Raw genomic sequence first — 62,319 nt, 5'->3', positions numbered from 1 at the left:
TGATTCACACTACAATTAAATGGGGCTGGTTTAAGCTCTTGAATGCATCTTAAGTGTGTTGTTTTCATGTCCCTCAAGGTGCAGAGTAAATCTAAAGTAACTCTAAATTCAAGTCAGTGCTGGGGGAAGGCGATGTGTGTAACTCTTGCTGAATCATTCTCTTCTAAAACAACTGTTCAATAAACATGGAAGGATGGTAATATAGCAAATTTCCTATGTGATGCTTTTTGTTTGTTAATGTGTATGGGTTCTGCTGAGAAAATGGATTTAAGGTGTGTAATGCCCACAGAAACACATGAGCTTCATTATGATTGCGAGTACAGTGGGTAAAGTTGAAGTTCTATCTGTAATCTATCAAAGAACATACACCAAAGAAGTTTAACAGCTAAGTATTTATTACTGTAGAGAATACAGATTATTCTGCAACAGAGGAAATGGTGGAAGTTTGTATTTAAACTACTTCAAAATTACATAGTTAGACAGGATGTATTTGAGTTTGAGGTGCAGACAGAACAGTTATGACAGAAAGTATGAAGTATTTTCACTCAGCAACTCTATAGGTATTTTTAATGATGGAGTGCTTATTTTAAATGCATGACAGTAAAATGTTGGAAAAGATTAATTTCTAAAATATAGTTCTAAGAATACTAGTTACCCTGTTCATAAGTATGAAAATATATCTTCTTAATGATGTAAGAAGTGGAGGGTGATAATAATTTCCTACTAAAACAGCAACATTACCTTCTGAATCTTAATAATTACAAGGTGAGCTACTTTTGGAGTGGAAAGTTTTGCACTGCAATTCATGATGGAAACATGATGGGTTGCAACAGACCTTCAGTGTTGAATTTTTCAATTTTCAAACACAGTTTGCTTACAATAAATTGCATGGACCAGGCTGCAGTCATTAAACTAGCACAGCCAAAGCATGTCCTTTTCTGCTTCTTCAGTAGAAATACATCGTATTCAGTTTGTAATATCAGTAATTAAGTAAAATGGTTATTATTTTATTTTTTTCAGTAGTTGAAAACTTAAGAACGCAGAGCATTCAGAAAGTGCTTCAGTGAAAGTCTATCAATTTATTCTTACAGTCTGCATTATGTATAACAAAATAAGCCATGGGTGTGAAACAGCTGGATGGACTTCAGTAAACAATCTTAATTTATAGTCATATAGCTGTAAGAAAAAAACTTTATGAAATTATTTTTCATATAATTCCCATTACTTGCACTCTTCAGACACATAAACATATTTAAACCACCCCCTATTCTCCTGCAATCTGCTATGCATGCTGAGGGGTGTCATGCCAACAAGCAAGCAAGGAGCTGTACCATTCAGAAGATGTGAGAAACCACTGTGAACACAACATTTATTTTCTAGGAGCACAACCACCATGATTCTCCAATGCAGGGAGTAGTACAGAGAAGTGTCATGGTGAACTTATTGTTCTTTTTCATGCCTTAAAATCCTACTTCTAGTTTATATCATGATCTTTGTTCATCACAGAATCATCATAGAATTATTTGAGTTGGAAGGGACCCTTAAAGGTCATCTAGTCCAACCCCCCTTGGCTGAACAGGGATGCTTACAGCTTGATCAGATGCTCAGAGCCCCGTCCAGCCTGACCTCAGGTGTCTCCAGGTATGGAGCATCCACCACCTCTCTGGACATCCTGTGACAATGTTTCACTACCCTTATTGCTGAAAACTTCTTCATTATATCCAATCTAAATCTCCCTTTTTGTTGGTTTGAAGCCATTTTCCCTTGTCCTATCACAACAAGCCCTGCTAAAGTATCCGTCCCCTTCTTTCTTATAGCCTCCCTTTAGACACTTCAGTTCCATACGGTGTTGTGAGTATTTTGAAACGTGAATGTAATCTAATTGATTTCAATGAGACTATTTGTTGCTTGAATGCAGGCAGGAATCATATCTTGTTAACTAAAGATTGATTCAATTAGTATTATTTCTCGAACATTAGGAAGCAGATATTAGCCAGATTTGTTTACATAAGCAGAAATACTGAAAACAGTTTTAACTCTCAATTCCATACAGTTCCTGAATGCATTTACTGCCAGGAACAAAACAACACGGGGAAGAGGGACCCGGCTCCACTGAGGGAAGGGGCTGAGAGGGAGAGGCGGCTGTGGGGATTCTTCCCGCCTCTGGCGTTAGGAGCTGGGAGGCGGTGATGACGAGGTGCCGTCGCCACAGCCTGAGCTTCCCGAGGTCGTGAGGGTTGAGGTTTGCTGCTCCGGGTGAGCTGTGTACCAAAGTCCCGGGAGAAAGCTGAGCACGGAGAAGGGCGGCCGAAGGGTAGTGACGCTGTGAGAGTGCGGGCGGGAAAGCTCCCCTCAGCCCTGAGGGGTGGGAACGCCTCCGAGTAGAGCGGGTAAGTGAAGCAGGAAGGAGGCGGCTTCCCTCACGGAGAAACTTAAAGCTGGGAGGCGAGGGGCGGTCCTCCAGGGAGGGAACCACCTTAGGGACTGATATACGGGCCCTATAGATGCTGCAGGGGGGAACGCTCCTCAAGAAGCAGAAACGTCAGCGATGTGTCTCATGGTGTTCTCCACAGTGAGGATGAACATCTGCATCATCTGTAAATAAGCTCCTGAATTCCAGATCGTGGTATTAAATAACGTTCAGCGATCCTGTCTTTATCTCTGCCATGCATACGGAACAAATATCATTGTGATCTTCGAGGGAGTTATTAATTTAGGTTTTTGTAGAATTTGGAAATCATTAAAAGATCATTTATTATTAACACTTTAACATTTCTTTAACTTTCAGACTGTCTCTACAAGAATAGAACTTACTTTTCTGAACATGTAAAACACATATTCTCCAACATTTGTATCTGTAGCGTCAGATGACAATGAATTCTACCTTTATCCAAAGCGTATTAAAATAGGAAGTCATCAGAAAACCATGAAGAAAGAGGAGCAGCACAAGTTGGAACAGAGTATACACTGTGGGAACACTGATCAAACACCACTAAATGAACCTATATGTTTATCAGAAATACAAAGCAGCTGGGTATTAGAAAATGAACATTGTGATAGACCCAGCAAAGCTTGCATAAGAGAATCCTTCTATTCTCAGGCTTCTAATAGTGAAAGATTACTATGTAGAGTACTAGAAAATAAACTGCCCACTAAAAAATGGAGTCCTGAAAACAAAAGCCAAAATACCATAGAAGATGACATTTCATTAAATGTATACAGACAGCGTGATGAAACAGAATTATGCAATCTGTGGAGTTCTAGCACAGGTAAAAAACTACATGTACCAAATCCTGTCCGACTGCATCAGAACAATACAGAACAGAATAAAATAGAAGCTGACAATGAACTTAAACAAAAGTCTTCATATGTGCCTTTAAACAGGAACTTGTTTCAGAGGTGGAGGCAATATCAGCTTTCACAAGTTCCATTTTCATGTGGTACTTGTTCTGTGCTTTCTTGTGAAGAAAATGAGAAAAATGTTTCTCTGGAAAAAGTATGCAGTAAAGAAAGTAAAGATTATTACCGCAATGATCATGCAACTACTACAGAAAGAGAGAATAATAATTTATCTTCTATTGTCCCGACACCAAAATGTTTTAAAAGCTTACAGCCATTGGAAATTCCTAAGATCTTGATGAAAGAGAACACATTTCAATTTCCTAGTATCTCAGATAGAATAAATAGCGAAATGCCATCAGCTAACTTGAAGGAGATGGTTGGGAAGACGCTAGAAGGCCAACCAAATTTGATGCAATCTAAACAGATACGTGTCATGCAAAACATGTCTGAGGTAGGGAACCAGAAACTGCAGAATGATAAAAACACCACGAAAGCTTCATCTGTTGGTTCTGAATTTGAAGAAGAGAATTATCAGTCAAACAACCAACAAAAGCACAGTGCTGTGGCAGAAGGAGGAAAACTGCCTATAACTTGTAGCAGGGACAACAGCACGGATCCAGAACGTAATCAAATATTTGCTGAAAGTGATTTTAAGGTGCTGGAGAATTCAGATGATGATGATGACCAGAAGTCAAGGATTCACATTTACATCAGTACTAAAAAAGTTCAGAACAAGAAATTGATCAGTGTGATGGATATTTTGAGGAGAATGGGGAGGAAGAGCAGTCATGAGAACATGAGAACATTTCATACACAGACAAGCATTCCAGCGACAACAGAAGCATTAGAGAAAAATAAGTTAGACCTATACTATGGTCTGCATGATTCCAACGGTGGTATTAGTTTGCAAGAAGCAGAATCAAAACTAGCTGCAAATGAAATACCTGATATCAAAAGATACTTAATTGAAAGCATTGTATATGAAAGCAGTTGTACTCCCATTGTTTTGAACGGTTTTCCAAATATAAAAGTGAGTTTTAATGTCACGATGGAAAAGAAAACATTCAAAACAAGGTTCTCATTTCCAAACTTCTTATTTGGAGTGCTCAGGATACAGACCAAATTGTTAGCTGAAGTTATGCTTATGTGTCAGGCTGACAATATTACACATTGGTTTGAACGATGTGATACTCGAGAGTTAGTAAAGAGCAGTTCTGGTGCAAGCCGCAAGAATAAAACCCGCAGTTGTTTGCTGGCCATTATTTCAAAGCATCTGAAGGTGAAACTACAAAAGAAAGTTCTTACTTCCATTTTCAATAGGAATCAAAGCAGTGGATTATCTGAGGGAAGATTTGTCAGAAAGCACCACCTCTTGTCCAGAAGGAGTGAAAGATTCCATGGCACATACTTGGAGCCTGTCAGTCATAGAAAGGATGTGAAAAAACAAATGTTGGTTGCTAAATGCCTAATTTTGTTCGAGGACAGTTGTGATCGCTCTTCAATAGAGAAGATGCATTACTACAGCATAAAGAAAATACAGTACCTGATAAGAGTAAAACTTAGATGTTTGAGTTACCTTCCTGCCTGTTCCCAGCTGAGGTTTGAAAAGTTAATTAATAAATGTTCAAATCAGCAAATACCCGCAACCACCATGAAATGGGGGAAGAGCAAACCGAGGGAAATGTTCAACAGTTATTTTCATGGAGAAAGACTTAGAGCTTTACCTCTTAATTTAAGAGACAATAAAGAACACAAAACAAGTAAATACAGAACCTGCGTAAAGACTACAAAGGAAATGATATATAAGATGAAAAAAATCTCAGGTAGTTTTAACTGCATAAAGGCTGACAGGAAGGAAGATTTCAAATCCAAGGAGCTGCAAGTAAATTCTCATTGTTTTCTTACTAAAAAATCGCTTCCTCTTTTTGACACATACAAAAAAATTCCCCTCAATAGTGATTCTGAAGACTCTGACCAGATCTCACTTGTAAACCAAGATAATTCTATCAAAAAACTGTCAGCTGTACAAAACACAGTCACTAGTTCAGAAAACATTTGTAAGTTGTCTCCTAAAAGTAAAGATGTTTTAATATTACCTGAGCAGTCAAAAACTACTATGGAAGTATGCAGTTCTCTCTTATTACAAGACAGCCAAACACATAAACCTGGATACTGCAAAGCAATAGATACATATACCCTAAATTTAGTTTGTGAAAAGGAATTTGTAGAATTTCCAAACAGTTATTTAAATTCTGGAACCATATTCCCTAGTTCTTTAAGTGGTTCTCTGTATATCACTTCACTACCACCTAGAAACGCTTTTGTCAATAAAGATGGAGTTGTAGAAGACAGACATAGTAGGATTCCCTTAAATGCAGACAGACAAAAACTATCTGAAAAATATTATGCCACTATGTCTTACTTATGCACAAGAAGTCCTACTGTAATACAGACATACTTGCAATTACAGGCTAGTGAAACAGTCTATTTTTCTTTGCAAGGACAGACTGAGACAAATAAGGCTGTCAGCTTAGACCCAGCAACTTGGAAACAACATCTTGAATATGTAAAAGAACAGGAAGAGATAAGCGATGAACAAATGCATGTAACTAATGAAAGTCAATGTGAGACTGTAATGAATGACTTGATTATGTCATATTCAGAAGACGAAGCTAAAACATTCATTGCTGGAAAGGAGAAATTAAAAATGCATTTATCTTTAATGAACAATGGATGGCTTGGAGATGTAAAAGATGAATATTTACCTTCAGAAAATAAAATCACATATGAATTTGAACTGAAAAGAAAATTTGATTTAGTGCTAGAAGAGCTACATATGTTTCATGAAATTAGCAAGGAAGATGAAAACAATTTATCTAGTGTGGAAACAAACTCTCACAACAATTACAGTGAATTAATTAGTTCTGAGGGCACAGAAGAAAATACAGAAAGTGTTTCTGAAAAGAAAACATATATTTCTTCTCCAGTCTGTGGTACTATAAAAGGGGAAAATATAACTGACAGTAATGAAAGGTTATTAAATGAAAGAATAGCACTTGAAAATGAAAATGCAGAAGCGTCTAAGGAGTACTTTACTTCAAGACCATTAAGTGAAGACTGGCTACATTCACCTACTGCAGAAGGTAAGTACTAGAAGTTACTGTCTGACAGTAAACAGATATATATGTATATATATTCTTTAAAGTTGCATTTCTCAACTCAAAAAGTACCATAACTATAGCTGAGTTCTCACTGAACTGTGCAGTATTTGTGGGGCCAAAGGAATTTCCCTGTGGATAGTCAAATGTGAAACAGCCATGCTGTTAATGCTGCTGTACACTCTAGTAGCAGCCATAGCTCAGAATTCAGGTTTATTTCATGTCACAAACTCAAAAAGATGTACATCTGTGGAGAGAACAGACTCAATTGGTCCATGATTTGATGGATGGACCTGAACACAAGGACATGGAGCTGCTGAAGCAGGCCCAGTGGAGGGCTACAAAGATGATCAGACAGAATCACACAGATCACACACACAGAATCACAGAATGACCCGGGTTGGAAGGGACCTCAAGGATCATGTAGTTCCAACCCCCCTGCCTGGCAGGGCCACCAAACATACACCTTTACTAGATCAGGTTGCCCAGGGCCCCGTCCAACCTGGTTTTGAACACCTCCAAGGACGGGGCATCCACAACCTCCCTGGGCAGCCTGTTCCAGGGCCTAACCACTCTCCTAGTGAAGAACTTCCCCCTAACATCCAACCTAAATCTTCCCTCTTTTAACTTAAAACCATTTCCCCGTGTCCTGCTATTGTCAGCCCTTTCGAAGAGTTTACTCCCCTCCTGGGTGTAAGTTCCCTTCAGGTATTGAAAGGAACTTGCAATACCTTTCAATACCTGAAGGGAACTTACACCCAGGAGGGTGGAGCATCTACCCATCAAAGGGATGGAGCATCTACCCCATGAGGACAGGCTGAGAGTGCTGGGGACTTACAGCCTAGAGAAGACCTTCCAGTACCTGAAGGGGCCTACAGGAAAGCTGGGGAGAGACTTATATAAAGGCATGAGGTGACAGGATGAGGGGAAATGGCTTTAAACTGGAAGAGGGCAGATTTAGACTACACAGTAGGAAGAAATTCTTTACTATGAGGGTGGACAGACACTGGAACCGGTTGCCCAGAGAGGCTGTGAATGCCCCCTCCCTGGAAGCATTCAAGGCCAGTCTGGATGGGGCTGTGAGCTCTGAGTGCAGAAAATATGTCCTCACAAGACTAAAGATTGCATCATTGTACCTACGCAAATACGTTTGTGAGCTTTTATCAGGCTTCTGAGAGCAAAGCTTTGAAGCTTCACAAATATTTCTTGTAACATGCACATGTAGGTTTTACTTACATTCGCAAATTAATAAATCAATTAAACAAATGTAGTTGTTTTTAAAATTAGTTAAAATCTTAACTTTTTTTTTTAAATATTTCTCTTTTAAGGCTACTTTCATTCCAGTTACAAAAAGCCATACACATGGGACCCTGCTTTTTTATCCAGCACACTTCTGAGGGAAGACAATAATAACTTACAGAAAGAAGGAGGTAAGAGTATCATTTTTATGTTATTTATCCCACAAATGCCAGTGCTAATAGGCTTCTTTCTGAAACACGTATTTATTTATTGCTTGTAGCAAGAAATATACATAGCTTATGTATATGTGTATAGCAATCTTTTTGTTTGTTTGTTTGCTTAAAATGATACGTTACTGGAAATCTGTCCTATCTTTACTTCGGTCATGCAGCAGATGGTGTTAGAGCTTGGTAGGTCAAACACTGTAGCTCCTACAGAAGAGCAGCAGATCAACTTCCCTTTTGTCACCCTCTATTGCTTTGGGCCACAAAACCAAGGACAGAGAAAAGCAAACAATCTCTTTACTGTTATTAGCAGCAACTATTTCCTACATACCACTTCCTAGTCTTTTTTTAGCTCCCATCTGAACTTCTCTAGGTTTGTATTCATACCTTAACAATGATTGATTTCCCTTTATGTTCATGATTGGTGAGGATCATCTTTTCTAGTCATGCGGATTTCTCAGGAAATGCCCCCCTCAGTCCTTTATTTCCAGAACTTTTCAGAATCAAGAGGCACCTAATACACTTCTAGTGGAAGAATGTGAAAAAAATTTCATGTTCAGTTCATCACTTTTTTTTCAGCTGACAGAAAGCAAACCATTGGGAAATGGTTTTAAGTTAAAAGAGGGAAGATTTAGGTTGGATGTTAGGGGGAAGTTCTTCACTAGGAGAGTGGTTAGGCCCTGGAACAGGCTGCCCAGGGAGGTTGTGGATGCCCCGTCCTTGGAGGTGTTCAAGACCAGGTTGGACGGGGCCCTGGGCAACCTGATCTAGTAAAGGTGTATGTTTGGTGGCCCTGCCAGGCAGGGGGGTTGGGACTACATGATCCTTGAGGTCCCTTCCAACCCAGGTCATTCTGTGATTCTGTGATTCTGTGTGATTCTGTATCTTCTTTCCTTGAGGAGGAGGCATTTTATTTCTTTGCTCTCGTCCATAGTTTGCAGAGAGAATTTTACTCCATCTATGTTGAACATTGCCATTGATTATTTTGAAGGGAAGACCATATCTGTTTTTATCAGAGGGATTACTAACTGTACTGATAGGAGTTGATGTCAGAAGCTCTACTAATGTGTCCCTTCCTCCACCAACTTTTCAATAGGATTTTAAGCCATCATATGTGCTTCTACATGATTTGATTTGGTTTCAGATTTAGAATGTGAATAGTTTCAGCTGTAGCATCCAAGACGATTAATTTAGACAGTTAAGCTACCAAAACTCTGTGCTGTAATTCAGCATATTGATACCACAGTTAAAAATAAGATTGGTAAGGACAGGTTTAATAATTTATGATATAAAAAATGTATTTGTTTTATATCCCACTGTTTCATCATATGAAGTGACTGTTGATTCAAGCTGTGACAGTCTGGAAAGGGGATACCAAGGTGGGACAAATAGATTTATCATTAGCAGTATTACAATTCATCATAATTTCAGAACTGCTATGCTTTATAGGCTGCAAATAAGCCCATAATACTTGTTTGACTTTTATTGCACACTATTCTTTCAACAGATTCTTACGAGTCTTATAAAAGACACGGCAGCAGTACTACCTCATCACTGACTTAAAAATGGAGCTTTTTTTTTCTCCTGTCAGTAGGACGCCATTTGGGTGCCTAAGACTCTGATGGGCTCACTATTTGATATCCCAGCTAATTACTCATTGCTTCTTTTTATAGAATCATCAAAACTAGACCTGGAAAGGATCTTGAAATCTGACATTTTCTTATTTGCGTGATTGCTATTTCTTTCAGATGCTTCATTATCCTAGTCTCTAGTTGAAAAAGTCATTGTCTTTCATTCTATCTCACTGAGTACACAATTGTATGTAAAACAAAATAGCTTCTCAAGGATGACTGAATCATACTCTAGATTACCAGATGCCATATAGCTTACCTAATAGACTACTGAGCAGAAAAAATTCTCTTCTACTTTGTGAAAAATGAGTGACACGAGATGAAGTGTTACGATTATTATCACCAGTGGAGAGATGCCTCACTCAGATTTGTTGTTGCACGTCTGAATCCTTCAGACTAGTGGTAAGTTGTCTCACTCCAAGTTATAGGAGGGAGAAGAGGTTCTTTGATATATGTATACCCGGCGTGAGATTAAGAAACAACAGTCCAAATGTTGGACCAACCATTTTATTACAAACCTTAACCAGGGAGATGGGGAAGGACAATTTAGGGTGATGGGAAGGGAAGGCGGGTGATAGAAAAGATAGAAAAAGGCAAGAATTGCGTAAAGCGGAGATAGTCACCACCAGCAGTTCCACTGCAAGACTTTCACAGAATCACAGAATTATCAAGGTTAAAAAAGACCTAGAAGATCATCTAGTCCAACCATTACCAATACTTCCCAGTTAAATCATATCCCTCGACACAACATCCAAATGTTTCTTGAACACTCCCATGGTCGGTGACTCCACCACCTCCCTGGGCAGTGCATTCCAATGCCTGACTACCCTTTCCTAGAAGTAATACTTCCTAATGTTCAGCCTGAATCTCCCCTGGCGCAGCTTAAAACCATTCCCTCTAGTTCTGTCATCGATTACACGAGAGAAGAGGCCAATCCCCAGCTCACTACAACCACCCTTCAGGAAGTTATAGAGAGCTATAAGGTCTCCCCTGAGCTTCCTCTTGTCCAGGAGAGTCTGGCAGCAAGCAGAACTTCCATTGTGAGGAATCTGATGGCAGACACCTACTTCTTCTTCAGCATGCAGGTCTCAGATCATGAGGAACTGATGTCAGAAACCTAACTTCATGGTTGCTGATCCCTTTATCCTCCTTTTTTCCTGCCTATGTGACATCCCTGGGTACACCCCCAGAGATGGCCGTCTTCCTCTAGATAAGCCCACACAAAATACTGCTTCCCAGCCATTAAGCTGCAGCTTCTCTCTCTCTCTCTTTGCCCCTGGCCTAGTCCATCCCTCAGACAAAGGATTTCTCAACCCTTGCCCAGGACTTGCTTGGACTCAATCATCTGTGTCCTCCAGCAAGCTTTGAGTCAATGGTATAAAAGAATACTCTCTTACATAAGTATTGAAGTAGAATTCTCTCAGTGTGTTCCTCCACTCTCAGAATGCTGATTGCTATGAACCGTCCTTGACTTACCAGTATGTTAAGAAAGTTTTGTAATACTGTGTTGAGGAGCCTTCTAATTAGAAAGAATCTAAGTGTGACACAGATGTTCATATTCCAATTTCAGCCTAAAAGAATATGTCGGGGACTCTACAGCAAAACAAAATTGAGATGGGACAAGACAAAGAAGCTTTAAACAGTGTTCATTGAATTTACAAATCTTGACTGTATATATATCTGCTGTAATACGGTGTGGAACTCTGGCTTTACTTTCTCTTTCACATTTTTGTTTGTTTGTTTGTTTGTAGGATACTTAGGATACTTTCTGTCACATGAAGTTACAAGAGTACAGCCTCTTAAAACATGCAAGAGACCCATCAGAATTGGTCTGTCAAAAAAAGCCAGGCCCCAAAAACTTCATCCTTATTTGAAATGACTTGCTGGAATCTGTTACCAGTCTTGAAATAGAAAGTCTGCTTGAAATTGTTGAAATGTTTTTATGCTAACTTTGTATGTTGTTAGTTTGATCTTTATGGTTTATATATATATTTTAGGCATAAATACTGTAACACTTGATAGTAATTTATTTATTTATGAATACTCCTGTGAATATTTGATAGCAAATTTATTATGAATGTTTTCTAGTAGAAATATTAATGGAAAGATGAGACCTTTTTAAAGTTCATGCAATATTAATAAAATTTGACATGCATTTCTCATCTATTAGAATATACTGTTGAAATTTTGTCTGACACATCATTAAGATTCTCTGCCTGTTCAAATAGTTTTAAATACTCACTATTTTCTAAAGTTATTTGTTATAAATGTTTACGGAGGTGGAAGGGACAATTCCAAAAGGATAAATTTAGATTACCAAATTGGAAGGTTATGGCTTAGGCTTCAGAGTAAGTTTCATCTGTTGAACTTCTCAGTACTTGTTAGCTTAAACAAAGGAAATTTTTCAGTCACAGTGCGGAGTTCAAAAGGAGGAGAAGCATAAATGTAATAGAAATTCAGGATAGAATAATAGAATGGTTTGTGTCAGAAGGCACCTTAAAGAACAGGTCCTTTATAAACACACAAGAAAGTGCTATTGAAAGTCCTGTGATGAATTTACAGAGATTGAATGACAGCTGTCTACAGGAGAGTTATTTTTCCATGTCCTTTTCCTGGGCAAGCTTGTGATAATTAAAGAACCTTTGGAATACAACAAAGACATTGCATCTACAGTAACTGCGGAGAACTTCTGATGGCAGGGTTTAGACATCTCACTTTGGTCCGACCACGAATGGGAACTCCCATTGCTCAGGGTATGGTGATACTAGATGACAACTGTTTAAAAAAAAAAAAGCTGTTAACCATAGGGCTTTATAATTCATAGGATTTGTCTACAGAGGTAGATGTAGATGGTAGATAAGTCTATGCTGGTTTCCACAACCACAGACTAACCAGAGCATGTTATGTCCACAGTCCAAAGCTTTAAAGTCTATAGCAGTGATCTCATAACTCTGTGTTATCAGCTTGGAGCGTGGGGTCATGAAAATAGCCTTCATTATTCTGAAATTTGTTAAATCAATAAAAGCTGCTAAATCACGTCTAGAATTGATGTGACCCCAGCAAAGTGTGAGTTCTGATGAACATTCACATAGCTAATTCTGAATTTTTACTCAGTGGCAACTGCGTTTAATAGCCTAAAATTTTAGTTCAGATGTCCCAAAGCACATCGGAGAACACACAAAAAAAATCACCTTCTCAGACTTAAAAACTAAGCAAGGAAACACCATATAAGCAAAATCAACATAACCACAAATCTACCAAATAAAAGGGCACACGATCAGATCGTGAAGAGGAAAATACAGCTGAGACATTATGTAAACATCATGCTTTGCTGATCATTGCTAGCATTGCTTGCTAGCAGCAAGCCTTCATCTTACATCACACAGAAAGGATTGGCACTGGGCACACCAGCCTGGACTTCTTCCAGCTTCATCCTCCCCGTCCACTGTCAACTGGAAAAGCTCAGGTATGCTGTGTTAGAGCAGAGAGAGGGATGCAAGTGTTCAGCTGTAGAAATCAGCTCTGTGAATTGGCCTTGTTCCATTGGCTTCACTGGAGCTGTGTGGGTAATTGCCAAGTGAAGAGCCTCTCATATGCCTTTGCAGATATTTTTTAAAAGGAATATGTGTAGATTTTGATTTTCTTCGTTGCAGAAATGTTATCTGATGATATACATACATACATACATACATACATACATATATATATATATATAATATATATATAAAAATTAACTAAGTTCAGTTAAGAATGCTGACTCTAACAGAAGTGCAAATGTTGAAGTGTCTTTATATCTTAATCCTAATGCAGAAAAAAACATTTCTGGACCATTTTTATCAGCTTCTAAAATGATATATATATATAGCTGTGGCTTATTTAATACAAAAGGATTCAATTATAGCCTAATGAAAAATTGAATTCTGTTTCATGTACAAGTGAACTTGTTCACAAAGAAGAACCATCCTGTGTTGCTCCAAAAGTAATACCTCCTATTTATTTCCATGGGAAATATAACGGCTACAAAGAGCATGATAACATTATTTGATAAAGCACATTTTCAGCTACAGAACACCAGTTTTCAGCATAGGCATCACCATTTGCAATGCATTTCCAACAGTGATGAACAAGAGCCTGCATTCCTTGCTTGTAAAAATCTTCATGGCTGTTCAGAATGTGCTTCTCTGGGAATAACATTATAAATAGAACTAAGACCAAAAACAAGCAAACATACAATCAAATGGTTTTAAGTTAAAAGAGGGAAGATTTAGGTTGGATGTTAGGGGGAAGTTCTTCACTAGGAGAGTGGTTAGGCCCTGGAACAGGCTGCCCAGGGAGGTTGTGGATGCCCCGTCCTTGGAGGTGTTGAAGACCAGGTTGGACAGGGCCCTGGGCAACCTGATCTAGTAAAGGTGTATGTTTGGTGGCCCTGCCAGGCAGGGGGGTTGGAACTACATGATCCTTGAGGTCCCTTCCAACCCGGGTCATTCTGTGATTCTGTCATTCTGTGAATCAACAACAGAATGCAGCAAAATAAGGAATTCACAAACGATTGTAGAAAATGTATGTAAGCATTCTCTTAACACAAATAAAGCATTACTTTCAGAGCAGCCCTCATAAAGCATGTAATATAGTTAAGGTATGTAAATACACTTCATCCTGGAAAACAGTTGTTCACATATGTATGTACTGCCAAGAAGTGATGACATGAATGAAGTGTGACTATAAAGTGAGGAATAAGTTTCCCTGGTAAGAGAGGGTGTATACAAGTCTGGTAAAAAGGCACGATCAGATTTCAATTCAGTGCAACTCTATACATTCCATCTGAAAACTGGAATGTATTTGGGTTGAAAATGGAGTTGCAAATTGACGATCCTTTGGCAATCTCGAAACCTATTCTCAAATTCCTTTATCAAAATGGAAAGCACAGCTGCCTATTTTTTGCTACTCCCAGCACTGTGATCAGCCAATGCATCAAAATGCATAAAATTATTTGTCATCTCTTGAGTTACCACTGCACTGCATTGTCCCAGTGTCCCGGTTTCAGCCCAGCCAGTGCTGATCACATAGCATCGTTTGGTTCCTGTGAGCAGTGGGTGCTGGAGGGTGAATAATGGTACGAAATGTGAGGCTACTCAGGCCCCATTGTAAGATGCTAGGAAGCAGGTTGAGGGATGTGAGGAGTGCCAGAGCCTGGCCTTTGCAGACAGCACTTGTATAAGGTGTGAACAACTGACTGGCTTACTCAGCCTTGTCATTGACCTGAAGGAGAAGGTGGAGAGGCTGAGGACCATAAAGGAATGTGAGAGGGAGATTGACTGGTGGTGCCAGTCCCTGTCAGCCTCAAGATCTCGGCACACAACTGAGGCTCCACATGGAGCATGTCAGCCCCTGCCACATTGCAAACAGATGGTGGAGGGGAACCAGCCAGCACACAGTGCTGCAGTGAGCACCCTGTCCTCTGCTCCCCCTAGCAGCAATTTGAGAGGGGAGGAGGAGTTTCCAAACTGGAAACGGTACCAGTTTGGTGAAGGGGGACACTTCAAGGAAACTTCCTGGGCTGATTTGCCCTTGTCTTCTCTGTCTGGCTTACCCCCACCCTCCTTTCTCTCAGCCACTTGTCCTGAAGGACACACTCTGTTCTCACACCCAAAACTTGACTGTATTGTGCAAAGACCTCCAGAAAGCTGGGTAGTCCACACTGCCTCTTAAAGCCTCATGTGGAAGGCAGATCCCACGTCCCTACTCTCAGGCACCTGGAGAACCATCCTAGTACTCCCCTCTGCCCCAAAAGGCACCAGCAGAGCTGCCCACCTTAACACTGCTAGAACATACGAGCAGTGAGCTGGCAATTGTGCTCCTCCACAGGAAAGAAGAGACATCTGTGAGCACATTTTTAGGGATGATTATTATTTTTATTTAGACAGCTCCTGTTCCTTGGTGGTCCTGGCAGGGATCTGCTGCTCACTGGGTCCATGTCCCTCACTGGATGGTTCTGCCCCTGGAAATGAACAAAGGGAAGAGCAAATCAGCCAAACTGGGCTGGCACTGGGCCTGAGTCAAAGAGAGCGTAGCTGCTCTTTGAACTTCCAAGTAGCAGCCACGTGGATTGGCTCACCATGACCAGCAGGAGCTGGTGCTCCCAGGTGCCCAGGTCTCCTCACACTCTGATTCAGTCATTTGCTGTCTCCATGCTTGCCTGGCACCTGGTTCTGATGTTGCCTGATGCTCCTGTTGAGGACGTCTCAGCCCCAAATACCACAGAGTCCTCCCCTATTGCCTCCTGAGATGGTTGCAGCCTTTCCCTGGGAGTTGTGAGCTGTGTCCTTAATCCCGAGGCGAGACTTGGCTGTCCATGGCTGGTCCTCTTCCTTGGGGCTCCTCACTTCCCTTCTTCCTGATTTTGGAACATAGGGCTTTGCCTGCATCTAGAAGCTTGGCCCATGCCCTCTGGAGGCAAAGGAGGATGGGGGTGATGCAGCCATAGCAGCTTGGCAAAGATGGTGTGCCTGTCACTGAGCTCCTGTCCGTGGCTGACTGACATTTGGGCAGGTGCTGTGCTTGTGACAGTGAGGTCCTGGTAGGGGCCTGCTGGAACAGAAGCGTCCTCTGCTGGACTGTAGTGATTGATACAAAGTATCTGTAGATACGAGCCCTCATTGGCTGCTGGACAGCATCAGCAGTCTGATTCTGGCCTTGATCGCTTTTGGCCCCTTCCCCAGATGGATGTTTCTCGCCCACTGCCTCGTCCCCTCCTGTGCCTGCTGCTGCAGTTGCAAGTGGAGCTGAAGTCCAGGTGCCTTCTCTGCCAGGCGCACCACGTCCTTGGGCTTCGCTGCACTTGGGGCAGAGCCTTCTGGGCCTCACTCTGTCCTGCCTGTGTCCCTTACCATTCTGTGTGTCTTTCTGTGTTCTGCACAGCGTGGATACGGGACACTCAGCTGCTGGCTCCGAACTTCTGTGCCTAGCTTCATCCTGGGACTGCTCCAGCCAGGAAGCCAGCAGCTGGTTCAGCTGGTTTTCAGCCCTTGTGCCGACCCTGTAGAAGTCTGTAAGTGCTTTGAGTGTCTCTTCCAGGCTGGTCCCTTCATGGTGTTGAGGTGGTGGCACAGCTGTGGCAGTGTCCTTACTCAAAGCCTCTTCAATCTGTGGGGCATTATTTCCTGCAGGAGCAGTCCTGCCTTGTGACAGCTCCTGGACCCCTGTGTTGCCCCCGCTGGGCACGGTTGGGATCTCAGTGTCCTGTCCTGCATTCTCCAGAGGAGCTCCCTCGATCTGTGGCACTGTCTGCTCTTTCTGGATGGAAAAGGAGGGACCAAGATCATCCTCTTCTGTCATAGTGCCCTTCTCCTCTGTGAAGCTGACAGGACAGATTTTCTTTATGGCTTTTCTGCTGCTGCTGACTGTTCTTCTACATGTCCCACTCGTATGGGATCTCACCAGATCTTCCTGAGGATACTCTCCTGCCACTATCATGAAAGCTGACAGAGAGTAGGCAGGCATCTGTGTTCCTCTTGTGCACTTTTTCACAGGGGCTATGGACTTTTTCTTTGAGCCAGGGGGCTTCACTGCCCTCTTCCAGGTGCGAGCGTGCCTGTTCCAGCACAGGAAGGGCGAGCGGTAGGGCTCCACATTGTTGCTGTGTGGAGAAGGATGGCAGTCTTGTAGCTCCTGGTTGGTCTCTGAGAACTTCTTGTAGGAGGCCAGAACCTTCTCTGGTAGCCCAAAGCACCGCTGTATCTGCAGTTTTACCAGGTGCTGCTCCAGCTGCCTTTTCACAGCCTCATCCAGGAGCAGCGGCTTCCACACTCTGGGCACCACCTCCATCTGAGGGGCTGAGCTTTCCTGCGCTTTTTGGGGCTCAAGTGCATCCGAAAGCATGAGGCCCGGCTGGGCTGTGGCAGCATGACCCGAAGCTGCTCCAAGCAAAGGAGGAGGAGTGCTCAGGGTTAGCTGTTCCATGCAGCTGCCTTCATGCGCACTGACAGAAGTACAGTAGCCTTCCCTGGGAAGGGCCAGAAGGGCTCCCGAAGAGCAGCCATCTTCTGTTGCTGCATCGTCAGCAAGGGAGCTGTCGTTCCAGGATAGAGAGGCCCTTGAAGAGCACACAGCTCCCATTGCCTCGACAGGCGTGAGGGACTCATCACTCCTAGAGGACAGGGAGACCTCTGAGGGGCTGCGGGCTCCCACTGCCATATTGGAGGTGAGGGCCTTGTTCCCCCTCACATCAAGAGACTCCCTCGAAGAGCTGGAGTTTTCTGCTGCCTTCATGGAAGTGAGAGAGCTGTCACTGCAAGAGAAGTCATTGGCGTCTTCTGACATCTCCATGATTGCACTGTGGGAGAAGGGATAATGTCATGCTTTGATTCAGGACTGCTGAGCGCCTCACGACTGTCCTGCTGTTTCAGAGGAGCTGACAGGCTGCGTTACGGACGTGGAGACCAACCCAGTGTGTGCCTGAGGTCCCTCCATGCCTGCTGCAATCAGAAGCTCAGGAGGGGCAGACAGCACTGTCAAGCTCTGCTGCACCTGGGTGGTAAATCCATTGATGCTGCAGTGGCACTGCCCCTTGTATTTTAGGTCTGTGGATTTTGCCATGGCCTCCCCTCATCATTTTCCTGTGTCAGTGTCCCATGTCCTATCCCCAACTCCATCCCCAACCCAAGCCCATCTTCACCGCCTTCCTCTCCCGTGATCTCACATTTGCAAGCGTCTGTGTAGTATCTTAAGTCTTCTCTGCATTTGACGGAATGCTGCACGTATATCTGCCATATCTGGTATTGTGGAAGAGCTGAGGAAGGGCAGAGGGCAGCATTAGTGGGACCTCCCTGTGTAGGATGTGACCAGAGGGAGCTATCATACTTCAGGGAGTTAACTACTTACAGTGTCCTTGAGTACTGTAGAGCATTGTGGAGGTCCGCAGCTGTTGGTAGAAGACAGAGAGTGAACGGATGGAGAGACCCTCCCTGATGGAGCCACGGGCATGTGGGTCCCCAGGAGTTGTCTTTGCAGGGCACCTGTCCTTGCCCATGCTTCTCACCTCTGTTATTCTCCACGTTGTCTCTGCAGCAGTACCACCTTGGCCTCCCACCCTGTATGGGCACAGAAAGCAGTGAGTGAGAGGGGAACGTCCCCAGCAGCCTCAGAGGCACCCACCAACCCAGGGCACAGCCAGGCCTGTGCTTGCCCCGGGACTCCTGGCTGAGCCTGGCCAGGCCCTGCTGGGACACAGCCTCTCCTCCCAGTCAGTGCCCCCAGCCCAGCCCTGGGGATGGCCCTGGCCCCCAACATTCCCCCTCACTGTATTGCAGAGCCTGGGTCAGCACCAGCCCTGACTCCTACCTTCCACTTCCACAAAGTCAAAATGAATACAAGCAACAATAGGATCAGCGTGATCCAGAGCATACAATAGAGGATAACATCCTCCAGTCTGAGGAAGAGGCAGATTCCCCAGAAAGTATCCATGCCTGTGACATGCAGAGAGCCAAGCAATCGAGCTCCTCTCTTCAGTCACCTCATGGGCAAAGTGGTGCCCAGCCTCACTCCGCCCAAATGTTGGGTTGTCCCTTTTGTGATGTGGATTGCCATGTCACCAGCTGGGGTCTATGGCAACGTTTGTGATGCAAGAACAGCGGGGTGTGGCACAGCTCAGACAGCTTAGCCTAGCGGGCCCATGGCCAGCCCACCCAGTGTCTCGCTCCAATTTACAGGAGGGAAGCAAGGTTCTTTGATTTGTGTATATACCCGGCGTGAGATTATGAAGCAACGGTTCAAATGTTGGTCCAACCAATTTATTAAAGTCTTAGCCGTTTTTAGGGAGGTGGCGAAGGGAAGGTAGGCGATAGGGAGCGTAGGAAATATAAGCAAGGAGACTTTTCAGAGAGCAAAAGAGATAGTCACCACCATGGGTCCAGCGAGGTACACAGTAGGTCCGTTGATCTCAGGAACTCGTCTGATCACCGCTGGGGATGGGAGACAGCCAGGGTGCTCAGGGGTTCTTCCGACGAGGTTTTCCCCTCAGGGAATTCTTCGTCAAAGGTGTCTTTGGGAGTTTGTCTCCAAAGTCCCCAGTTTAGCGAGGGCCTTTTATCCCCCATTTTGGTGGGGGTTTTTCTTCTTCTTTGAAGTTTAACTCAGCATTTTTGGGAACGTATCTCGAGCAAACACTGAACTTCCAAACAAGCAGGTAAACACACTTTGTAATAGGGTTTTAAACCAGCTTTTGTGACATTCCTGGCCCACAGATAAGCCAGCAAGGAGGGGGGGGGGGGGGGGCTCTGTTGCCAGACACAAGCATTATCGCCTTCTGCAGTGGTCAGCACCTTCGAGCAGCACCCCTGAAGAAGACTGCTCATTCTGCTTCTGCTTATCTTTGCAATCATAAGCAGAGGTACTGTGGCACAACAACACCCACCATTCACCCTCCTAGACAGTTAGCAGTCGCCAATCAGAGTCTTATCATCAGAAAGGCCTCACGAAGCAAGCTTTGAGACAATAAAAGAAAAACAGTTCAGCCCTTTACACTCAGCACTAAGACCCGGCCCTGTGCAGGGCCACGCAAAGCCTGTGCCTCTCACCAGGACGGACTGAATCCCGAGCCCAGTGCCGTGCTCCCACTTTGGAGAGCCCATGAAACAAGGCAATGATGGCCATCCTGCTGCTGCATGCCCTTCCCCAATGTTTGCTCTTCCAGTGGGGTCCCTCCCCATTCTCAGTAGGTCTGTCTTTGATTGATTTATACATTTTTTTTTATTTTTTTTTTTAACCAAAGGGAACATTTTTCCCCTTTGTTGAAAGGAAAGGTTCCCTCCACGCATCGTGCTAATGATGCCTCTTGGAGTAAGTGGATTGTGCTGATTACACATTGAGCTTGGATGGGGAACCTCAGCAATCCAGTGATCCTAGAGGTGATCATAGACTGGCCTGAAGGCAAAAGGTTTAGAACATCACCAGCTGAAGAAGTATCACGTGCTAAAGAGGTCCCACCATATAGTGAACTACCAGAAAATAAAATTTGCCCTTTTCACTGATGAATCATCACAGTATCACAGTGTTACAGTCTCTTGTGGGTAGGAAGGGACCTTAGAGATCATCGAGTCAAACCCCAAGGGATTCGAACCTCGTGTGTAGCAGAGCGGCACTTCTACCACTTGCACCACAGGGGAGATTCGAACCCAGGCCACCGGTGTTGCAAGCGACACTTCTACCACTGTGCCACTGGGGCAAATTATGTTGTATTCTGGGGAAGCATTACAGATTGAAGGCTGCTGTGTGGAGCCCTGCATGAATAGTTGCAGAGGCCCCTGAAGGTAAAGGAGAATCAAGTCAGTTTGCAGAACTAAAGGCTGTCCAGCTGGCCTTGGATGTTGATGAACGGGAGAGGTGGCCAGTGCTTTACCTTCTTATTTTTTTTATTTTATTTAGAGTCCACACTGCCTGTTAAAGCCTCATGTGGAAGGCGGATCCCATGTCAGGCACCTGGAGAACCATCCTAATCCCTCTGCCCCAAAAGGCACCAGCAGAGCTGCCCACCTTGTCCCTGCTAGCACATACGAGCAGTGAGCTGGCAACTTAAGATCGGCTGGCAAGGCGGGGTGGTGGAGTTGCTCTTTATGTGAGAGAGCAGCTAGAATGTATTGAACTCCATCTGGGGGAGAGTAATGTAGAAGTCGAGAGCTTGTGGGTGAGAATCAAGGGCCAGGCTTGCAAAGGGACAGTGTTGTGGGTGTGTACTACAGGCCTCCTGATCAGGAGGAGGAGGTTGATGAGGCTTTCCATAAGCAACTTCCATAAGCAGCTGGAATTAGCGGCACGCTCCCAGGCACTGTTACTTATGGGGGATTTCAATTATCCAGATATTTGCTGGATGACCAACACGGCTAGGCATGCGCTGTCCAGACAATTCTTGCAGTCCTTTGAAGATAACTTCCTGATGCAGGTGGTAGAGGAACCGACGCAGAGTGGGGCGTTGCTGGACCTCATTCTCACCAATAAGGAAGGACTTGTTAAGGAAGTAAAAGTTGGGGGCAGTTTGGGATGTAGTGACCATGAGATGGTGGAGTTTGAGATCCTGAGTGAAGGAAGCAAAGCAAAAAGTAGGATTGCTACCCTGGACTTTAGGAGAGCCAACTTTGATCTCCTTCGGGACCTATTTGGGGCTATCCCGTGGGCCAGGGTGCTAGGAAGCAAGGGGGCCTGTGAGAGCTGGTTAGCGTTTAAACGGCTCTTCTTCCAAGCTCAGGATTGGTGCGTCCCTGTGACTAAGAAATCGGGAAAAGGTGCAAGGAGACCTGCGTGGATGAGTAAGGAGCTCATGTGCAAGCTCCGCGGAAAGAAGAAAGTACATGATATGTGGAAAAAGGGTCTGACCACTTGGGAACAATACAAGAATGTAGTCAGGGACTGCAGAGATGCGACCAGGAAGGCCAAAGCCCACCTGGAGTTGAATCTAGCTAAGGAGATAAAGGATAATAAAAAAGGCTTTTTTAGATATGTTAACAGCAAAAGGAAGGCTAGGGAGAATGTGGGCCCCATACTAAGTGAGGGGGGCGCTCTGGTAACGGGGGACGCTGACAAGGCGGATATACTGAATGCCTTCTTCGCTTCTGTCTTTAGTGAAAGGGCTCTCCCTCAGGAATCCTGGACCCTGGAGGTTGATGAGACAGTCCGGGGAATGGAAGATTTCCCTTTAGTCAGGGAAGAGGTGGTCCGTGAGTGCCTAGGAAACATTAAGGTCCATAAATCCATGGGACCTGATGGGGTGCATCCGCGGGTGCTGAGAGAGCTGGCGGAGGTCGTTGCTGAGCCGCTCTCTGTAATCATTCAGAGGTCTTGGAGAACTGGGGAGGTGCCTGAAGACTGGAGGACGGCCAATGTCACTCCAGTCTTCAAAAAGGGCAAGAAGGAAGACCCGGGTAACTATAGGCCAGACAGCCTCACCTCTGTCCCAGGGGAGGTGATGGAACAGCTTGTGCTGGATGCCATCTCCAGACAACTGGGTGATAAGGAGGCTATCATGAGTACCCAGCATGGGTTCACCAAGGGGAGATCGTGCTCGACCAACCTGGTGACCTTTTATGAAGATGTCACTAGCTGGGTGGACAGAGGGAGGGTGGTAGATGTTGTCTACCTTGATTTCAGTAAGGCTTTTGATACTGTCCCCCATGACATCCTTATAACAAAGCTGAGGAAGTATGGGATAGATGAGTGGACGGTGAAGTGGGTCGAGAATTGGCTGACTGGCAGAGTGCAGAGGGATGTTGTTGGCGGTGCAGTGTCTGGCTGGAGGCCTGTAACTAGCGGTGTCCCCCAGGGGTCTGTACTGGGTCCGGTCTTGTTCAACATCTTCATCAACGACCTTGATGAGGGGATAGTGACCACCCTCAGCAAGTTTGCTGATGACACGAAGTTGGGAGGATTGGCTGACACGCCTGAAGGCTGTGCTGCCATTCAGCGAGACCTGGACAGGCTGGAGAGCTGGGCAGTAAGAAACCGGATGAGGTTTAACAAAAGCAAGTGTAGAGTCTTGCACCTGGGCAGAAATAATTGCATGCACCAGTACAGGCTGGGGGAAGACCTGCTGGAGAGGAGCTCTGCAGAGAGGGACCTGGGCGTCCTGGTGGACGACAGATAGACCATGAGCCATCAGTGTGCCCTTGTATCCAAAAAAGCTAGTGACATACTGGGGTGTATCAAAAAGAGCGTTTCCAGCAGGTCGAAGGAGGTGATCCTCCCCCACTACTCTGCCCTGGTGAGGCCTCATCTGGAATATTGTGTCCAGTTCTGGGCTCCCCAGTACAAAAAAGACAGGGCTCTCTTGGAAAGAGTCCAGCGGAGGGCCACTAAGATGGTGAAGGGCCTGGAGCATCTCCCCTATGAGGAGAGACTTAGGGAACTGGGTCTGTTTAGCCTTGAGAAAAGAAGGCTGAGAGGGGACTTGATTCAGGTTTATAAATAGCTGAGGTGTGGGAGCCATAGTGGTGAGGCTGGTCTGTTTTCAGTAGTGCATGGGGATAGGTCTAGGGGTAATGGGATGAAAGGACAGCATAGGAAGTTCCGCACGAATGTGCGGAAGAAATTCTCTACAGTGAGGGTGACGGAGCACTGGAACAGGCTGCCCAGGGAGGTGGTGGAGTCTCCTTCTCTGGAGATATTTAAGACCCGTCTGGACGCCTACCTGTGTGACGTGGTGTAGGGAGCCTGCTTTGGCAGGGGGGTTGGACTCGATGATCTCTAGAGGTCCCTTCCAACCCCTACAATTCAGTGATTCTCTGATTCTGTAACACTGCTCCTCCACAGGAAAGAAGAGACATCTGTGAGCACATTTTTAGGGATGATTATTATTTTTATTTAGACAGCTCCTGTTCCTTGGTGGTCTTGGCAGGGATCTGCTGCTCACTGGGTCCATGTCCCTCACTGGATGGTGCTGCCCCTGGAAATGAACAAATAGATGAGCAAATCAGCCAAACTGGGCTGGCACTGGGCCTGAGTCAAAGAGAGAGTAGCTGCTCTTTGAACTTCCAAGTAGCAGCCACGTGGATTGGCTCACCATGACCAGCAGGAGCTGGTGCTCCCAGGTGCCCAGGTCTCCTCACACTCTGATTCAGTCATTTGCTGTCTCCATGCTTGCCTGGCACCTGGTTCTGATGTTGCCCGTTGCTCCTGTTGAGGACGTCTCAGCCCCAAATACCACAGAGTCGTCCCCTATTGCCTCCTGAGATGGTTGCAGCCTTTCCCTGGGAGTTGTGAGCTGTGTCCTTAATCCCGAGGCGAGACTCGGCTGTCCATGGCTGGTCCTCTTCCTTGCGGCTCCTCACTTCCCTTCTTCCTGATTTTGGAACATAGGGCTTTGCCTGCATCTAGAAGCTTGGCCCATGCCCTCTGGAGGCAAAGGAGGATGGGGGTGATGCAGCCATAGCAGCTTGGCAAAGATGGTGTGCCTGTCACTGAGCTCCTGTCCGTGGCTGCCTGACATTTGGGCAGGTGCTGTGCTTGTGACAGTGAGGTCCTGGTAGGGGCCTGCTGGAACAGAAGTGTCCTCTGCTGGACTGTAGTGATCGATATCATATATCTGTAGATACGAGCCCTCATTGGCTGCTGGGCAGCAACAGCAGTCTGATTCTGGCCTTGATCGCTTTTGGCCCCTTCCCCAGATGGATGTTTCTCGCCCACTGCCTCGTCCCCTCCTGTGCCTGCTGCTGCAGTTGCAAGTGGAGCTGAAGTCCAGGTGCCTTCTCTGCCAGGCGCACCACGTCCTTGGGCTTCGCTGCACTTGGGGCAGAGCCTTCTGGGCCTCACTCTTTCCTGCCTGAGTCCCTTACCATTCTGTGTGTCTTTCTGTGTTCTGCACAGCGTGGCAATGGGACAGTCAGCTGCTGGCTCCGAACTTCTGTGCCCAGCATCGTCCTGGGACTGCTCCAGCCAGGAAGCCAGCAGCTGGTTCACCTGGTTTTCAGCCCTTGTGCCGACCCTGTAGAAGTCTGTAAGTGCTCTGAGTGTCTCTTCCAGGCTGGTCCCTTCATGGTGTTGAGGTGGTGGCACAGCTGTGGTAGTGTCCTTACTCAAAGCCTCTTCAATCTGTGGGGCATTATTTCCTGCAGGAGCAGTCCTGCCTTGTGACAGCTCCTGGACCCCTGTGTTGCCCCCGCTGGGCATGGTGGGGATCTCAGTGTCCTGTCCTGCCTTCTCCAGAGGAGCTCCCTCGATCTGTGGCACTGTCTGCTCTTTCAGGATGGAAAAGGAGGGACCAAGATCATCCTCTTCTGTCATAGTGCCCTTCTCCTCTGTGAAGCTGACAGGACAGATCTTCTTTATGGCTTTTCTGCTGCTTCTAACTATTCTTCTACATGTCCCACTCGTCTGGGATCTCACCAGATCTTCCTGAGGATACTCTCCTGCCACTATCATGAAAGCTGACAGAGAGTAGGCAGGCATCTGTGTTCCTCTTGTGCACTTTTTCACAGGGGCTTTGGTCTTTTTCTTTGGGCCAAGGGGCTTCACTGCCCTCTTCCTGGTGCGATCGTGCCTGTTCCAGCACAGGAAGGGCGAGCGGTAGGGCTCCACATTGTTGCTGTGTGGAGAAGGATGGCAGTCTTGTAGCTCCTGGTTGGTCTCTGAGAACTTCTTGTAGGAGGCCAGAACCTTCTCTGGTAGCCCAAAGCACCGCTGTATCTGCAGTTTTACCAGGTGCTGCTCCAGCTGCCTTTTCACAGCCTCATCCAGGAGCAGCGGCTTCCACACTCTGGGCACCACCTCCATCTGAGGGGCTGAGCTTTCCTGCGCTTCTTGGGGCTCAAGTGCATCCAAAAGCATGAGGTCCGGCTGGACCGTGGCAGCATGACCCGAAGCTGCTCCAAGCAAAGGAGGAGTGCTCAGGGTTCGCTGCTCCATGCAGCTGCCTTCATGCGCACTGACAGAAGTACAGTAGCCTTCCCTGGGAAGGGCCAGAAGGGCTCTCGAAGAGCAGCCAGCTTCTGTTGCTGCATCGTCAGCAAGGGAGCTGTCGTTCCAGGATGGAGAGGCCCTTGAAGAGCACACAGCTCCCATTGCCTCGACAGGCGTGAGGGACTCATCACTCCTTGAGGACAGGGAGACCTCTGAGGGGCTGCGAGCTCCCACTGCCACATTGGAGGTGAGGGCCTTGTTCCCCCTCACATCAAGAGACTCCCTCGAAGAGCTGCTTTTGGCATCTTCTGACATCTCCATGATTGCACTGTGGGAGAAGGGGATAATGTCATGCTTTGATCCAGGACTGCTGAGCGCCTCACGACTGTCCTGCTGTTTCAGAGGAGCTGACAGGCTGCGTTACGGAGGTGGAGACCAACCCAGTGTGTGCCTGAGGTACCTCCACGCCTGCTGCAATCAGAAGCTCAGGAGGGGCAGACAGCACTGTGAGGCTCTGCTGCACCTGCGTGGTAAATCCATTGATGCTGCAGTGGCACTGCCCCTTGTATTTTAGGTCTGTGGATTTTGCCATGGCCTCCCCTCATCATTTTCCCTTATCAGTCTCCCATGTCCTATACCAACTCCATCCCCAACCCAAGCCCATCTTCACCGCCTTCCTCTCCCGTGATCTCACATTTGCAAGCGTCTGTGTAGTATCTTAAGTCTTCTCTGCATTTGACGGAATGCTGCACGTATATCTGCCATATCTGGTATTGTGGAAGAGCTGCAGAAGGGCAAAGGGCAGCATTAGTGGGACCTCCCTATGTACGAGGTGACCAGAGGGAGCTATCATACTTCAGGGAGTTAACTACTTACAGTGTCCTTGAGTACTGTAGAGCATTGTGGAGGTCCGCAGCTGTTGGTAGAAGACAGAGAGTGAACGGATGGAGAGACCCTCCCTGATGGAGCCACGGGCATGTGGGTCCCCAGGGGGTGTCTTTGCAGGGCACCTGTCCTTGCCCATGCTTCTCACCTCTGTTATTCTCCACGTTGTCTCTGCAGCAGTACCACCTTGGTCTCCCACCCTGGGCACAGAAAGCAGTGAGTGAGAGGGGAACGTCCCCAGCAGCCTTAGAGGCACCCACCAACCCAGGGCACAGCCAGGCCTGTGCTTGCCCCGGGACTCCTGGCTGAGCCTGGCCAGGCCCTGCTGGGACATGGCCTCTCCTCCCAGACAGTGCCCCAAGCCCAGCCCTGGGGATGGCCCTGGCCCCCAACATTTCCCCTCCCTGTGTTTCAGAGCCTGGGTCAGCACCAGCCCTGATTCCTACCTTCCACTTCCACAAAGTCAAAATGAATACAAGCAACGATAGGATCAGCGTGATCCAGAGCATACAATAGAGGATAACATCCTCCAGTCTGAGGAAGAAGCAGATTCCCCAGAAAATATCCATGCCTGTGACATGCAGAGAGCCAAGCAATCGAGCTCCTCTCTTCAGTCACCTCATGGGCAAAGTGGTGCCCAGCCTCACTCCGCCCAAATGTTGGGTTGTCCCTTTTGTGATGTGGATTGCCATGTCACCAGGTGGGGTCTATGGCAACGTTTGTGATGCAAGAACTGTGGGGTGTGGCACAGCTCAGCCAGCTTAGCCCAGCAGGGTCATATCCAGCCCACCCCAGCACTAAGACCCGGCCCTGTGCAGGGCCACGCAAAGCCTGTGCCTCTCACCAGGACGGACTGAATCCCAGGCCCTGTGCCCTGCTCCCACTTTGGAGAGCCCATGAAACAAGGCAATGATGGCTGTGCTACTGCTGCATGCCCTTCCCCAGTGTTTGCTCTTCCAGTGGGGTCCCTCCCCATTCTCAGTAGGTCTGTATTTGATTGATTTATACATTTTTATTTTTTTTTTAACCAAAGGGTGCATTTTCCCCCTTTGTTCAAAGGAAAGGTTCCCTCCACGCATCGTGCTAATGATGCCTCTTGGAGTAAGTGGATTGTGCTGATTACACATTGAGCTTGGATGGGGAACCTCAGCCATCCAGGGATCCTAGAGGTGATCATGGACTGGCCTGAAGGCAAAAGGTTTAGAACATCACCAGCAGAAGAAGTATCACGTGCTAAAGAGGTCCCACCATATTGTGAACTACCAGAAAATAAAATTTGCCCTTTTCACTGATGAATCATCACAGTATCACAGTATCACAGTCTCTTGTGGGTAGGAAGTGACCTTAGAGATCATCGAGTCAAACCCCTGGGATTTGAGCCTCCTGTGTAGCAGAGCGACACTTCTACCACTGCACCACTGGGGCAAATCGCGTCGTATTCTGGGGAAGCATTACAGATTGAAGGCTCCTGTGTGGAGCCCTGCATGAATAGTTGCAGAGGCCCCTGAAGGTAAAGGAGAATCAAGTCAGTTTGCAGAACTAAAGGCTGTCCAGCTGGCCTTGGATGTTGATGAATGGGAGAGGTGGCCAGTGCTTTATCTTCTTATTTTTTTTTATTTTATTTAGAGTCCACACTGCCTCTTAAAGCCTCATGTGGAAGGCGGATCCCATGTCAGGCACCTGGAGAACCATCCTAATCCCTCTGCCCCAAAAGGCACCAGCAGAGCTGCCCACCTTGCCCCTGCTAGCACATACGAGCAGTGAGCTGGCAACTTAAGATCGGCTGGCAAGGCGGGGTGGTGGATTTGCTCTTAATGTGAGAGAGCAGCTAGAATGTATTGAACTCCATCTGGGGGAGAGTAATGTAGAAGTCGAGAGCTTGTGGGTGAGAATCAAGGGCCAGGCTGGCAAAGAGACAGTGTTGTGGGTGTGTACTACAGGCCTCCTGATCAGGAGGAGGAGGTTGATGAGGCCTTCCATAAGCAACTTCCATAAGCAGCTGGAATTAGCGGCACGCTCCCAGGCACTGTTACTTATGGGGGATTTCAATTATCCAGATATTTGCTGGACGACCAACACAGCCAGACATGCGCAGTCCAGACAATTCTTGCAGTCCTTTGAAGATAACTTCCTGATGCAGGTGGTAGAGGAACCGATGCGGAGTGGGGCACTGCTGGACCTCATTCTCACCAATAAGGAAGGACTTGTTAAGGAAGTAAAAGTTGGGGGCAGTTTGGGATGTAGTGACCATGAGATGGTGGAGTTTGAGATCCTGAGAGAAGGAAGCAAAGCAAATAGTAGGATTGCTACCCTGGACTTTAGGAGAGCTAACTTTGATCTCCTTTGGGACCTATTTGGGGCTATCCCGTGGGCCAGGGTGCTAGAAAGCAAGGGGGCCTGTGAGAGCTGGTTAGCGTTTAAACGGCTCTTCTTCCAAGCTCAGGATCGGTGCGTCCCTGTGACTAAGAAATCGGGAAAAGGTGCAAGGAGACCTGCGTGGATGAGTAAGGAGCTCATGTGCAAGCTCCGCGGAAAGAAGGAAGTACATGATATGTGGAAAAAGGGTCTGACCACTTGGGAACAATACAAGAATGTAGTCAGGGACTGCAGAGATGCGACCAGGAAGGCCAAAGCCCACCTGGAGTTGAATCTAGCTAAGGAGATAAAGGATAATAAAAAAGGCTTTTTTAGATATGTTAACAGCAAAAGGAAGGCTAGGGAGAATGTGGGCCCCATACTAAGTGAGGGGGGCGCTCTGGTAACGGGGGACGCTGACAAGGCGGATATACTGAATGCCTTCTTCGCTTCTGTCTTTAGTGAAAGGGCTCTCCCTCAGGAATCCTGGACCCTGGAGGTTTATGAGAGAGTCCGGGGAATGCGAGATTTCCCTTTAGTCAGGGAAGAGGTGGTCCGTGAGTGCCTTGGAAACATTAAGGTCCATAAATCCATGGCACCTGATGGGGTGCATCCGCGGGTGCTGAGAGAGCTGGCGGAGGTCGTTGCTGAGCCGCTCTCTGTAATCTTTCAGAGGTCTTGGAGAACTGGGGAGGTGCCTGAAGACTGGAGGACGGCCAATGTCACTCCAGTCTTCAAAAAGGGCAAGAAGGAAGACCCGGGTAACTATAGGCCAGTCAGCCTCACCTCTGTCCCAGGGAAGGTGACGGAACAGCTTGTGCTGGATGCCATCTGTGAAGGACAGAACTGGTTTTCTTTTGTTGTCTCAAAGCTTGCTTCATGAGGCCTTCCTGATGATAAGACTCTGACTGGCGACTGCTAACTATCTAGGAGGGTGAATGGTGGGTGTCATTGTGCCATAGTGTTTCTGCTTACGATTGCAAAGATAAGCAGAAGCAGGACGAGCAGTCTTCTCAGGGGTGCTGTTCGAAGGAGCGGACCACTGCAGAAGGTGATAACGCTTGTGTCCGGCAACAGAGACCCCCTCTTCCTTCCTTGCTGGCTCATCTGTGGCCAGGAATGTCACAAAAGCTGGTTGTAAATCATCTTTCGAGAAGTGTTTGCCTATTTGTTCAGAAGTTTGGTATTTCCCCCAAAAATGCTGAGCTGCAATTCTCAGACTTCGAAGAGGAAAATTCCCACCGAAATGGGGGATAAAAGGCCCTCGCTAAACTGGGGACTTTGGAGACAAACTCCCGAAGACACCTCTGACGGAGAATTCCCTGAGGGGAAAACTTTGTCGGAAGAACCCCTGAGCTCCCTGGCTGTCTCCCATCCCCCGCGGTGATCAGACGAGTTCCTGAGATCAACGGACCTACTGCGTACCTCGCTGGACCCACGGTGGTGACTATATCTCTTTGCTATCTGCAAAGACTCCTTGCTTATATTTCCTACTTTCCCTATCGCCTACCTTCCCTTCCCCATCTCCCTAAAAACGGCTAGGACTTTAATAAACTGGTTGGACCAACATTTGAACCGTTGCTTCTTAATCTCACGCCAGGTATACACATATCAAAGAACCTTGCCTCCCTCCTACAAATTGGAGCGAGACACCATCTCCAGACATCTGGGTGATAAGGAGGCTATCATGAGTACCCAGCATGGGTTCACCAAGGGGAGGTCGTGCTCGACCAACCTGGTGACCTTTTATGAAGATGTCACTAACTGGGTGGACAGAGGGAGGGTGGTAGACGTAGTCTACCTTGATTTCAGTAAGGCTTTTGATACTGTCCCCCATGACATCCTTATAACAAAGCTGAGGAAGTATGGGATAGATGAGTGGACGGTGAAGTGGGTTGAGAATTGGCTGACTGGCAGAGTGCAGAGGGTTGTTGTTGGCGGTGCGGTGTCTGGCTGGAGGCCTGTAACTAGCGGTGTCCCCCAGGGGTCTGTACTGGGTCCGGTCTTGTTCAACATCTTCATCAACGACCTTGATGAGGGGATAGTGGCCACCCTCAGCAAGTTTGCTGATGACACTAAGTTGGGAGGATTGGCTGACACGCCTGAAGGCTGTGCTGCCATTCAGCGAGACCTGGACAGGCTGGAGAGCTGGGCAGTAAGAAACCGGATGAGGTTTAACAAAAGCAAGTGTAGAGTCTTGCACCTGGGCAGAAATAATTGCATGCACCAGTACAGGCTGGGGGAAGACCTGCTGGAGAGGAGCTCTGCAGAGAGGGACCTGGGCGTCCTGGTGGACGACAGATAGACCATGAGCCATCAGTGTGCCCTTGTATCCAAAAAAGCTAGTGACATACTGGGGTGTATCAAAAAGAGCGTTTCCAGCAGGTCGAAGGAGGTGATCCTCCCCCTCTTCTCTGCCCTGGTGAGGCCTCATCTGGAATATTGTGTCCAGTTCTGGGCTCCCCAGTACAAAAAAGACAGGGATCTCTTGGAAAGAGTCCAGCGGAGAGACACAAAGATGGTGAAGGGCCTGGAGCATCTTTCCTATGAGGAGAGACTTAGGGAACTGGGTCTGTTTAGCCTTGAGAAAAGAAGGCTGAGAGGGGACTTGATCCAGGTTTATAAATACCTGAGGTGTGGGAGCCATAGTGGTGAGGCTGGTCTCTTTTCAGTAGTGCGTGGGGATAGGACTAGGGGTAATGGGATGAGGCTACAGCATAGGAAGTTCCGCACAAATGTGCGGAAGAACTTCTTTACAGTGAGGGTGACGGAGCACTGGAACAGGCTGCCCAGGGAGGTGGTGGAGTCTCCTTCTCTGGAGATATTTAAGACCCGCCTGGACGCCTACCTGTGTGATGTGGTGTAGGGAGCCTGCTTTGGCAGGGGGGTTGGACTCGATGATCTCTAGAGGTCCCTTCCAACCCCTACAATTCAGTGATTCTCTGATTCTGTAACACTGCTCCTCCACAGAAAAGAAGAGACATCTGTGAGCACATTTTTAGGGATGATTATTATTTTTATTTAGACAGCTCCTGTTCCTTGCTGGTCCTGGCAGGGATCTGCTGCTCACTGGGTCCATGTCCCTCACTGGATGGTGCTGACCCTGGAAATGAACAAAGGGAAGAACAAATCAGCCAAACTGGGCTGGCACTGGGCCTGAGTCAAAGAGAGAGTAGCTGCTCTTTGAACTTCCAAGTAGCAGCCACGTGGATTGGCTCACCATGACCAGCAGGAGCCTGTGTTCCCAAGTGCCCAGGTCTCCTCACACTCTGATTCAGTCATTTGCAGTCTCCATGCTTGCCTGGCACCTGGTTCTGATGTTGCCCGTTGCTCCTGTTGACGACGTCTCAGCCCCAAATACCACAGAGTCGTCCCCTATTGCCTCCTGAGATGGTTGCAGCCTTTCCCTGGGAGTTGTGAGCTGTGTCCTTAATCCCGAGGCGAGACTTGGCTGTCCATGGCTGGTCCTCTTCCTTGAGGCTCCTCACTTCCCTTCTTCCTGATTTTGGAACATAGGGCTTTGCCTGCATCTAGAAGCTTGGCCCATGCCCTCTGGAGGCAAAGGAGGATGGGGGTGATGCAGCCATAGCAGCTTGGCAAAGATGGTGTGCCTGTCACTGAGCTCCTGTCCGTGGCTGACTGACATTTGGGCAGGTGCTGTGCTTGTGACAGTGAGGTCCTGGTAGGGGCCTGCTGGAACAGAAGCGTCCTCTGCTGGACTGTAGTGATTGATACAAAGTATCTGTAGATACGAGCCCTCATTGGCTGCTGGGCAGCATCAGCAGTCTGATTCTGGCCTTGATTTTTGGCCCCTTCCCCAGATGGATGTTTCTCGCCCACTGCCTCGTCCCCTCCTGTGCCTGCTGTTGCAGTTGCAAGTGGAGCTGAAGTCCAGGTGCCTTCTCTGCCAGTCGCACCACGTCCTTGGGCTTCGCTGCACTTGGGGCAGAGCCTTCTGGGCCTCACTCTGTCCTGCCTGTGTCCCTTACCATTCTGTGTGTCTTTCTGTGTTCTACACACTGTGGCAATGGGACACTCAGCTGCTGGCTCCGAACTTCTGTGCCAAGCACCGTCCTGGGACTGCTCCAGCCAGGAAGCCAGCAGCTGGTTCACCTGGTTTTCAGCCCTTGTGCCGACCCTGTAGAAGTCTGTAAGTGCTCTGAGTGTCTCTTCCAGGCTGGTCCCTTCATGGTGTTGAGGTGGTGGCACAGCTGTGGCAGTGTCCTTACTCAAAGCCTCTTCAATCTGTGGGGCATTATTTCCTGCAGGAGCAGTCCTGCCTTGTGACAGCTCCTGGACCCCTGTGTTTCCCCCGCTGGGCACAGTGGGGATCTCAGTGTCCTGTCCTGCCTTCTCCAGAGGAGCTCCCTTGATCTGTGGTACTGTCTGCTCTTTCAGGATGGAAAAGGAGGGACCAAGATCATCCTCTTCTGTCATAGTGCCCTTCTCCTCTGTGAAGCTGACAGGACAGATCTTCTTTATGGCTTTTCTGCTGCTTCTAACTATTCTTCTACATGTCCCACTCGTCTGGGATCTCACCAGATCTTCCTGAGGATACTCTCCTGCCACTATCATGAAAGCTGACAGAGAGTAGGCAGGCATCTGTGTTCCTCTTGTGCACTTTTTCACAGGGGCTATGGACTTTTTCTTTGAGCCAGGGGGCTTCACTGCCCTCTTCCTGGTGCGAGCGTGCCTGTTCCAGCACAGGAAGGGCGAGCGGTAGGGCTCCACATTGTTGCTGTGTGGAGAAGGATGGCAGTCTTGTAGCTCCTGGTTGGTCTCTGAGAACTTCTTGTAGGAGGCCAGAACCTTCTCTGGTAGCCCAAAGCACCGCTGTATCTGCTGTTTTACCAGGTGCTGCTCCAGCTGCCTTTTCACAGCCTCATCCAGGAGCAGCGGCTTCCACACTCTGGGCACCACCTCCGTCTGAGGGGCTGAGCTTTCCTGCGCTTCTTGGGGCTCAAGTGCATCCGAAAGCATGAGGTCCGGCTGGACCGTGGCAGCTTGACCCGAAGCTGCTCCAAGCAAAGGAGGAGAGCTCAGGGTTAGCTGTTCCATGCAGCTGCCTTCATGCGCACTGACAGAAGTACAGTAGCCTTCCCTGGGAAGGGCCAGAAGGGCTCTCGAAGAGCAGCCAGCTTCTGTTTCTGCATCATCAGCAAGGGAGCTGTCGTTCGAGGATGGAGAGGCCCTTGAAGAGCACACAGCTCCCATTGCCTCGACAGGCGTGAGGGACTCATCAGTCCTTGAGGACAGGGAGACCTCTGAGGGGCTGCGGGCTCCCACTGCCATATTGGAGGTGAGGGACTTGTTCCCCCTCACATCAAGAGACTCCCTCGAAGAGCTGCTTATGGCGTCTTCTGACATCTCCGTGATTGCACTGTGGGAGAAGGGATAATGTCATGCTTTGATCCAGGACTGCTGAGCGCCTCACGACTGTCCTGCTACTTCAGAGGAGCTGACAGGCTGTATTACAGAGGTGGAGACCAACCCAGTGTGTGCCTGAGGTCCCTCCATGCCTGCTGCAATCAGAAGCTCAGGAGGGGCAGACAGCACTGTCAGGCTCTGCTGCACCTGGGTGGTAAATCCATTGATGCTGCAGTGCTTGTATTTTAGGTCTGTGGATTTTGCCATGGCCTCCCCTCATCATTTTCCCTTATCAGTCTCCCATGTCCTATCCCCAACTCCATCCCCAACCCAAGCCCATCTTCACCGCCTTCCTCTCCCGTGATCTCACATTTGCAAGCGTCTGTGTAGTATCTTAAGTCTTCTCTGCATTTGATGGAATGCTGCACGTATATCTGCCATATCTGGTATTGTGGAAGGTCTGCAGAAGGGCAGAGGGCAGCATTAGTGGGACCTCCCTATGTAGGATGTGACCAGAGGGAGCTATCATACTTCAGGGAGTTAACTACTTACAGTGTCCTTGAGTACTGTAGAGCATTGTGGAGGTCCGCAGCTGTTGGTAGAAGACAGAGAGTGAACGGATGGAGAGACCCTCCCTGATGGAGCCACGGGCATGTGGGTCCCCAGGGGGTGTCTTTGCAGGGCACCTGTCCTTGCCCATGCTTCTCACCTCTGTTATTCTCCACGTTGTCTCTGCAGCAGTACCACCTTGGCCTCTCACCCTGTATGGGCACAGAAAGCAGTGAGTGAGAGGGGAACATCCCCAGCAGCCTCAGAGGCACCCACCAACCCAGGGCAGAGCCAGGCCTGTGCTTGCCCCGGGACTCCTGGCCGAGCCTGGCCAGGCCCTGCTGGGACACGGTCTCTCCTCCCAGTCAGTGCCCCAGCCCAGCCCTGGGGATGGCCCTGGCCCCCAACATTCCCCCTCCCTTTGTTGCAGAGCCTGGGTCAGCACCAGCCCTGACTCCTACCTTCCACTTCCACAAAGTCAAAATGAATACAAGCAACGATAGGATCAGCGTGATCCAGAGCATACAATAGAGGATAACGTCCTCCAGTCTGAGGAAGAAGCAGATTCCCCAGAAAGTATCCATGCCTGTGACATGCAGAGAGCCAAGCAATCGAGCTCCTCTCTTCAGTCACCTCATGGGCAAAGTGGTGCCCAGCCTCACTCCGCCCAAATGTTGGGTTGTCCCCTTTGTGATGTGGATTGCCATGTCACCAGCTGGGGTCTATGGCAACGTTTGTGATGCAAGAACAGCGGGGTGTGGCACAGCTCAGACAGCTTAGCCTAGCGGGCCCATGGCCAGCCCACCCAGTGTCTCACTCCAATTTACAGGAGGGAAGCAAGGTTCTTTGATTTGTGTATATACCCGGCGTGAGATTAAGAAGCAACGGTTCAAATGTTGGTCCAACCAATTTATTAAAGTCCTAGCCGTTTTTAGGGAGGTGGCGAAGGGAAGGTAGGCGATAGGGAGAGTAGGAAATATAAGCAAGGAGTCTTTTCAGAGAGCAAAAGAGATAGTCACCACCATGGGTCCAGCGGGGTACACAGTAGGTCCGTTGATCTCAGGAACTCGTCTGATCACCGCTGGGGATGGGAGACAGCCAGGGAGCTCAGGGGTTCTTCCGACGAGGTTTTCTCCTCAGGGAATTCTTCGTCAAAGGTGTCTTTGGGAGTTTGTCTCCAAAGTCCCCAGTTTAGCGAGGGCCTTTTATCCCCCATTTTGGTGGGGGTTTTTCTTCTTCTTTGAAGTTTGACTCAGCATTTTTGGGAACGTATCTCGAGCAAACACTGAACTTCCAAACAAGCAGGTAAACACACTTTGTCATAGGGTTTTAAACCAGCTTTTTTGACATTCCTGGCCCACAGATAAGCCAGCAAGGAGGGGGGTCTCTGTTGCCAGACACAAGCATTATCGCCTTCTGCAGTGGTCAGCTCCTTCGAGCAGCACCCCTGAAGAAGACTGCTCATCCTGCTTTTGCTTATCTTTGCAATCATAAGCAGAGGTACTGTGCCACAACAACACCCACCATTCACCCTCCTAGACAGTTAGCAGTCGCCAATCAGAGTCTTATCATCAGAAAGGCCTCACGAAGCAAGCTTTGAGACAATAAAATAAAAACAGTTCAGCCCTTTACACTCAGCACTAAGACCCAGCCCTGTGCAGGACCACTCAAAGCCTGTGCCTCTCACCAGGACGGACTGAATCTCAGGCCCTTTGCTGTGCTCCCACTTTGGAGAGCCCATGAAACAAGGCAATGATGGCCATCCTGCTGCTGCATGCCCTTCCCCAATGTTTGCTCTTCCAGTGGGTTCCCTCCCCATTCTCAGTAGGTCTGTCTTTGATTGATTTATACTTTTTTTTTTATTATTATTTTTTGACCAAAGGGAACATTTTCCCCCTTTGTTCAAAGGAAAGATTCCCTCCACGCATCATGCCAATGATGCCTCTTGGAGTAAGTGGATTGTGCTGATTACACAGTGAGCTTGGATGGGGAACCTCAGCCATCCAGGGATCCTAGAGGTGATCATGGACTGGCCTGAAGGCAAAAGGTTTAGAACATCACCAGCAGAAGAAGTATCACGTGCTAAAGAGGTCCCACCATATTGTGAACTACCAGAAAATAAAATTTGCCCTTTTCACTGATGAATCATCACAGTATCACAGTGTTACAGTCTCTTGTGGGTAGGAAGTGACCTTAGAGATCATCGAGGCAAACCCCCGGGATTCGAACCTTGTGTGTAGCAGAGCGACACTTCTACCACTTGCACCACAGGGGAGATTCGAACCCAGGCCACCGGTGTTGCAAGCGGCACTTCTACCACTGCACCACTGGGGCAAATCGCTTCGTATTCTGGGGAAGCATTACAGATTGAAGGCTCATGTGTGGAGCCCTGCATGAATAGTTGCAGAGGCCCCTGAAGGTAAAGGAGAATCAAGTCAGTTTGCAGAACTAAAGGCTGTCCAGCTGGCCTTGGATGTTGCTGAACGGGAGAGGTGGCCAGTGCTTTACCTTCTTATTTTTTTTATTTTATTTAGAGTCCACACTGCCTCTTAAAGCCTCATGTGGAAGGCGGATCCCATGTCAGGCACCTGGAGAACCATCCTAATCCCTCTGCCCCAAAAGGCACCAGCAGAGCTGCCCACCTTGCCCCTGCTAGCACATACGAGCAGTGAGCTGGCAACTTAAGATCGGCTGGCAAGGCGAGGTGGTGGAGTTGCTCTTTATGTGAGAGAGCAGCTAGAATGTATTGAACTCCATCTGGGGGAGAGTAATGTAGAAGTCGAGAGCTTGTGGGTGAGAATCAAGGGCCAGGCTGGCAAAGGGACAGTGTTGTGGGTGTGTACTACAGGCCTCCTGATCAGGAGGAGGAGGTTGATGAGGCCTTCCATAAGCAACTTCCATAAGCAGCTGGAATTAGCGGCATGCTCCCAGGCACTGTTACTTATGGGGGATTTCAATTATCCAGATATTTGCTGGATGACCAACATGGCCAGGCATGCGCAGTCCAGACAATTCTTGCAGTCCTTTGAAGATAACTTCCTGATGCAGGTGGTAGAGGAACCGACGCAGAGTGGGGCACTGCTGGACCTCATTCTCACCAATAAGGAAGGACTTGTTAAGGAAGTAAAAGTTGGGGGCACTTTGGGATGTAGTGACCATGAGATGGTGGAGTTTGAGATCCTGAGTGAAGGAAGCAAAGCAAAAAGTAGGATTGCTACCCTGGACTTTAGGAGAGCCAACTTTGATCTCCTTCGGGACCTATTTGGGGCTATCCCGTGGGCCAGGGTGCTAGAAAGCAAGGGGGCCTGTGAGAGCTGGTTCGCGTTTAAACGGCTCTTCTTCCAAGCTCAGGATCGGTGCGTCCCTCTGACTAAGAAATCGGGAAAAGGTGCAAGGAGACCTGCGTGGATGAGTAAGGAGCTCATGTGCAAGCTCCGCGGAAAGAAGGAAGTACATGATATGTGGAAGAAGTGTCTGACCGCTTGGGAACAATACAAGAATGTAGTCAGGGACTGCAGAGATGCGACCAGGAAGGCCAAAGCCCACCTGGAGTTGAATCTAGCTAAGGAGATAAAGGATAATTAAAAAGGCTTTTTTAAATATGTTAACAGCAAAAGGAAGGCTAGGGAGAATGTGGGCCCCATACTAGGTGAGGGGGGCGCTCTGGTAACAGGGGACGCTGACAAGGCGGATATACTGAATGCCTTCTTCGCTTCTGTCTTTAGTGAAAGGGCTCTCCCTCAGGAATCCTGGACCCTGGAGGTTGATGAGAGAGTCTGGGGAATGGGAGATTTCCCTTTAGTCAGGGAAGAGGTGGTCCGTGAGTGCCTAGGAAACATTAAGGTCCATAAATCCATGGGACCTGATGGGGTGCATCCGCGGGTGCTGAGAGAGCTGGCGGAGGTCGTTGCTGAGCCGCTCTCTGTAATCTTTCAGAGGTCTTGGAGAACTGGGGAGGTGCCTGAAGACTGGAGGACGGCCAATCTCATTCCAGTCTTCAAAAAGGGCAAGAAGGAAGACCCGGGTAACTATAGGCCAGTCAGCCTCACCTCTGTCCCAGGGAAGGTGATGGAACAGCTTGTGCTGGATGCCATCTCAAGACAATTGGGTGATAAGGAGGTTATCAGGAGTACTCAGCATGGGTTCACCAAGGGGAGGTCGTGCTCGACCAACCTGGTGACCTTTTATGAAGATGTCACTAGCTGGGTGGACAGGGGGAGGGCGGTAGATGTAGTCTACCTTGATTTCAGTAAGGCTTTTGATACTGTCCCCCATGACATCCTTATAACAAAGCTGAGGAAGTATGGGATAGACGAGTGGACGGTGAAGTGGGTCGAGAATTGGCTGACTGGCAGAGTGCAGAGGGTTGTTGTTGGCGGTGCGGTGTCTGGCTGGAGGCCTGTAACTAGTGGCGCCCCGCAGGGGTCTGTACTGGGTCCAGTCTTGTTCAACATCTTCATCAACGACCTTGATGAGGGGATAGTGACCACCCTCAGCAAGTTTGCTGATGACACGAAGTTGGGAGGATTGGCTGACACGCCTGAAGGCTGTGCTGCCATTCAGCGAGACCTGGACAGGCTGGAGAGCTGGGCAGTAAGAAACCGGATGAGGTTTAACAAAAGCAAGTGTAGAGTCTTGCACCTGGGCAGAAATAATTGCATGCACCAGTACAGGCTGGGGGAAGACCTGCTGGAGAGGAGCTCTGCAGAGAGGGACCTGGGCGTCCTGGTGGACGACAGATAGACCATGAGCCATCAGTGTGCCCTTGTAGCCAAAAAAGCCAATGGCATACTAGGGTGTATTAAAAAGAACGTGTCCAGCAGGTTGAAGGAGGTGATCCTCCCCCTCTACTCTGCCCTGGTGAGGCCTCATCTGGAATATTGTGTCCAGTACTGGGCTCCCCAGTACAAAAAAGACAGGGATCTCTTGGAAAGAGTCCAGCGGAGAGACACAAAGATGGTGAAGGGCCTGGAGCATCTCCCCTATGAGGAGAGATTTAGGGTCCTGGGTCTGTTTAGCCTTGAGAAAAGAAGGCTGAGAGGGGACTTGATTCAGGTTTATAAATAGCTGAGGTGTGGGAGCCATAGTGGTGAGGCTGGTCTCTTTTCAGTAGTGCGTGGGGATAGGTCTAGGGGTAATGGGATGAAAGGACAGCATAATAAGTTCCGCACGAATGTGCGGAAGAAAATCTCTACAGTGAGGGTGACGGAGCACTGGAACAGGCTTCCAAGGGGGGTGGTGGAGTCTCCTTCTCTGGAGATATTCAAGACCTGCCTGGATGCCTACCTGTGCGACGTGGTGTAGGGAGCCTGCTTTGGCAGGGGGGTTGGACTCGATGATCTCTAGAGGTCCCTTCCAACCCCTACAATTCAGTGATTCTGTGATTCCGTAACTGTGCTCCTCCACAGGAAAGAAGAGACATCTGTGAGCACATTTTTAGGGATGATTATTATTTTTATTTAGACAGCTCCTGTTCCTTGCTGGTCCTGGCAGGGATCTGCTGCTCACTGGGTCCATGTCCCTCACTGGATGGTGCTGCCCCTGGAAATGAACAAAGAGAAGAGAAAATCAGCCAAACTGGGCTGGCACTGGGCCTGACTCAAAGAGAGAGTAGCTGCTCTTTGAACTTCCAAGTAGCCGCCACGTGGATTGGCTCACCATGACCAGCAGGAGCCTGTGTTCCCAGGTGCCCAGGTCTCCTCACACTCTGATTCAGTCATTTGCAGTCTCCATGCTTGCCTGGCACCTGGTTCTGATGTTGCCCGTTTTTCCTGTTGAGGACGTCTCAGCCCCAAATACCACAGAGTCCTCCCCTATTGCCTCCTGAGATGGTTGCAGCCTTTCCCTGGGAGTTGTGAGCCGTGTCCTTAATCCCGAGGCGAGACTTGGCTGTCCATGGCTGGTCCTCTTCCTTGAGGCTCCTCACTTCCCTTCTTCCTGATTTTGGAACATAGGGCTTTGCCTGCATCTAGAAGCTTGGCCCATGCCCTCTGGAGGCAAAGGAAGATAGGGGTGATGCAGCCATAGCAGCTTGGCAAAGATGGTGTGCCTGTCACTGAGCTCCTGTCCGTGGCTGACTGACATTTGGGCAGGTGCTGTGCTTGTGACAGTGAGGTCCTGGTAGGGGCCTGCTGGAACAGAAGAGTCCTCTGCTGGACTGTAGTGATAGATATCATATATCTGTAGATACGGGCCCCCATTGGCAGCTGGGCAGCATCAGCAGTCTGATTCTGGCCTTGATTGCTTCTGGCCCCTTCCCCAGATCGATGTTTCTCGCCCACTGCCTCGTCCCCTCCTGTGCCTGCTGCTGCAATTACAAGTGGAGCTGAAGTCCAGGTGCCTTCTCTGCCAGGCACACCACGTCCTTGGGCTTCGCTGCACTTGGGGCAGAGCCTTCTGGGCCTCACTCTGTCCTGCCTGAGTCCCTTACCATTCTGTGTGTCTTTCTGTGTTCTGCACACTGTGGCAATGGGACACTCAGCTGCTGGCTCTGAACTTCTGTGCCCAGCATCGTCCTGGGACTGCTCCAGCCAGGAAGCCAGCAGCTGGTTCACCTGGTTTTCAGCCCTTGTGCCGACCCTGTAGAAGTCTGTAAGTGCTCTGAGTGTCTCTTCCAGGCTGGTCCCTTCATGGTGTTGAGGTGGTGGCACAGCTGTGGCAGTGTCCTTACTCAAAGCCTCTTCAATCTGTGGGGCATTATTTCCTGCAGGAGCAGTCCTGCCTTGTGACAGCTCCTGGACCCCTGTGTTGCCCCCGCTGGGCACGGTGGGGATCTCAGTGTCCTGTCCTGCATTCTCCAGAGGAGCTCCCTTGATCTGTGGTACTGTCTGCTCTTTCAGGATGGAGAAGGAGGGACCAAGATCATCCTCTTCTGTCATAGTGCCCTTCTCCTCTGTGAAGCTGACAGGACAGATCTTCTTTATGGCTTTTCTGCTGCTTCTAACTATTCTTCTACATGTCCCACTTGTCTGGGATCTCACCAGATCTTCCTGAGGATACTCTCCTGCCACTATCATGAAAGCTGACAGAGAGTAGGCAGGCATCTGTGTTCCTCTTGTGCACTTTTTCACAGGGGCTTTGGTCTTTTTCTTTGGGCCAAGGGGCTTCACTGCTCTCTTCCTGGTGCGAGCGTGCCTGTTCCAGCACAGGAAGGGCGAGCGGTAGGGCTCCACATTGTTGCTGTGTGGAGAAGGATGGCAGTCTTGTAGCTCCTGGTTGGTCTCTGAGAACTTCTTGTAGGAGGCCAGAACCTTCTCTGGTAGCCCAAAGCACCGCTGTATCTGCAGTTTTACCAGGTGCTGCTCCAGCTGCCTTTTCACAGCCTCATCCAGGAGCAGCGGCTTCCACACTCTGGGCACCACCTCCATCTGGGGGGCTGAGCTTTCCTGCGCTTCTTGGGGCTCAAGTGCATCCGAAAGCATGAGGTCCGGCTGGACCGTGGCAGCATGACCCAAATCTGTTCCAAGCAAAGGAGGAGTGCTCAGGGTTCGCTGCTCCATGCAGCTGCCTTCATGTGCACTGACAGAAGCGCAGTAGCCTTCCCTGGGAAGGGCCAGAAGGGCTCTCGAAGAGCAGCCAGCTTCTGTTGCTGCATCGTCAGCAAGGGAGCTGTCGTTCCAGGATGGAGAGGCCCTTGAAGAGCACACAGCTCCCATTGCCTCGACAGGCGTGAGGGACTCATCACTCCTTGAGGACAGGGAGACCTCTGAGGGGCTGCGGGCTCCCACTGCCATATTGGAGGTGAGGGACTTGCTCCCCCTCACATCAAGAGACTCCCTCGAAGAGCTGGAGTTTTCTGCTGCCTTCATGGAAGTGAGAGAGCTGTCACTGCAAGAGAAGTCACTGGCGTCTTCTGACATCTCCATGATTGCACTGTGGGAGAAGGGATAATGTCATGCTTTGATCCAGGACTGCTGAGCGCCTCACAACTGTCCTGCTGCTTCAGAGGAGCTGACAGGCTGCGTTACGGAGGTGGAGACCAACCCAGTGTGTGCCTGAGGTCCCTCCATGCCTGCTGCAATCAGAAGCTCAGGAGGGGCAGACAGCACTGTCAGGCTCTGCTGCACCTGGGTGGTAAATCCATTGATGCTGCAGTGGCACTGCTCCATGTATTTTAGGTCTGTGGATATTGCCATGGCCTCCCCTCATCATTTTCCCTTGTCAGTGCCCCATGTCCTATCCCCAACTTTATCCCCAACCCAAGCCCATTTCCACCGCCTTCCTCTCCCGTGATCTCACATTTGCAAGCGTCCGTGTAGTATCTTAAGTCTTCTCTGCATTTGACGGAATGCTGCACGTATATCTGCCATATCTGGTATTGTGGAAGAGCTGCAGAAGGGCAGAGGGCAGCATTAGTGGGACCTCCCTATGTAGGAGGTGACCAGAGGGAGCTATCATACTTCAGGGAGTTAACTACTTACAGTGTCCTTGAGTACTGTAGAGCATTGTGGAGGTCCGCAGCTGTTGGTAGAAGACAGAGAGTGAACGGATGGAGAGACCCTCCCTGATGGAGCCACGGGCATGTGGGTCCCCAGGGGGTGTCTTTGCAGGGCACCTGTCCTTGCCCATGCTTCTCACCTCTGTTATTCTCCACGTTGTCTCTGCAGCAGTACCACCTTGGCCTCCCACCCTGTATGGGCACAGAAAGCAGTGAGTGAGAGGGGAACGTCCCCAGCAGCCTCAGAGGCACCCACCAACCCAGGGCACAGCCAGGCCTGTGCTTGCCCCGGGACTCCTGGCTGAGCCTGGCCAGGCCCTGCTGGGACATGGCCTCTCCTCCCAGGCAGTCCTCCCCAGCCCAGCCCTGGGGATGGCCCTGGCCCCCAACATTCCCCCTCCCTGTATTGCAGAGCCTTGGTCAGCACCAGCCCTGACTCCTACCTTCCACTTCCACAAAGTCAAAATGAATACAATCAACGATAGGATCAGCGTGATCCAGAGCATACAATAGAGGATAACATCCTCCAGTCTGAGGAAGAAGCAGATTCCCCAGAAAGTATCCATGCCTGTGACATGCAGAGAGCCAAGCAATCGAGCTCCTCTCTTCAGTCACCTCATGGGCAAAGTGGTGCCCAGCCTCACTCCGCCCAAATGTTGGGTTGTCCCCTTTGTGATGTGGATTGCCATGTCACCAGCTGGGGTCTATGGCAACGTTTGTGATGCAAGAACAGCGGGGTGTGGCACAGCTCAGCCAGCTCAGCCCAGCAGGGTCATGGCCAGCCCACCCCAGCACTAAGACCCGGCCCTGTGCAGGGCCACGCAAAGCCTGTGCCTCTCACCAGGACGGACTGAATCCCAGGCCCTGTGCCGTGCTCCCACTTTGGAGAGCCCATGAAACAAGGCAATGATGGCTGTGCTACTGCTGCATGCCCTTCCCCAATGTTTGCTCTTCCAGTGGGGTCCCTCCCCATTCTCAGTAGGTCTGTCTTTGATTCATTTATACATTTTTTTTTTAACCAAAGGGAACATTTTCCCCCTTTGTTCAAAGGAAAGATTCCCTCCACACATCATGCCAATGATGCCTCTTGGAGTAAGTGGATTGTGCTGATTACACAGTGAGCTTGGATGGGGAACCTCAGCCATCCAGGGATCCTAGAGGTGATCATGGACTGGCCTGAAGGCAAAAGGTTTAGAACATCACCAGCAGAAGAAGTATCACGTGCTAAAGAGGTCCCACCATATAGTGAACTACCAGAAAATAAAATTTGCCCTTTTCACTGATAAATCATGTCGTATTCTGGGAAAGCATCACAGATGGAAAGCTGCTGTGTGGAGCCCTGCACAAATAGTTGCATAGGCCACTGAAGGTAAAGGAGAATCATGTCAGTTTGCAGAGGTAAAGGCTGTCCAGCTGGCCTTGGATGTTGCTGAACGGGAGATGTGGCCAGTGCTTTATACTGACTCAAATGCCCTATGGGGGTGGTTACAGCAGTGGGATGTAGTACATGTGAAGGTCACATTAGGAAAAGCAGTTTGGGTCTTTCCAACTGCTGGAAAGAGCAAACCTCTTCATGGAACTGTTTTTGCCCAGGAACCTGGGTCCACTTGGTGGGTGATGCAGAAAAATGGGGGTATTCAGTGTGTACCACAAGGGAATTTGATGTTGGCCGAGTGCAGTCAGTAATTGCATGTATATACGTATAGTTTTGTGTGTGTGTGTGTTTAATCCTAGTTAATTATGGTTTGTCTCTTTATATTAAGTATAATGTAGTGATGTAGAATAAGGGGTGGAGTGTCATGGTTTCATGATTTGTGATTACTGGTATTCCACATCATAACATTCTCATTGGAAGACAGAAGTATATTCCCATTGTTTTTATTATTTTGCATTTTTGTTGCCACTGTCCTATTTTCAACAGATGGAGAAAGGCCAGCACATCCTCCTCCTGGTTGATGGACTCCTCTTTAAAAGTAACACTTTTAGTTTAAATCCTGTGAGCTCCCTATAGCTGAGTCCTAAAGCGGAGGTCTCACAGTTCATTAAGCTGCCTGAATAACTGATAGTGCAACCCCAGGGGGCAGTCACTGACTTATTGGTATCTGTAGATGTTCAGGATGTGAGTGAGGTTAGGATGACAGCGGTTAACTGTATGAAAATCAGTGATAAACTTGGCCATTCATGTCCATTCTTCCATGGTGATGTATATCCTCAGAATGGCTGCACTATTCACCCATTCCTCTTCCGTGCAAAGCAGGTGGCCCACCAAAAACCACCTGAGCATCACTGAGCACTGAGTCATAACCAGATACTTTAGTGAAAAACGCTTTTGCTGCAGGAATGCTTACCACAGCTTAAGTGAGAAGATATGTTTTCCTTGGTGTTAAGACAGTCTGCTTCAGCACACTTCCAGTAAGCCTCATGCTGCTGAGGGTGCCCTCTGGAATTCAGTCATACCTTAAATCCTATTTCACATGCTGCTCAGCGGCAATCTTTTTGAGGCAGCATAGTGCTGTGTGGCTTTATTCCTCCTACGGTGTCTGTGTTTTGAATCCTCTTTCTTTGGCTCATCAGTACCAAGCCACAATGTGCACTTTTATAGCTATGCAGATGCTACTTGATCTCATCTCCTCTTCTGCCTTCTGCACCGCAGTTTCTGTTCTGACCAACTGTTCTTGTTCAGCAATGTGCATCCTGCAGCTCCAAAAAGCTGAGCAAAACCTGCAAAACCCAAGTATATAAGGGCAGCTGTTCATCTCCTGATGCTTCCAGGTGGACTTCGGACCCTCTTTTACCATCTGCCTTTATACTTAGATATGAAACAGTCTGCAAATATGTTCCTGCAAAATTTTACATGGAATGACTGTTTCTGCATTGGGGCAGGCTAACAGTTCTGTTAGGGAACTTCAATTGATTTTAAAGCCTTTCTGAGTTACTACTGGATCCTTTCTAACAATGAAGACTATTCATTGGAGTAAAGGAGTAGAAACCCTCTATTCCCATTCTCCACTGCCATCCTGAAGACATCACTGCCCACTGGCATGGCTTATAGCATAGCAAACAGCCATGCAAGGGCTGTGAAGGGATAATGGAGGTCTCAGAGGTAATTTAGAACTGATTAGACTCAAAAAGGCACTTTTTTTTTTTTTTTTTTTTTTTTTTTTTGCAGTAGAGATAGAGGCTGTATGAGAGCCTCCTGTGCTTCTGCGAGGAATGTAAGGTCCGTGACTGAACAGGGAGGGAGGACAAAGGACATGATCTTGTTTCCTTGCTTTGCTGTAGAAAAAAAGACAAGAATGCTTCCAAAACAACTAAATAACAATAACGTTATTGTTTGTTTAATGAAGTAAAACTTAGGAAATTGGAGGCAAATAAGAAATTAATATCTATCTTCTTCAGAAGCTTAAAATTCTGAAATAAGGAAAAAACACTTCACAGCTCTCTTGCACGGAGAGTTAGAACATCCAGATCACCCAGAGCTTTGAAGTTATTCACTGTACTCTTCAAGTGAACACACCAAAAGTACCAGGAGAGAGCTTTGAATTGCTAGGTTATGCTCTATGACATTTGAACAACAAAAAAGCAAAGTGGGACAGACTAGAACCAAAAAAAAAAAGTTCTCTGCCTGCTACGTCCTTGAAATTTGTGTGTCTTCCTGCAGTCTCATTTTGAGTCCAGCAATTGTTGGAGGCTCCAACAGAATCAACACTTTCCCTTCTACAGCCTTTGGAAAACCCCCAAGTTCTAGCTGTGATCACTCTCAGCTCTTCTTAAGGTTATCTGCTTTCTGTATTTCAGTCTATTTGCTCCCATAATCCTTGTTGTCCCATGCTGAAGTTATTTGTTCACCCTGAAGAACAGAGATCCTTTAGTAAGGGCAATCCTTACACTACAAAAATGAGAAATCTGTTCCCAACTTTTCTCAGGATCTGCCTCTTCCCGTCTTTCCCAGACAGATGTTCAGGTTTGTCCCACCTAATAAAAAAGAAAAGATGCCAAAGAGAGATTTCCAGAGACATCAGCTCTTAGGTAGTGTGAATCGTCATCTTAAAGTACTTTTTCCCACTGTCTGTAGAGGGAGATACAGAGAACTATACAGAGAACTAAGTAGTTTGCTACTGTCCCTAACATTTGATGTGACGAATATGCCAAACTAATAAATAATTCCCTAAAGGCATTACAGTATGATTATTAGTTACATGCTGTGTCACACAAAGTACGTATCCTTTAACCAGACGCTTTTAGAGTTGGGGTGATACTTACTCCTGATGCAAAAGTTCTTTCAGAGGTTTAAGTACAGACCTGGTGTAATGTAACTCTTCTTACTGCAGCATGTGGGGGAGATTTGTAAATCTTACATGTATCTTCAAGAAATCTTGTTTGAGCTGGAATAGGGAGTTGTAAGGAATGTGTTAATTCAAGGACTCATATGCCAGAATAGCAAACTGTGGTAGCACATGTCACTTTTGACCTATGCTACAAGAGTTAGTCCCAAGATCACAGAATCATAGAATGGCTTGGGTTGGAAGGGAACCAAAGGATCATCAAGTTCCAACCCCCCTGCCACAGGAAGGCCCACCAACCTCTGGGTCTGGTACTAGACCATGCAGAAATACCATTGAATGAGGGAGCACCACACAGATAAATTTACAGCATCATCAGAAACACTGGTTTGTTTGCCTTTATTTCTACTTTGGGCATTAAATTCCAGAATAATTTTAAAAGCTGCACTGAAAAGTTCTGGCAAACTTATTTTGCTACTTTTCTTCTATTGCATAGACACTTTCTGTAGAGGACAGACATTGATTACTGTGTGTAAAGGCTTTCACAGAGCAGCAGAACACCCAAGAGTTAAGCATTTCAGCACTGGCTTTGTAGTACTGAAGCTCCTTTGTAAATAGGTTGCTTTGGAAGTACTATCTCCTATTTATTTCCATGGAAATCACAACAGATACAAAAGACATAGTAACACTATTTGATACAGCACATTCTCAGTTACAAACCACCATTTTTCAGTGTAGTCACCACTATTAGCTGTGCATTTTTGCCCGCTATGAACAAGAGCCTGCATGTTATGCTTATAAAAATCTTCAAGGCCATCTGCAACATGGCTGAAATGCATCACCCACTGCCTCACTGTGTTCACATCCACTGCTTGGGCTCCAGCAAGCATCTGTTCAGCAAGCATCAATGAATGTCCAAAGACACAAATGTTTTCATATGGAGGAATTCATCTCCACATCTCTGCTTCATCTGCTCTTCCATGTCAGACACCATTTTATCAGACTGCCTCTCTGCTGCCATCTGTCACATGGCAAACAAAATGTAAGAGGATATTGGTGGGAAGGTTCAACCTCTACCACCAATATCCTCCTCTGACATCATGGACCAACATAATAAAAATAGGAGGTATTACTTATGGAGCAGTCCTCATAGCTTTATCTATAGGCATGACATAAACATGACCCCTTATATCCTTTTATAAAAGGCAATAAAGGGAATGCAGTTTGTGAGATTCTGATAAGCAAGGAAAGCAGTGTACTAAAACCTGAACCATGCTGAAATGTGCTTCTCCAGAAATAACATTATAAATAGAACTAAGCTTAAAAGAGAAGAAAAACAGCAAAGCAGCACAATCACAAGCAGTTCTATAACGTTTATGTATGCATTCTCTTAACACAAGTAAAACTTATTTTTGAAGATTCTGAAAGCATTATTCTCTTGGTTATGTATAACATGGCAATAAGCAATACCAAACAGTGGCCTCTAATGAGCTAGAAATGTAGAGATATTTGTGAGCTGTTCTGGTCAGCAGTGCCTTTAAATACACCTCCTTTAAGACTTCTTCAGCAATAGCAACAAACAAAATTGATTTCCAGCAGTCTCTGCGATGAGCTATAACAGATGGGAGCACATAATGATTTGAGCTGATGCTACACAAAAGCACTGCTCCCTGTCTCTTCTGAGCACAGAGCCTGCGCTGCCACGCAGCTCTGCTGATTTGGCTTCCAGGTGGAAGAGAGGAAATGTTCCCTCCTGGGAAGAAATCCCAGCCTTTGACATTTCAGAACAAAACCCTCATTAGTAAGCAGCCTCTAGAAATGTGTTGGGTTATGGCAACTTTCCACAAGGCATTCCCAAAACTTTGAGCATTTCTTTGTTTGCCTGCTTGGAATGAAACAACAATGCGTCTTCCTTTCAGACAACCCTGGACAGACAGACAGACAATCTACAAGTCTGTGTACAGCTAAAACGGCTTTTCAAAGCATTCAGCTTCTGTGCTGCTACAGCTCAGCGCGGATGTCCCTCTGACCTCACTCAATCACACGGCAGCTGATGGAGAACAGGCTGTATTCATATACAGCTGGGAAGAAGAAAAAAGGGTCAGGATCAGGAGCTCCCCCCTACCACGCTTGTGTGCTCATCCATCTCTCAGCAGAACTATTCTGTCAGTCAGTTTTCCTATAAAGGAGATGACTCAAATCTTTCCAGCTCGTCTCCCTCCCTCCAGCTTCTCTGATTGCAGATTTTTTACATTTTCTGAAAGAAGTACATCGAGAATGATCCTGCATTTGAGCTATAACTTGTTTTTAATGCATTAAGAACCCTAAGCTCCACTTTAAGACTTGGGAGGAAAGATTTGGATGTAAAATGGAGGCTTCAAAGTGAGATTTCAAGTGCTTTCTCCTCCTCCCTTATTCTTTGGTGCAGTCCAGGAGTATTTCAGTGAGAATGGATTGCACTGTACCAACGTTAGCATAAAAAATGTCAGAGTCAGAAGGTCTGAAACAAATATGTTGGCACTTAATGTAGATAGCAGAAAACATTCAGTGGCTTCAGGTTATGCAGCAGAAAGCCTTGTAATGGCTCTATGTCTTTTGTAATAGAGAATCTATCAGAGGCTTGTGCTGTATGATTTTAAATGGCAGTCTTTTCTTAGCCTCTATTTCTGTTGCGACTGTTGCACTCAAGAGTCCTCCGATCACAGCACACTTTGTAGTCAAATGGATACGAGCACACACTGTGAATCTGGGGCCAAATGCTGTGCTGCAGGTTGGGGTGTGCTGGTAAAAGGGTCGGAAAAGATTTAGAAAAAGAGTAACCAATGGTGTATAAGAGTTTCCAAGTTTGGAATGATTGAGTAGGCTTGGGGTCTTTGAGCCTGAAGAGTATGTCAGAGATGTATAAACCATGCACGGCACAGAGACGGTAAATCTGAACTGGCTGTTCACTTCCTCTTCCTATTGGAGGATCTTATTAGATGGCAGAATAAGGCTATCAGTGGCTTGAATCTTGACAGAAAATCCAGGATGCTGATTCATTCTCCAGACCGGGATATCTGAGGTTCTTTAATTGATGTCTCTGTGTTCTCTATCCAGTTATTTATCAGGATATGGGCATTTCTGTTATCATTCTTTTACAGATTGTATTCCTTATTATTGTTTTCTCTGCTGCACGTTTAATCCGAAAAGGAACTTGGTCTTTGAGACTGCAAGATTATACAGTTTAGATCAGGCCAATGAGTTCATCAGTGTAAAAAGGACTGCCTCGCATTTTTGATTTATTTGGCCTTTTTAGTTCTCATTTTTGCTGTACTTAGAAGATGGCCTTTTTATTTTTGTGGGGAGATAACATCGATTTATCTTTCTTTGCAAATTTCTTTTATGTGAAAGGCCAGTATTTGAGCAATAAGGTTCATAACACATTATGTTAAGCTTACACTATGTTGCATCATTTTGTCCAATGGAGCCGCACTGCATTATCCAGTAAACTGGGACTGATGAAGCATTATTACTTACAGATTCTTATATTATTCTTCACAACTCCACAGTACTGAAACAATTCTAAAAGCAGAGACAAACTACAAAGGGATCATAGAATCATAAAAATCTTAATATGGCTTTATCTGAAGTAGAAAAAGAAATGCATGAGAAGAGGAAATAGGACATTTGTGAATGCGGGCACTTGCCCCTGGATAGTGAGAGCTGTGTTACAGCTGTTCTGCTGCTGTGAAGTTCTGGGGTAAAAACAAATCCTATAGACAGAGGTAATAATTTTTATTAGGCCAACTGATACACAGATACATAAAACCAAACCGAACAAACAAAGCAAAAAAGCAAACAGATAAAACATAGGAAAACAAAACCAGAAGAGCAAAAAGCTTTCTGGCCCTCGAGTCCCTCAGATATGAAAGAAGCAGACAGCAGTCAGCTTCCAGTTTTGTAAGGCACTGACTTCCTACAGACTCTGCCTGCCAAAAGCTAAACTCACAGCAGAGCTTCTGGAGTTCAGTGGATGTATACAAATGCTGCAGGGGACAGATGATCACTGTGGCAACCTGCAAAAACAAGAGAGAGTATGGAGACAAAAGAACGATGGTTTAAGGGAGAAGAAGGAGAATTAGATAATAAACATTTCCTGAAGTCCTCCCATCTTAAAATCTTCCATTCTATACTCATTCTTGAAGCAGAGGCGAGGTGCACTTTCCTATTAACCTCTCAGCTGTTGTCCTGAAGCACACAGACACTCACACACTGTTCTTTCAGAAATGATTGTGCTGGGGAGGGCACAACACAAACAGTATCTTAAAGAAATTACAGAGGAAAAACAAAACAACCAGGCAGACAGGGAAATAAGGCAAATTAAATAAAATTAGTGCTCGAGAAGAGCTATACAGCAGCTGGGGTTCTGTTAGAGAGACAGTTATGGCTGAGGATTTACAACCACAAAATTATACATCTGAAATGTTTCTCAGAAATAAAAATCTCTTGGCCTTTTTTATGTCCATAAAACTTAATTCTGACACAGAATTAGCATTTTAGTACCCAGTGTAGTAACAATATTCACATTTAAAGCTAGCCCTTTGTTCTGGCATCAAACTTACCAATACAAATTTCATGCTCATAAATATATGAGCCTTGCTCCGAAAGTAATGCCTCCTACTTTATTGTGTTGGCCCAGGACATCAGAAGCAGATGTTGGTGGGGTGGCAGTAGAGGCTGAACCTTGCCACCGATATCCTATTACATGTTGTTGCTGTGTGACAGATGGCAGCAGAGGGGCACTTTGACAGTATGGGGTCTGGCATAGAAGTGTGTGTGAAGCAAAGGTGTGGAGTTGAATTCCTCCATGTGAAAACCATGGTACCCACTGATATTCATTGATACTTGCTAAACATTGATGGTGATCAAACAGTGGATGTGAGCACAGTGAGGCAGTGGGTGGTGCATTTCCATAGAAACAGCAGTGATGTAAAAGACAAGCCATGTTCTGGAGGCCCATGCACAGCTGTCACACCACAAAGTGATCATCTTATGCATGGGAATCATATAATGGTGGTGACTAAGGTTGAAAAACAGTGTTTCGTAGCTGAGAATTTGTTCTATCAATTAGTACTATTGTGCTCTTCCTACCTGTTGCAGTTTCCATGGAAATAAATAGAAGGCGTTAGTTTCAGAGCAGCCTACATCTAAAAACTTCTCTAGTCAAATGCCATGAAGAACATCATCATTTTAATCCAGCTTTTCAGTGCAATTGTTCCTCGCAGGATTTCCAGGTGGGACAATGCATTACGACACACTGGTAGAAGAGGAAAGCATCACTCCTGATCTAAGGAACATGTTTGACACACCACGTTTTTATTATAGCTAAGTAGTTATACTTTTCAGAGCTTTAAACTGTCTAAATTAACCTTTGAACCCTCTTTGTAGCCCTTCATCCATAAAATGTTTAAACCACTACAGCTCATTCCAACAATGAAAGGCAGAACAGTAAACAACCAATTTACCATCAGCATTTCCACTCTATCTAATCCTCCTGTTTTTTTGTTGCCTTCCACCCACGTGAATGACAAGAATTTGTTCCTTTCAGAGTTGCACTATTTTGTATAACAAAAGCTGTGTAATAAAAAACACAGCCATATTTACTGCTTTTGTTTATTTTGGTGCTTTCTTTGGTAGTGCAAAATTTCCATCATTCTAAATCAAGAAATTCTGTTACCAAAAAGTAAGCCCGAATATTCCCACTTTTTATGTCCTGCCTGTTTGTTGGTTTTTTTTTTGTTACTCATGTAGAGAAAGGTAGAGGACTTCTCCATCAGAATCAGAGTGCGACCTTCACTCCCGCGTCCACCTTAAATAATGGTTGCCCAACAAAGCGTGAAAGGGATCAGAAAATGGAGAAACAGCCTTTGGATTCTTTGGTTGGTTGTGGGGTTTTTTTGCTAATTTTCTTTTTTCTCCTTTTTTTTTTTTTTTTTTTTTTTTTTTTTTTTAATCCTGATTGACTTGGCTCCCAGTTATGACAGTGAAATGGACCTGTTTGTCCGACTGCATTATTCTTCCCAACCCACACAAGAAGGAACTTCCCTACTTCCCTGCTTCAGAAACATATGCGTTAAAAACATATAGAACTCTTTCCTGTAGTTTCCCATGACTTCAATATGGGACATAGGGTGTGAAACTGAAATACAAGCAATGCTCTTTCTACTTATTCTCTTCCCAGCTATGCTCATCACAAGCCCTAGCAGCACATAATTATCTCTTGGGTATCAGTAGCTGTGGGCAAGAAAGGCAAATGCCCTATCAGCTTTTCCATCTCCATGCTGAGCCAACTCCACTCTCTAATGATGCTGTTCTCCATCCCAGGTCTTTTAGTAAACATAAGCACAGATTGCTTGAAGTCTGGCATGGTCTGTTTATTGGCATTGCAGCTCCCCTGTTCTTAAGTGAGCGGCTACAGGGAACTTGAAGACATTTATGCTGGACACTGCCCTTATTCTCAGAGTTCAATAGGACACTCATTCTGTAAATGAAGACAGACTTCAAATGGGTTGGTTGCCATGGAAAAGTAAACATGTACACACCGTTTTTTGATAAAAATTGAACCCCAACATCTTTCTCCTACGTTAAGTAGCTTAGCTGAGGTCAGAATAAATTGTGAAATAAGGACAGGAATGTCAGCCCAAATTAGAGGTTGCTATTAAAATAATAGCTATGCAGATGAAAAGCACATATTCAAAGAGCTCAGTGATAAATGCTAACTAGGGGAAACGTACTTGGATACTATCATGTTTTGATGATGCTATTTAGAGATGAGTCATAACTGAGCTCACATTTCTATGTTCCACACTTGTTATGCTCTTTTATTATAGTTCTTTTCTTGCTTTCCAGGACATTCATAAGCCTTGAGGAACTGCTACATTCACAATAATTTTCTTGACAGTAAAGTTAGTTTTTTTTTGTAGGTATCACGAATGCAACAACAAAAGATAACATTGAAGATAAAGGTGTCTCATGCTTTGGGGAATTCACAGACAACTAAAATCAATTTCTAAGGCAACAAGTCACACAGAAATAGTCCATGAGCAGCGGCACAACGCTGCAGTACATACAAAGTGTTTTAGTTTTCCTTATGTTTCAGACCAGTCTAAACAATGAAATTAACAAAACGCTGTCAGAAATCTCATCTGGCATTTTGTGTTGTTCTGCAAATGTATGCTTTCACATTTTATTTAATTTTAAGGTTAGTTGGAAGAAGGGTCATTGCTACAATAATTGAATTACATGCACTTGAATACTATGTCAAATTCTTTTACTGGCTTAGAATTGCAGATTTGAGTATGTAGCTCAGAAATAGTTTTGTGAAAATGGAACCTTAGGTCTCAGATTTGATGCCCTGGAGCAGCTGATCACAGACTGTTCCCTCAAGTGTCACATCTTCCTGAAAGCTTCCTCTGCACTGATAGGTTCTTTCATTCATTCACAAGATCAATGTTAAACCTTGTTCTCAAGGAGATGAGTGAAGAGATGAACAGGACTCTTGTTGCTCTTTTGTTTTGCCCCTTTTGTTCATTTCTACACAAACAGGTGAGACTTTGTTCACTGATGTCAATACAAAAAACACATCAGCCCATAAGTTTCCCTAATTACAGCATTTTTATTTATATTCATGGAGAATAGAAGCAAGATCTGGAAATAGTATTTTCTTCTGATGGACAGACTTTTACTGATGGACAGTCAGCTGAATATGAGCCAGTAGTGTGCTCAGTTGGCCAGGATGGTCAATTGCATCCTGGCTTGTATCAAGAATGGTGTGGTGAGCAGGACTAGGGAAGTCATCCTGCCCCTGTACTCCGCATTGGTGAGGCCTCACCTCGAGTACTGTGTTCCGTTTTGGGCACCTCAGTTCGAAAAAGAAATGGAGGTACTGGAGCAGGTTCAGAGAAGGGCAACAAGGCTTGTGAAGGGTTTGGAGAATCAGGCCTATGAGGAGAGGCTGAGGGAGCTGGAGCTGTTTAGTCTGGGGAAAAGGAGGCTGAGGGGAGACCTTATCACTCTCTTCCAGTATCTGAAAGGTGCTTACAGTGAGAGTGAGGCAAGTCTCTTCTCACTGGTGACAAGTGACATGACGAGGGGAAATGGCCTCCAAGGTAAGTTTAGGTTGGACGTTAGGAAACACTTCTTTACTGAAAGGGTAATTAAGTACTGGAATAGGCTCCCCAGGGAGGTGGTTGAGACACCATCCCTGGATGTGTTTAAAAACTGTTTGGATGTGGTGCTAGATTACATCTATCTATGGTGTAAGATCAAGTTCTTAGATGCATTTCAAAGCAAACTGTACTGAAGAGGAGGAAGGAGAGGGTAAGAATTGGTATGACCAGAAATGTCTGGAGGGATGTTGAATCTCTCAAATTGGCCAGACCTGGATGGTCACACATTTTCAATTAGCTGTAACAAACCACAGCAAGAAATCCAGTTTTCAAGCTGTCTGAAAATAAATAAATAAATAGTTCAAGTATTTTCAGTCTCACACCTTGAGCTACACGTATAAACTCGGAGTGTTATTGGTGTGGAAAGGCAGTCACATCAAGCTCAGGTCACTTCAGGATGCTGCGCTCTAACGCAGGGCTGCGGTATTGGATTAGTGAACACTGACAGTTGTTACTTAATCTAAAAAAATATCATGTGTTGTTGTTAGATTACGTGAAGGAAACCCTTTAACCTCCCGCAGCCACACCGTCTTACTGCCCCATGTGATGCCATAGAATCATAGGATCTTTGAGTTGGGAAGGGACCCTTAAAGTTCATCTATTCCAGCTCCCCTTCAGTGAGCACAGATATGAGATTCCATGCTGCGGAATCATCCCACACTTGTTTAATTTCCCAGTACAGACACAGCTTCTCTCTTGCCCTTTAGTCTTTATCTAGCTGGTTGTTTCTCTTTCAGATCCTCCTTTTGGAACTTCCTCTCAAACATCTCAAAATGTGCCTCTTGTTCAGAACAGTCTGAAGACTTGGACTCATCACAGAGCATACAGATACACATACAGCTGGAATGGAATATAACATTGATGCGCATTGACAGGATTAATAACATAGATGTGGTTTTCTGATATTAAGCACTCCCTAAAATTGTTAATGACTTGGTGATTAATAGCACACTGGATATTAGAAATTATAGCCTAAGGCCTAAATCAATCACAAAAAACCACACAGCTATTTTTAACTTTCTGACTGTTTTAAATGACAGCAAGAGGGAGTTTTGTAAAATGGGGAGATCAAAGATATCCGTGTAGGAGAAGCAACAGTACTTTAGTGATAGAAGCACTACTAGTCTTTTAAATGCTTCCAGAAAGAAAATAAAAGCAACAAACACAACAAATTATATTGTGGTGAGAGATAATCTAAGAGAGCATATGTTTCTGGTTGTGATTTACAGACAACTTCTGCTAAAAATGCATGTATTATTCCAAGTCTGAATTGCTCCAAATCAAGTGATGGAGGAGTTTATTTTCTCTGTCTTGCGTTACCATTCACAATATTTTAGTAATTAAATCAAAACATACTTAGTCCCTGAGATGTAACTCCCGAACCAAATATCCAGGTGTGTGTCTTTTGGTACTTGCAAGGACATGACACAAGACAGAATCACAGAATCACACAGAATGACCCTGGTTGGAAGGGACCTCAAGGATCATGTAGTTCCAACCCCCTGCCTGGCAGGGCCACCAAACATACACCTTTACTAGATCAGGTTGCCCAGGGCCCCGTCCAACCTGGCCTTGAACACCTCCAAGGACGGGGCATCCACAACCTGCTTACAGTTTGAGAAACCAGCTGCCAGCCATGCACATGATCTGCTTGTCAATAATAACTTCATTCATATATATTATGTTTACAATAGATGACTGGCAACTACCTGGCCAACAGTTCTAATGTCTCTATCAGTTCTCTGTGAGGCTTCATCTACAACTGAAGATTCTGCAGGTGAGGTGATAAGCAACCAAAAGTCCAACAGTTACAGTGAGATTCCCAAGGCATCCTCCTGCACTGATAGTATCAGAAAAGGATCCAGAAGACCAACAAACTCTTACAGTAAATGTGGATTTTATTTTGCAGGCTGCTTTACAAGAATTAGAAAGTTACTCAAATTTCAGTGGCTGTCATAGAATCATAGAATCAAAAGTTTGGAAAGGACCTACAAGATCATCTAGTCCAACTGTCCTCCTTTTACCATACCTACAGAAAACCACTAAACCATATCTCCTAGCTCCCTCTCCAGATGCTTCTTGAACGCTGCCAGGGATGACGACTCCACCACCTCCCTGGGCAGCCATTCCAGTGCCTGACCACTCTCTGAGAGAAAAAGTTCCTTCTTATGTCCAGTCTAACCCTCATCTGATACAACTTGTGGCCATTTTCTCGGGTCCTGTTTGTTGCCTGGCTGAAGAGGCCAAGCCCCTCCTCATCACAACCTCCCTTCAGGAAGTTGTAGAGAGCAATGAGGTCTCCCCTGAGCCTCCTCTTCTCCAGGCTAAACAATCCCAGCTCCCTGAGCCGCTCCTCATAAGACTTGTGCTCCAGACCCCTCACCAGTTTTGTTGCCCTTCTCTGGACACATTCCAGGGTCTCGATGCCCAAAACTGAACACAGTACTCAAGATGCTGTGATCAACTGCAATATAATTTTTGCAAAAATTCATGGATAAATAATGACCACTTCAAATATACATATATTATACATAGATATACAAAAAGAATGTCCTATCATCTCTTGCATTTCCAAACCTTCTAAGTGAAAAATACAATAAAAATAAATAAGTAATGGTATTAAAAAACAGCCAGAACAAGTTGTGAGCTTCCTATTCAGCTAGCATAGAGAGAGCAAAGCAATTCCCAAGGAATAAACAGAGCCATAGATAATGCTGGCAGGTTAACTTGATTCATCACATTCACTACTCTACATTACAAAGAAAATGGTAAGGGGAGATGGAAGAGAAAAACAGATTGCAAAAAAGGAGACAAAATGAATTTGTACATGTTGAGCATCTGGATCTCAGACATTGGGATATGCGCTATGCAATGTTGTGGCTCTTTAAAAGTCTTCCAAAACACTGGTTTAAATAATATATAAATAAACAAATAAATAAATATTAGAAAATATTGTCCTTCAGTAAAAGGCAAAGCAAAAGAAATCCATCTCTTGCAGACTTCTAACTTTCTCAGTGCTTTCCCCAGTGTTAAACTGGAAGAGTTCTTGCAAATTGATATGTGTCAAGACAGGATCAGCACGTCCTAGCGTGTGTTTACATTGTAGAAGAGGAATAAAGGATTTTGGTTTTTATTTCCAGATGTAAATGATCAACATGTCAGTTCTGGGTAGAGTTTATGTAAACACAAATACTTGGTGAGTATGGACTGAGGTACTGGAGTAAGAAATGGCTACTTAGTGCAGAACTGATAGCTGCCCCGATGGAGGAATGCACTCCAAAAATGCAACAACTAGAGAAGTTAACAGCGCTCACAGAGTATAACAGTTAAAAATTAGGACTGATTTGACATCTTTTTCCTCTTCTGAGGAGAGATCTCAAAAACTGTAAGCAGTGGTGGAGCAGGAAACAATAGTCCGTGAATTAATAAAGCTTTTTGTTAAAACACGTCTTTTCAACTTCAACATTAACTTACCATTCACACTGATTTCTAAAAGGACATGCATGATCTGGCCTTGAATGCCTCCAGGGATGGGGCATCCACAGCCTCCTTGGGCAACCTGTTCCAGTGCATCACCACCCTCTGTGTGAAAAACTTCCTCCTAATATCTAACTTCAACCTCCCTTTTCTCAGTTTAAAACCATTCCCCCTTGTCCTATCACTCTATTCCTGTTTCCTTCCATTTTCTCTTTGTAGACATTTACCAAGGTTTTAATTTCCACTCTCGCTGGTCATATGCCAGCAACAGCTCCTTGATTTCTGGGTAGCAGCAGCACAAGAGATCAGCCAAGCTCATTAATTCCTGTAAACCTTTAGAGAGAAACATTTCTCACACTCTAAGACAGTTCCTTCTATTGTTAAAAGATAAATTTTAAATGCCAAATGCAACATTTTTTTTTTGTGCAAGCTATTAAATTTCAGCAGACAGTAAGGACCAAATTAAAGTCTGCTCTAATTTAAATGATTTCACCAAGAGCTCACTGAAGTTCAATTGCTTTTTGATCTTCAAATGCTGGAAGAGATTGTTGTGATTATGTGGATCCACATCATGGAACAAATACATATCAAAGTGTGTAAGTAAATTAGGTGGTTATTCTTGCATTTTAAGATACAGAGCATTACAATGCAGTTTTGGTAAAACTTTTTTTCTTTCTTTTTCCAGAAAAAAAGATTATTTATTGGAATTGAAACTTTTTACCACTGTGGCCTTATTCTGCTCACTGGGACAACTTTCAAAAACACAAAGCAAAACTGTAATTACAGCTTACAAATAGAAACCTCCCCATTACTGATATTTTTGTTTCTGGAACACCTTTGGAGATGTAAGAAAAACTACTCAAAGTTTCTAAGGTCAACTGATGTTACTTCTGCCTGAAAAATGATTTTCTGCCTCTTTATTCCACCACTGTTCAGAACAGGACTCTTTTTTTATTAATAGTACGATTTTTTGAGACTGTTTTCCACAGAGTCCAATAAGCAATGTGAAAAATGTTTGAGGTGATATTTATGACACTGTGATAATACTTATATCACCTGTGACAAGTATGTATAGTAAAAGAAGTTAAGTTTTCCTTCACCAGTGCATTATGTGTTTACTGTCCATAGTGGAAATTAAGCTAATTGAGAGCTCATTGTTCTTGTTGATTGCACAGATATTTTCTCTCCACAAATGCAGATTAAAATGTTTAATGGGAACAAAACTTGATACTTGAGATTCCCATTTTACATATATTTACAGTAGACAGAACCATCTTTATTATTAGACATTAACATTATTCAGGTCTGCTGTGGCACTGTTTAAAATACTTGTTTAGGGCAATATGTTTTTATTTTAGCACTCAATTTTTATCCTAGCAGTGTAGGTATATATGTTTTCTACACATATTATTTTGGCCACTGAAGTACTGGCTCTACCATGTAATTGCTACTGGAACATACAGAAAATAGATTCCCAGCATCAAAGTTTATTCTCAATTCACCATCCAGGTCATCTTTGAATTTCATCTACACAGATGTGACTTCTGGGTCCAAACCCATCTCAGGATCTTTGCTGATGGTGGAAATAGAATCCCAGTGGATGACTGACCCATGCCAATGGGTGCTCTTTGACATCCAAAACTATTTCTCTGTATGATGTTTATCCTCTAAACTCCCAAAGGAATCCTGGAACAGAAACTAAGAGATGAAGCAGTAAAAATAATCTGCCACCTACCACCTACACATATATATAAAGTTTGTTGCAAGTTTTGCTTGACTTTCTGATGTTAGAAATGTCTTTTCTTATATTATGGGATTTGAAAAGGATCCACGAAGTTCTTGGAATGAGATTTAGCAGAAATACAGCTTTTTTTGTGTCTGTTCCTTAAGGATCTTATTCAATGTTCACCCAATTATACTGCGCATTAGCATGGTCCTTTCTTTCAGTTAAAGTGACATTTAGATTCAATTATTAAAACAAAACAAAACAAAAAATCAGTGCATATCTTACCTTCCAGATAAGGCAGAATCTTTCAGAATCTTATCTTCCAGAAGGCAAAACACCCATATTGGAACACAGGAACACGGGCAAACACTGATGAGCACTTCTGTGCTGTGTGGGTGCTGGAGCGCTGGCATAAGCTGCCCAATGGCTGTGGAGTCTCCTTGGAGATCTCCAGCAGCCACCTGGACGTGGTGCTGGGTGGGCTGCCCACTCTGGGTGTCCCTGTGGAGCTGAGGATGGACCAGAGGGACCCAGAGGTCCCTGCCTACCTGCTGTTCTGTGGGTACATCATTCAAACACAAAATAGTTTATAAAATAGTAATAATTTAAAAAATGAAACAACCTACCTAGAATATTTACTACTTTGCACCCTCTCGACAAATTATCTGATCAAAAAACCTAGATATGATAGATAAGCCTTTTACCTTTTTGACAATGTAATACTCATTTATCCATTTGCAATTTTCCTGCTGTCCCAAGAGTACAGTACACAAAAATGAAGGATAGGAACATGAATCATAACTAATGTGATCTGAAGAAGACAGTGGAGCATGTTTAGGATTTTTCCTTTCGTTTTAAGCCTTTGAATTTTCTTTACTCACACATACCAGATGACAGAATTGCCACTTTCCTTTACCTCCAAGGACAAAAGCAAAAGCAAGGACTTCTTCCTTTAGAACCCCTGGGGAACACCACCAGTCACAGGTCTCCAACCAGACTCTGCACCACCAACAATGACCCACTGTGCTCTGAAACCTCCTTTTCTCCCAGTTGTCTGGA

At 46.1% G+C, this 62,319-nt stretch overlaps 3 protein-coding genes and 1 long non-coding RNA gene across 4 annotated transcripts; 1 reads left to right on the top strand and 3 right to left on the bottom strand.

The window, feature by feature from the left end:
* The first annotated feature begins 1,733 nt into the window (after positions 1–1,733).
* RAD51AP2 (RAD51 associated protein 2) lies at positions 1,734–11,821 on the top strand. Its single transcript, XM_032443802.2, has 3 exons — positions 1,734–6,485; positions 7,829–7,930; positions 11,346–11,821. Exons 1-3 carry the CDS (start codon positions 2,927–2,929, stop codon positions 11,471–11,473), a joined length of 3,789 nt encoding a protein of 1,262 aa, XP_032299693.2. The 5' UTR covers positions 1,734–2,926; the 3' UTR covers positions 11,474–11,821.
* Positions 11,822–15,701: 3,880 nt separating this feature from the next.
* Positions 15,702–42,957, bottom strand: LOC107312247 (uncharacterized). The gene is made up of 12 exons (XM_085540963.1): positions 41,001–42,957; positions 37,448–37,543; positions 36,655–36,665; positions 35,134–35,342; positions 34,912–35,041; positions 24,352–26,389; positions 20,649–20,894; positions 18,934–19,101; positions 18,632–18,683; positions 18,475–18,514; positions 18,293–18,382; positions 15,702–17,926 (listed from the first exon to the last, which is right to left on the bottom strand). Exons 1-12 carry the CDS (start codon positions 42,936–42,938, stop codon positions 15,919–15,921), a joined length of 7,026 nt encoding a protein of 2,341 aa, XP_085397089.1. The 5' UTR covers positions 42,939–42,957; the 3' UTR covers positions 15,702–15,918.
* LOC146761571 (uncharacterized) lies at positions 31,969–34,588 on the bottom strand. Its single transcript, XM_085542208.1, has one exon. The coding sequence runs from the start codon at positions 34,579–34,581 to the stop codon at positions 32,644–32,646; it is 1,938 nt and encodes a 645-aa protein (XP_085398334.1). The 5' UTR covers positions 34,582–34,588; the 3' UTR covers positions 31,969–32,643.
* LOC146761570 (uncharacterized) lies at positions 40,564–40,885 on the bottom strand. The gene is made up of 2 exons (XR_014944259.1): positions 40,789–40,885; positions 40,564–40,671 (listed from the first exon to the last, which is right to left on the bottom strand). It is a non-coding gene; the product is annotated as an uncharacterized LOC146761570 (long non-coding RNA).
* Positions 42,958–62,319: the final 19,362 nt, after the last annotated feature.

This window comes from Coturnix japonica, chromosome 3 (assembly GCF_054131305.1).
Source record: "Coturnix japonica strain WE chromosome 3, WE-NBRP24, whole genome shotgun sequence".
NCBI classification, from domain to species: domain Eukaryota; kingdom Metazoa; phylum Chordata; class Aves; order Galliformes; family Phasianidae; genus Coturnix; species Coturnix japonica.
This window is presented reverse-complemented; position numbering and strand designations above follow the sequence as displayed.

Excerpts from the sequence above, each read along its gene's own strand:
- RAD51AP2 (XM_032443802.2), top strand. The coding sequence starts at position 2,927 with ATGAAGAAAGAGGAGCAGCACAAGTTGGAACAGAGTATACACTGTGGG. Across the intron at positions 6,486-7,828 it reads ACATTCACCTACTGCAGAAG|GCTACTTTCATTCCAGTTAC; the intron begins GTAAGTACTAGA and ends TTCTCTTTTAAG. Across the intron at positions 7,931-11,345 it reads TAACTTACAGAAAGAAGGAG|GATACTTAGGATACTTTCTG; the intron begins GTAAGAGTATCA and ends GTTTGTTTGTAG.
- LOC146761571 (XM_085542208.1), bottom strand. The coding sequence starts at position 34,581 with ATGTCAGAAGACGCCATAAGCAGCTCTTCGAGGGAGTCTCTTGATGTG.
- LOC107312247 (XM_085540963.1), bottom strand. The coding sequence starts at position 42,938 with ATGAAGGCAGCAGAAAACTCCAGCTCTTCGAGGGAGTCTCTTGATGTG. Across the intron at positions 37,544-41,000 it reads GCCAAGTCTCGCCTCGGGAT|GGGCCTCTGCAACTATTCAT; the intron begins TAAGGACACGGC and ends CTTTACCTTCAG. Across the intron at positions 18,684-18,933 it reads TGACTTTGTGGAAGTGGAAG|GGTGGGAGGCCAAGGTGGTA; the intron begins GTAGGAGTCAGG and ends GTGCCCATACAG.